Below are 60,948 nucleotides of genomic sequence, written 5' to 3'. Positions count from 1 at the left end.
CACCTTTTTAGTTTATCAAAAGGTTTGCAAATTGATTACTGTAACCAATCAACTAATTATTGCAACCCTCATAATGTTCAAGCAATTAAAAACCCTCCAAATTAGTGACCTTACTTACACTAGTTAGGCAGCAATGCCAAAAAAAAGAGTATTGTGTAAAACAGTCTGGGCTCCAACAATAACTGAGCTCATGATTTAAATAGTTTCAAAAGCATATGTGTGTTAGAAAGTCTGATGCAATTCTACACAATCTCCACGTTTCCTTATTTTTGCCCCCTTTGGAAACCTATGTAATTTTGTAAGGTAGACTGTAAACAGCTCCATCTTGTGGTAAGAAGGCTGTATTGAAAGCCAGAATTAAATTAAATTTTTAAAACTGATTAAAATAGTTTGCATGTGGATTAAAAGCTGCAAAGAAGATATACTTTCGATTGGTGTTTTTATGTAATTAATGGCACATTTTTCATGCAAACCTGGGGCATCCCAGATTCTAAATATGACTTGCATATGATGACAGAACATAGACCAACCATGCTGCTTTCAGAGAGGATTCCTAATAGTTTCACCAAGGAAGAAACAATTCATTGTCCTGTTATTTCATACTGAAGGCTCAAGACCTTTGTAGCTTCTGCTTTAACAACAAATGGCAGAGCTCTTGAAGAGCAACTCACGCTACATCCCTATTTGTCCTACAACTGCTGCCTCGTTCTGTACTTCCTTCCATGTCCAGCTGCCTCTATTCTGTTCCACTCTATCCTGTCCCCACATATATTAAAGTTAGCTCCCGCTGTTCATTTAGTAGGAAAGCAATTCTGACATCAAGCAAGTTTAATACCTCCAACTGATGTCTTTTTGTTTTGTCCCTTTTCGTAAAAGAAGAAAAAACATGGATGGGAATTGGGGGTGGGTGGGAGAGAAACAATTTAATTACAAATATATAGATATATATTTACATGCATCCACAAGACTAAAATTTATCCATCGCAACAGCTGCAATGCACTTTGTTTCACTTCTGAATTTAGCGCTTCTGCCAGGTGAACTTTTTGCGGGCTCCCGCTTGGCCAGGCTTCTTCCGCTCTCTCACACGTGGATCAACTGTTAGGAGACCAGCTGCAGGGGCGAGAGAAAGGTTAGAAGTTCAGTCACGGTGCTTCTATACTACACTCACAACAGCAGCTGAACTTAGGAGTAGAAAACGGGAAGGTGCAAGTTGAAGCCCAGAGGGATGAGATAAGCTAATGGTGAGATTGTATGCTTTTAAAAATATGAAGTACAATCACTTTTCATGAGCGGGTTTCATAAGAGTTGCAGCCAATGGATTCCATGCCTCAAGGAATAGATTTCTGTTCAGGCAGCAAGATGTCCCCCTTTTCTCCCTCCCCCTCATCTGCTCCGGATGGTTGGGGGACCTCCTGGAGCAAATGGGGGGGTACAAAGGGATTGCTGGGGGTGGAAGAGGAAAGAAGGGTAAAGTCCTGCTGTGTGAATGGATGTCCACTTAAGCAATGCTGGATTCAGCCCAAACGTTTCTAATGCAAAACACACAGATGAGCCAGGGCAACTTCCTTCTTCATGATTATACCTTGCCTCATGGACTCCACCTCGTTTTCGGTGACGAAGCTACACAATGCTCTTGCGGAAGCTAAGCGAATCGCTCCGGCCTGTGCTGCTCTTCCTCCCCCAGAAACAGAGCAGACCATGTCGTGCTTCTCCAGGCGATCAAGAAACTGGAAGGGGAACATCAGCTGTTCTCTGAAAAACATACAAATGCATCCAGCATTATTGACTCATGTAGTCCAGCTGTAACACCAGCAATCAGGGAGACAGGTAGAAATGATCTAGATCAGTGGTTCCCGATCTTTCCCCACAAAATTGTGGAGGGTCTGGGTGGACTGCTTGATTATTATTTTTTGCCTGTTGTATCAACTGTAAGGCACCGTGCTAGGTGCTGTATGGTTTGTAATTGCGTTTTTATCCCACATTTTACTTCTTTTATGGGGTGTGTGTGTGTGTGTGTGTGTGTAAAATTCAGCTTGCCTTTAATGACAAACATAGCAAAATGACATTAATATAAAACTATGTCAAATGAAAACTCCCAAGGCAAATATCTAAAACAGGCTCATTTGCAAAGGAAGAAAGATAACCAACATGACCCCCTCTCTCTTTTTTGCAGTTCCACAGACAACAAAGGAGTTTTGTTAAGCTTCTGTAAGGCTGCATTTGGCTTGGTGGGGAACAACTTGTGCAGGCCTCTAAAGATCAGCTGCTGGGGACAAGCCAGAAAGGAAACTGCAGCCTTCTTGTGAGTTTAAATGCATTAATCTAGACCAGACATAGGCAACCTCGGCCCGCCAGATGTTTTGGGACTACAACTCCCATGATCCCTAGCTAACAGGACCAGTGGTCAGGGATGATGGGGGTAGTAGTCCCAAAACATCTGGAGGGCCAAGTTTGCCTATGCCTGATCTAGCCTTAGATACAAACAGGATGCCTTTGGTCCAACCTGGTAGGGCTCTTGCATAAATGGCACCTAGAAGACCCCTCTGTTCCAATCTGTGCCCAAGATTAACTAGACTAGGCGCACTGTATCTCTGAAATCCTGCCTTGATAAATGGATTTGCATCATCACTCTCTCACATTGCATGGAACATTTTCTCAAGTGGAACAATCCACTTGGTGGTAAGATGAACAAACACAAAGCTTCAGATCAGTTTCAAGGTGGCCCCAGGATTCTGACTTGTATTAGGTGCTATGACAAAATGAGATCATGCAGACTTCCTATCCAGTTTGAGTGCAAAAAACAAAAACACAGTGATAGAAGGAAATGTTTTAGCCCAGGAGAGAAACATTTTTTATTTTTAATATATTTATGCCACTCGTTCAGCCATAGTCTAGCTGTTTACAAATGCTTTTGACTTTGGTGTTTTTCAGCGCAATCCTGCACTCGGGGATCCCAGGTTTTATCGGGTGGCATGGAAGAGTCTCCAGGTGAGATCTCTTTAGTCCATCATCTTCCTGGAAGTCCTCTTGATGGGCGGTATTCAACTCAATACATTTGTGACTTTGGTTAAACAATGGCTAGAAATAAGATGCTCCCAATTATTTTTTTTAAGTGTTGATGGTAGGGTGGTGTGCACATGTAATACAACCTCAATCTTTAAACAAAAATGAAAACTAAAGAAACTAAGAAACCTATTCAATTCATATTCTTACCTTCCTCTCAAAGTCACCCAGGGCAGCAGTCTTTACTAAGACTAGACTGGCTATAGTCTTTGTTTCAGCAACATATCCCCTTGAAAAAAATTAAATAAAATAACTAACTACAGTAAACACTGACATAGTTCACTCACCTGTCCTGCAACACTGGAAAGTAAAGTATATAATCATCTCCATTTATAGTAATTTTCCCACTTCCATTGTCATAAACCTTAACGGTTGCTTGTGCTGTCTTTCTCCAGCCTTGAAAAAATAACACACGTTTATATCAAGCATCTCAAAAAGCAAATGTGGCATGCTTATCATGGGAAAATCCTAGCAAAAATGAAATTCTCTCATAATAAATATTATTTATTCCAAGTTCATCATACAGCATTGTTTCCTGGCCAACTGCAGTACTGACCATGTTTCTTTTTCCTATGAGGCAAAGTTTCTATTTGTAATGTAACAAAAGCTATTTTATCCATCCTGGGGCCCAATACTGATTTAGTGCCTAAATTTGTTCTGGAATGGGAAAGACTTGAGTTGCCAGCCTTTTGACACTTCTGTATGGTAAAGCTGCCTCAATTGTTCAACAACAACAGAGAGTCCATCTCATAGCCAATAAATAGGGACTGTTATTCTAGGTATTGGCCACTGAGTGGGTTCTGATGCTTCCTGTTTATCTGTGGTTGCTAAAATGATACCAAGGAAATTTGCATTATTATTATTATTTATTATTTAGCTGCTGGTTAACCCAAGTGGTATGGCTAAGCCCTGAGATTAGTATTATTGTCTTATGGCAGAGACACTAGCATCTTTCGACAACAAAGGCTTTACACATAATCTCTCTCCATCCGTGCAAGTAGTTGTTATAAAAATACTGAAAAGATTTGAATAAATTGAAAAAAGGGATAAACGGCAAGAACAAAAATGTCTCATCCCATTGAAGAAAAATGGGACATGGTGGATAAAATATTCATATTGCCGCCATTGCTATGAATATTTCTCTTTTTTTCCTCCAGCAGAGGGAAGCATACTCTGAGAATTCAAAATGGCAGCCAGCATCTTCAACAGAGAAACTGGATTTTGATAAGATAAATAGTTAGACTGACCTATACAACATACGTGGAGAATTATTCATTAATAGTGACCCAAAACTCTGTTTAAGCATAAATACTTAGCAGCTCGTCTCATTTACTTCAAATGAAATAAGATATGCTTAAAGCCATAGGACTTCAGATAAAGTGATTTTTAAGGTTAGCTCAATGTGCCACTGCAAGATTTTAGGGCAGTGAGATTTCCCCAGCTGTTGATTATTGTTGATTAATTTCTGTTTCATTTTAGTTTTTAAAACTGTCGTAAGCATCATTGAGAACAGCAAGTGCAATGGAATGGTAGGATATAAGTATTTTAAATAATAAGTATGAAGAAGTGATGGACCTGAACCTTAAGGCAGCTTGTTGCGAACTGGGAAGAACGTTTATCAACGAAGAAACGGCACATTAGCACAATCAATGGCTGTGTTCATACATCGTGGTAATTTATAGCTAATGGTTTACTGTGAATGTGCAGATGCACACACAACACCCTTTCGCTAGGGTGAGAAGTTTCACCAGACCACAATCCCCGACTTAGCATTACTTCCAAACTAGGGATTGTGGTTTGCTTAACTCCAAACCAACCCTGATTTGAAGCCAAGCCTTTTCTTGGCTTCAGATCATAGTTTGGAGTCAAACAAACACAGCTTGTTACAATCCCCAGTTCAGATGTATTGTTAAATTAGAGATTGTGGTATGTTGCTCTTGGTATGGGATGAACAATGTGGGAGTAATCTCTGTGTTCACAGTAAAACAGTAACTGCGGCTTACTATGGCATGTGAACAGGTCATACATGGGACTATGTCTATGTTTTTAAGACTGCAATCCCATATTCACTTTCCTGGGAGTAAGTCCCACTGAACTCAGTTACAAATTGTTTTGATCATGCCCATTATGCATTTAGGGATGTAAGAAAATAAAATGATGCAATCTACTACTGATACAAATAATGTTTTCAAAAAAGAATTCCTTACTATTCTGCAGAGGTTTCAGATAATCTTTACACATAGGATACTGAAAATCTTTAAACAAAAGTTTATGTTTTTCAACAAATACCCGTATTTGTTTGATTAAGTCTCATTGGTATGAAAATATCATCAGCATGTTTAGAAGATTCAGCCATAGTCTATAATCTTTCTCAGCATAGTCAGTAAAATTAAATGGAAGAATTAACACACACACAAGCCCAGAATCTTATCAATCTGAGTCACTGTGGTGTTGTGAAAACTGGGTTAACAACAAGTGAAATTTGAACAGCTTTGCTTGTTAAGAAAATAAGGTACTGAACTAGCCCAAATGAACTGTCAGGTTAAAAAACAAACAAACCCATAAATGAAAAACACTGCTTAATAGATACAGTCACAATGCATTGTATTCTTTTATCATGAAGCCAGGTGTGAATACTGCCTGATCGTAAGCCTGTGTGTTTACTCAGAAGTAAAGCCCAGTGACTTCAATGGGACTACTATGCCATTTTTCCACATATGGGGCAGGATTTCTTGGTTCAACATCATAGGAGAATAGGAAGATGCCTTCTGATCCATCTTGCACAGACCTCTGATCCATCTACACATTGATTGGCAGCTGCCCTTCAGAGTTTAAGACAAGAGGTGCTCACAGCACTATCTGGAAATGCTGGGGAATTTGAACCTGTGTCATTTTGTACACAACGCAAATGCTCTAGCCCTGAGCTATGGCCCTTTCCATGCTTGTGAATGGACAACCAGGAAAATACTAGAACATATTTCATTTCTCAGGTCTACCAAGAACTACCGGTACCCCTTTCTCTACAAAGGAAAAACAAGAACAAAAAGTTACCTTCTGCGGTACTGAACACCAGGCCCTGCTCATCATACTGGAGGGGTTCTATGTTCTGCTTTTTGGATTGTACAGGTAATTGCTTGCGGAATTTTTCCACATAATCATCTTCAATCTCATGGCATGGCATTGCTACCAGTTTTTCTAGCAGTTGAATACACCGTGAATACTGTAGACAATAAAAATATCATTAAGGGGTGGGGGTGCAAGTGTAATTGCATTTGCCAACAACTTCTATTTTTACATGCTTGATCTTTCCAGTTCTGCTCTTATTGATAACTTTTGACAGGATGACACTTCTGCATTTGCATGCCGCTTTCAAAACAACATGCAGATGTATCATTTTCTATGTGAATAAAGATACCTAATCCTTTTTTTTAACCCTAGCAACAAATGAATCCTGAATTCAAAAAAATACAACCAACCTCTTTGTAAGACGGGATTACCATATTAAAATGAAGTTCATCTTAATTTTCATAGAAATATTTTGCAGGCCTCAAAACAGAATCCAATTCTTTGATGAAGAGTGGCAAGAGGTAAGCTTCCCAACTCATTTCAAACAAGTTGATATGTACATTTAAATGGAAATAATTTTATTTTCCTAAACGCCACTTCTTAGGTGATTATATTTCGTAATACATACGGAAAATGTGTATCTATGCCACTGGCTGTTCAGTCGGGAGTTACTTTAAATGTTTATAATTTTCTTTTTAAACCAAACAATCAAGCTTCTTAAAAATTCAAGAGATACTTGACTTAAAGGGCAACCTCTTGAAATAAATTATCCTTTGCTACTGTGTGCTTCGCTCCCTACATCTTGAACATGTGATTAGAAAGTAAAACGCCGCACTGCTAGTAAGTACATGGTCTTGTTACCAAGGCTTATCTGAAGGCCTTGTGGCAACAAGAAATTTAAGAAGAGGCTGTAAGCATAAAGTCACACACTGGCAAACATTTTTTGTGTCGATGATGAATGTTGTATTGATGGCCAGAGATCTTAAATACCTGTTTAGTGCACACACAAAAGACAGAAATAAAGAAAAGAATTAATAGGACGGGCTGGGTGTGTGAGAGAAGAGAGCAACAGAGGTGACATAATGAAGATGCAGGTAATTCTTTGTACAGAGTACCTGATCTCTCATCATCGCCTTTTTATGAGAAGTAATCCAATTGGCAGACGTAGCAGTATTTGTTTGGCATAAGCCCTCTTCACTTGTTCCTCTCCACACAATTATAATCACATGGAGAGAGCACTTGGGGCTGCACCCACTGCCTTTGGGGTCACAGCATCCTTGCCCCTTCCTGCTGTCTACATGTTTTGGAGAATGTTGTTAAAGAGAAGCCTGCTGAATGCCCATAAACACTTCCCACCAAGTGGGAGGGCGCAATAGGCTTTCCCTTTACAAATATTCCCTCTAAAGTGTGAGCAGTGGGGAAGGCAGGGGAACTGATAGTGGGGTCAGGGGTGCAGCCCCGCATGCTCTCTTCACACAACTACCATCACACAGAGACTAACAAGTGAAAAGGTTCTCCTAGGTTCCCCAAAATATTCTGCATATTACACACACAGAGAGAGAGTTGGACATTTGTTTAACATCACAACAACATGCAAAGGATTATATAGAGCTAGCACGTTACGAGTCATTATTATTTTGTTTCTGCAGTGTTCTTGTTGATTTTATGTTTCTCTTAATAAATAAACTCTTTGTTATGGGGTTCCCTGCTGCACCAACCAACGCCGTGAGAAGTAAAGTGCCTTCCAGGTCTCCAACCTTTAGGTAGTACTGCCCCCACCTTGCTTTTAAGTTTCCAAGGCAGCAGGCAGCAGGGAAGCTCATGGGTCTTTAAGCGCTTATTTTGTGAATTAGGAAACCACCCACATCCTCTCTTCATATTCCCTGCTTCCACAAACCTTGAAGCCTGTTGCCAGAGTAGCCAGGCTCATGGGAGATAAAGTAAAACGACTAGCCAATCCTCCCATTTTCCAAATAACAGAGTTCATTTAAGAAAAAAAAATAGTGATTAAGAAGAATGCCTATTAAAATTAAAACGAACTTTAGGATCTAGCTAGCCTTACACTTTGAGCAAGCTAGGAAGTTCAGCTTGCATGCCTGGAATATGCATGACTCTTTGAGATGTTTCAATGAAGCCAAAGGGGGAAAAAAATCTTGGGTGGCAGAGGGTTGGATAGGGAAAGGCCAACCAATGAGGAAGAGACTTGGGACACCAGGAAGCAGATCAAATATACAGGAAACCTTTGCAGATGGATGCTTGGGACAATTATCACTTTGTTCAAAGAGGGGAAGATGTTAAATTGGAAGGATCTCCTCTTGAGTTCCTGTCAGACAGATTTAACTAAAGAGAAGTGCTGCTTGAGAGAATCCATTCAGTCTCTCACAATTTTAGTGAACAAGTTGTCCAAATGTGGCTTTCGTAATTTGTATAGGAATCAATACAGATTCTACAATATGTGTGTTTATGTGCACGAAAGAGACCAAGAACATGAATAATTTCTGTCTCCAAGGAAAAGATTTATATTTTTTTTCAGAATCCTTAAAGAAAAACCCATGTAGCTGTTCCGTTAAAATACAAGGTTCATTAAATAAAGGAGATTAATTACTCACATCTTGATCTGACAGTTTTTCCACTATCATTTCTTCCAATTCCTCTTTAATCAGCCATCTGCTGCCAATCAGGTTTCTGTTTAAAATATCACATATATTCTCTTTTTAACTAATCATGCAATTAGACTAAGATTGCAAAGGGCCACACATACAGTCACACTTCATTTGGAAATATACTTGTCTTTTACTTTGAAAAAGTGCAAGTTACACTTACAAACTTTCTATTCCCAAAAGCAAAGAGCAGTAGCTCCAGTGTCATAATTTTACTTTATTAACAAGTAATATTTCTAAAGTGGTTGAGAGTTAAAAATCCAGGCATCAGTTTAGTTTAAAGGCAACTTTCAGCAGCATTCTAATGCATATGTAAATCAGCTGTACCAGAATGAAATTTAATACACAAGATTTCAAAAAACACAACACAAAAGACCGCAAACATAGCAAGAAATAGTATTTCATCTTCCCCATAACTCTTCCCTTCTATCTAGCAGTAATTTCAGGGTGTGAAGCACTGAAGTAGAAAGGGAATACAAAGTCTTCTGGGATTTCAACACCTTATCTAGACCAGCTCTGGTGCAAGACAGACTGACCAGTTGCTGGCCAACTGCAGAACACTCAGTTCCTGGAGGGATGAGTGCATCAAAAATAGCTGTGGCAAGACACAGTAGGGGCAGCATAGAATTGGATTAGCCACACTTTGAAATCAAAAAGAACTATCTTACTGTCTTGCCATGTACTGCAGGCCAAAGAGAAACCAGGCATTGTCTGGTGTTGTTTGTTTCATACATCTTGTATATCACCACATGGTGGACAGCGGAAAGATGAGTGCCCCCTGGGCTTGGTGCCGTTCATTTATCAGCTTGTTCCTCTGTCCTTTAGGCTGTTTACTTTCCTTCTGTTCTTCTCATGCTTACTTTTCCTGAACGGCTTTATCTTTTATCCCTCATACTACCCCTTCGCTTCATTTTTCAAGAAGAATTCTGTCTCTTCATGCTAACCTTTCCCTCCAACTGAAACCTATTAAAACCTTACCTTTCACCAAGGCTATGTACACACCATACATTTAAAACACCCACTCATAGGAAAACAATAAAAAAAATTGTTAGGAGCTGCAGTTTACCCCGCAAAGAGCTATAATTTCTGGCACCCTTAACAAGTTACAGCTTCCAGAATTATTGGGGTGGGTTTGATTTAAATGTATGGTGTGTATGCAGCTCAAGCCTAGTCCTAACAAGGCGTGTTGCTGTTGTTTTTTGGAAGTCTTTTAACCTTCTTGTCAGGGATTTCAACAGTCACTGTTTTTCCAGTGCTCGGCTTCAACTTTCTCCTCCAAATTTCATTTTCTTTTGGCCTTCCTAATCCACACCTTGGATAAGTCTTCCTCACACCACCACTCCAAGTAATGGCTCATCTTTTGGTACCAGCTGGTTCTCCTCAGCAAACATTTAGTTTCCTGAAGGTGTCCCAGTGCCAATTCAGTTTGACATATCTTGGCTCTGCACACAATCATTTGGATGACGATCAATCCCAGGCAAAGAGGGAAGGCATACAGAGGAAGCTGTCCTCCATGAGGAAATCATTTCTAAATGTGAAAGCAAAGGAAAGACTGTGGAGAATTTCTTTTGGGGCTGTTACATTCACTACAGGGATACTAGCAGAAGTGGCATGTGCAGTTTCAACTCTTAATCAATGAGGTGAAAGGCAAGTCTCACTGTCAACATTGTGTTTGCTCTTCATTCCTGCTCTAAGTTCTGCTCTTTTTCCAAGCCAGGCAATTATTATACTCTTTTCCCACAGACTCTTATCACTCACTGTCTGAACTATCTCTGCTTTAACTTTGACTCATTCCTAAAATCTTTCACTTCATCCGTCTCCCTCATATACCACTGAAAAGCTTACATTTAAGATGGAGAAACACAATAAAGCCAGAGTACCTATCAATTCTCCACTCCTTTGCTTACCTCCCAATTCTCACCTATTTCAGACCATTTTGCATTGACACCATCTCCTCCCACCACTGGTCCTGCTAGTTAGGAATGATGGGAGTTGTAGTCCAACAACATCTGGGGACCCAAGGTTGAGAAAATCTAGCCTAGGCTAATATATATATCTTGAAAAACTTGAATGAGAACTGCATCCCTCATTGCCAACATACTTTTATTATGATCACAAAGAGACAACTTACAACTGGGATTTGTTCTCAGGTGGTAATAATCCTTGGGCACGCATTTGTTCTTGCTGTTCCTCAATACGACGTAGTTTACCATACAATTCCTAGAATAGGTACAAGGGTGAACTCCACATAAAACCTTCTGCTGAAAATTTTGGCATCAAATATCAGTTAGAAGTTCAACATTAATGTCTCACAACTAATGTAACTAATCTGTAGAAAGGTCTCTATTGCCTGAAAATGGAGACAATGTACGTACTTTTGTAACCCAAGAAAATCCTTAATAGAAATAATTATTTTGCGTGTGTGTTTTAGAAGTTCAACTGCAAGAATACAGTACCACAACTCCCAGATTTCCCCCCTGAACTGTGGTACAAACGGGCATAGCACATACCTTAACTAATTTCAGTTATAACAAACCATTTTGACCAGTGGTTTGTCTGTAGTAATAACCAAAAGAAAAACAATGTAATTCTTCAAACAATCCAGGCTCTTTAGTTATAGAATCACCCCATTTAAGCCAGAACACAAAAGAATAAGGACATTTACCCAATTACAACTTCCTAAAAAGAGGTTCGGATTGAGCACTCGACAATGGTACATTTGTCTCTATACAAACCATAAGTGATAAGCGGAGAACAAACCTTGCCTTCCAATTGTGCTTTGTTTGGAGAGAAACAAACCACAAGTCCAAGTTGCACATAATGGTAAATCAGCTGTTGGTTTGTTTCCTCCCAGCACAGCAATAGCAAGAGCCAGGGAGTAGCACACTATAAAGCAGCATGCTGCTCGATCACATTCTGCATTTTCAGAATGTTTTTTATATGTGTGTAGATTCCACTTTTGAATCAGGTTCCAGGAACTGATATAATTTCTATTACATCCTCACCAGCAACCCAGGCAATTCAGGACCTTTGGAAGAGGGTGGGATAAGAGATGGTCTTGCCCATGTAAGAAATACAACACTGCTGACTACTCTTTTAAAATGGAAGCTTGTTGCATGAAGCTAGCCAAACCATAAAAATTACAGTGCACACAGGCACATCCATCTCTATTCTTCTCTATAACAATCTGATAGCAGGCTCTGAAAACTTCCTTCAAGCTTATGGGGGAAGATTACAGGTTGCTATGTCCCATTATCCTTGGGAGGTCCTTCATTCTTGAGATTGGTAATGATGCTCTACATGGATGGAAGAAGAGGAGGAAGATGTTGCTTCACTTATTGTGTTAGCTGGAATTATAGTTCGTTCAAAAAGCTACATGGCCACTTTACTCCATTATGATTCTAACCACACAGTGAATTGGTTGTTTCCCATTTGTAGCCATGCAGTGAACAAACGGTTACCTACACTTGGGATCTGTCTTGTAGTTTCTCAGACTGAAACCTTTAGACATTTGCACACCAATATGTTTTGGAAACCTTACCAAATAACCTCTCTCGTCTCAGAGTCTTCAGCTTACTAAGCCTGGACATTTTCAAGCTTCTCTGTGAATTCAAGAACTGCAAACTTTTAAAAAGAGTCAAGCTGTGCACCAGCCAATGGTGCATGCAATGCAAACACAACCTTGATAACCGTGCTGTCTTCCTTAACACTGGCAAAAAAAATCCCTTCTCACGGCCCTGTTATAATGCTGTGTGAATGTGGCTAGGTGATAATAATCCACAAGATACTGTATAGCACCTCAAAGGATGGACATTTTCAGTTCACCTTTGGCTAAATGTATTTCACCACCCTCACTTATTTTTCTCATATAAAATCTACAGGGGGGGGGGGAGACAACCTAAAGAGTTTTTATCTACTCACAGGGTACATTGTGACATGGGAAGTTTTACTTGCTCATTTCAGATCCCATTTCCCTCATTCCTCAAAACACTCTGGCTGTTCTTAAATTTTATTGATTTGCATAGCTATAAAGGAAGGCGCGTGCAACATTATTTGCAGGATAACAAATCAATAGACAGGATAATGATGCATGCTATCTTGCAACGGTACAAGAATCTGAGAAGCATGTCACCCGGCAAACGTTCACATCTGAAACATTTCAGAAAGGAATTCTTGCTTCTTCAGAACAGATAGGTGAAGATTTAACTAACAGTTTCCAGAGGCAACAGCAAAGTCATAAATATACATGCCTATATCCCTTACAAATGTGGCCATTATGCAGTAGATTTTATAAGATACTTGTGAGCCATATATATATTGTCATAAAACAGGAGGACTGCATCCTCAATCTTGTCAATTAACAAGACAGACAGTTTTAAACAAAGCTGTTGCTGAATACCGGTAGTAAGTTAAGAGCAGGCACCAGGCTACTGGATCTTTGAAATATATCTTGAACAAACATAGTAGGTTAATAATAATAATAATAATAATAATAATAATAATTTATTATTTGTACCCCGCCCATCTGGCTGCATCTCCCCGCCACTCATCCCACCCAGGTTATCAACATCATCCATACATTTAGACTTAGTTCTCTTGCCCCCAGCCTCAGAAGCACTGGAAAGAGGCAATAGGTGGAGTACATATGCAACCAATATCTTAGAATGCCAGACACAGATTCTATAAGTTGCTGTTAGTTGGAAAACATCCTTCTGGTCTGTTTTTGTATTCTGTTTCTTAATTTGTTACATATAGCTGTACATATATGATATAACATGTTTGGGTTTTCAATGGCATTTTAAACAAGCCAATGATGCAACCTTGTAAAAGATGAATGATATTCTGAAGACTTCTTGTACAGCGGTTTCCAGTTGGTGGTTAGCACAAATATAAGAATTCAAGGGGTTAAGACGTTTCAGGATGCAGTCAAATCTGCAACTAAAGAAACCATTTACGTCCCAAGCCAAACTCTTTTCAGCAAGCCGGGAAACAAAGATGAAAATGGGAATAGAAGCTAAAGTAGTAATAATCTTTAACATGTAAGCAGCATATGAAATGGAATATACAAGATGGATGGTGGTCAATGTAAACGCTACAAGGAAGCCTATACTGTATCAAGTAACCTATATAAATGGCAGTGAGGTTGGCACAACTGAAATAACTAACTGAAATATGACAGTAAAGCAAATGGTAATAGACACATGTAGGCAAAATGTATTTTATCAAATTTTTAAATATTGCAAATTATAAAAGGCTATGTGCACAAGATGCAATAAAAAAGTGAAATTATTTTACATTTACTTTTTAAAGTGACACTTTAAAGAGATACTTAACAAGTATCTCTCTAATTTCCATTAGCCTATGATTCTCATCTTTAACACCCTTACACATATATCACATTTCCTAAGCAGAAGATAGGATGAATCCTATTTAATGAAATGATTTATATCATTCTTTTTAATGAAGACATTTCTAAACGCCCTGACACGACTTAAGTAAATTTACAAATATTCTACAATGATTGCATTTCTGTTTGTCAAAAGGATTTCGTGTGCAGGAAGATTTTAATCAAGTGGTGAGCACAGCTATTCTTTGAAAAGGCCATGTGTCTCAGGAAAACCTCACATGCCGCTTTCAAAAGGCAAGCAATGGGTAAAAAAATAAATAAAAGTTGGGCGCCTTGTAATTTTTTTTTTAATTTCTTCATTATGATGGAATGCAACAAAACATCTTGCCCTTGGCTTGCTCTGTTTCAGCCAAAACAAATGCAAATGGCCTGTCAGATGACAGCTGCTTGATAAGGCTCCTCGACAAGACCTGCATGCTTTACTTTTTTCCGTGAAACTTGGGATGAAAGGCAGAAGGCAGGAAGAGAATTAATGTAGCATACAGTCTAAAGGCAATGCTACAACCGTGATTAAGTAGAAAAGCTAAAAGGCACAGATTTTCCACAGCCTCTCTGCGTGCAACCCATCCGTGTAACAAGTTGACAGGCCTAGCGCGTCAGCTCCATCATCCTCTCCGACAGCTAAAACGCAGCGCTGCATCCCTTTTCAGAGAAAATTTGCGTCTGCACCATGAAGCGTTGTACATTATTTCTTAGCACTGCAGGGGGCTCAAGTCCATATGGAACCTTCACAAATATTACCACAGATCAAACCAGCAGCGTTTCGAGGCAGATTTGACATACCTATTTAAATGAACAGTAGGGGTCCTCAGGCTGCCTCAGGCTGTGCAGGAGAAAACCTCTCTGGAAAGCCTACGCTGCAGCTCCATTACTCAGCAAAGACACACTCTACATTTATCATTCATTTCATTTCTGCCAGGGCAAGAAGCTCATTTGCCCAAGGTCAACCAAAAGAAAAAATAATTCCTCTCTTCTCCCTCTACAGAAATAAATGTACCTGACAAGTGGGGATTTTGTCCTTTGGGTGTGTGGAGTACAAGCACACACCAGATAATTCTAAAATGCACAGTAAAGCCATGGTGTTTTTTGTTTTTGTTTTTACAGAGGAAGCCCTCGAAATGGTACTGCAACCAGAAGTAGATACCAAGGGAAACAAGAGTTCAACGGAATCACCAGGCTGAAAAGTTATCAATCACATTACCAAATTTAAAAAAAATCATTTCTGTAACTGAACTTCAGTACACAATTCATTCTACTAGATTCTTCCACAAAGTCAGTGAATCAAGTTCTACAAATAGACAACATGCATCAAATACTATCAATATGTTGCTTCTGTAGAAAATAGGTTCAGCGAATCTTTAGTGATGCCCTTCGGATATTCTTGGACTCCAACTCCCATCAGCTACAACTTGCATGGTCAATGGTCAGGAATGATAGGAAATGTAGTCCTGCTATATCTGAAGGGCACTATATTAGTTACCCACGCTTTAGTGGATTGTTATGTAGGAGTCACTAGAAATCACAGTATGGGCTCAACTAGGAATTGCCCTGCTGAACTGACCAAAATTCCATCTAATCCAGTAATTCAGCTGTGGCAAGCTAGACAGATACACTGTTTCTTAACATGGATGTCTGATGCCTAGCAATTACAGTTAACAGGCATGGAGAGATGTTTCCTCCTGTACCTTACTGGGTAGTGTTCGACAGTACTTGAACAGACTTTTAATCTACCTACTAATTTTTACAACTGCTGGTAAATTTCACAAAAAGCCTTTCTGTTAATCCCATGCCCACACTTCAAAGGTGTCATTTTCTTTTGAACCTGGGGAAGGAAGGGACTTGTCTTGTAAGTTCATAAACGCCTGTTCTTAAAAGAAAAAAAAAGGAGGGGGGAAGGCAGCTGCAGACTTTCTTCACCATACTGTTGCAGGACAATTGCATAAAATTAAAGCTAGATTTCTTACAGTTTAGCAAACAAAACAAGTCAGATGGGAAATCAGCTCACTTGTTTAGTGACCACCTAATGTGTGAAGTGAGATGTGCAAGGGCAGCAGAAAAAAGGAAAGAAGGAAAAGCTAAGGACTAACACAACAACCACAATGATCAGGCATGAGGCTTAGGATTTCTACCACTACCAATGTTCACATCCTAACACAAGGCAGTAGTGGGCAAAAGCATGTGGGTAGCTCCCACATTCTCTACCAAGATTTGTACCAGCACCGAGTCAGTGTCAAAGTGGATTTAGATAACTGAGAGCCACAAAGTACCCATGCTCTATGGAGAGGCTGTTGTTTGCAAACTCTGAGTAAGTGGTTGAGGCTAGTGCTCAGGGCCCAGATTTTAAACAAAGCAATGTGAACTCTAGTGGAACGCATACCACTTCTCATGTTTGAAAGGGTAGGATAGCTGCCAGTCAAAACACAGCACTGGCCTCTTGCAAATTTCTTGTGTCCTCAAATGTCAAGCTATTACAAGCAAATGTATGTTAAAGCTTTAAACCTGTTTCACACATTATCTAATATGGCCATCAATAAGAAACGTCCAGTCGCCTTCTGCAACTTTCCTTTCCTTCAAGAATACTGTACATTTAAAAAAGGATTACCATACAAATTTGCCTCTGGTCATCTTTGGTTGGTATTTTACTTATCACAGCCTGAAATTATTTCGTAGCAAGACCTGTTTAATAACTATGGGGAAAACCAAAGCTAATAGTCATTCCTACCTCTGGTAACTAGTTTGCCCTAAGAAAATTACGACAAACATACACATTATGTAATAAGTGACCATTATTTTGGTCCACTAGGAAAAAACCATTAGATAACTTACATGCATTACAGAATAATAGGACTGCTTCCCAGTGTAAAAGAGAAAGTGAAATGGACGGCCATCTTTGTCCCACTGGATTGCTTAAGGAAAAGAAACAAGGAAACAAAAGTAATGGTAATTACAGATGTCTAAAAAACAAACTATAGTTTAAACAGGAATAATAAAACCCCATGCAGCACCCAGAACACCCTCCCACACTGTTCAGAGAATGCCAGGATATTCTCCGAGGTTATTTTTTTTTTAATAAAAAGACAACGTTGGCACCACAATCTCAACTAATAATTTATCCCACTGCTTAACCACGCTAAGGTTATGATCCTGTCTAATATGTGACAGTTCTTCACTCTAAGCTTATTACCTCTCAGCCTGGCCTTACTGGTCACAGAAACTAAGCATTTATAGAAATATTTAGCATATTAAAAATGCACATACTACCTCAACCTTATCTATTTGCAGCTAAATATGCTTATTTCTATAATATAGCCCAGGAGTGGCCAACTCCTAAGAGACTGCAATCTCCTCAGAGAATTAAAAACTGGCAGTGATCTACCATACCCCCTTTTGGGGAGTTCTGGTCAAATTTGTTGAGCTTTTTTTTTTAGGGAGGAAAGGCCTGGTTTTTGAGAATTCGAGCCTAAACTCAAGGGAGAAAGGGAATCAGCCACTCACCAACAGATCTCTGGGGGAAGAAACAGCATCACTTACTACACTCTGTCTTCCATTCTGCAGATCAGGCAACAATGGAGGGCGGAGTGATGGGGCAGGGCAAGATTTTATTTTACCTACGCTAAGGAAAGTGAACCAGCGATCGACCACGATCTACCAAAACCTCCTGGGGATCTACCAGTAGATCCCGATCTACCTGTGGGACATCTCTGATATAGCCCAATACTAGCTCCCACTGATCTAAATAGAACTTGCTTCCAAATGTTCATGCTCTGTATTGCAACCTCAAGTTGGCACCGGGCACATTTACACAGGGAATTATAGCAAAGCACACACAGAAGAGAAACTAACAAGAATGAACTGGTATGAAAAGTGCAGCTCCAGATTAGATAAAGATATACCAGCAATATAGGGCTGCAACTACGGCAATAGGCTGTGGTCAGCTCTTTTAAAAACATACCGTATATCATTCCCCTCAATCTAAAAAGTCAAGATATTTAGGGACCAATATTTGTGAACCTCAAGGATAAGATATAAACACTGTGATTAGTGACTGTGGAAAGCTTTAAACACCACCTGCAAGGTAAAAAGTTGTGGAATTCCACTGTCCCAATATTACTTTTTCGTTGCAGTCGCCAATAAATTTCACGATCTCTTTGGTCAACTGAGAAATGACCATAGGAAGATTAAAAGAAGAGCAAAATAACAAATAAAGGAATCACACAAATATGGCCTGGGGTCCAAAGGGCATGGTAAATCATTCTGTATACTCAGAGGATTGAACTTGTTTTATTATTTTTACTATATCCTCAACCCCCAATGACACACAGCAAGCCACTTATGAAACAGGTATTCCGAAGCAGTCTGTGATGTGTCACGGGGATCTTTATTTCCTAGTGAGAAAACAAACATATAAAAACCCAGTGGGCATGGCAAAATTCCAGATGCACATTTAGTAGCTTTTTGTATCCCAGCTTTCATGTACATGTGAACGTAACAGAAAACAACTTAAGTGGTTTCACATACACAGACTATTTCCACATACCTCTTTGCTTTGGAAACATTTCTTCGGGATGCTGTTTAAAAATATAAAATAGAAAAATGTTAGCACAATTGATACAAAATCTCTCTTTATATCTATAGCAATGAATCGGTGTTCTTACCTTCATTACAGGTCTGGCCCTTTTGTCAAACAGACCAGAAGGAAAGAGATAGGCAATAGCTTTCTGCAAAAAGAGAAAAATAAAAGACTTTTAAAAAAACACCCAACTTTATAGCTGATCATAGGGTCATAAATTAGAGCTCCTGTCTCAGGATATCTAGCACAGGGATGGGTAGACTTCATACCTGTGGGATCTCTACACTTGGACTTTCTTTTTACTAGATCTCCAAGGATCACCAAGTTGAGGTAGGTAAAAAATACCAGTGGAGAGACAGATGGACCAACATACAGTATTTATTAAGAAGCAGGGCCTCTGAGCACATGCTAAGCCCCAGAACAAAACTCACAGTCCTTTCACACACAAATTAACTCCTGATTTCCTCCTAAGCCTTCTTTGTTTCAGTGTCTTATTTTGGATGGAAAGTACCCTTTGTGTTCTTGCCATTGTTCAACGATTGGGAGACAGAAACCTTTGTCAATCTGCTGCAAATCACTCTGAGATCTACTGGCAGATCATGGTCTCCTTTCAGCCAGCTACATAAATTTGCCTACGATTCATCAACTCAGATAATATTAACTGTCAAGGTTAAACTCATATACTACCTTCCTAATTTGGGAAAATGTATAATTCAATACCCTCTGTTGCTTTAGGATGCTGGAGAAGGGAACAGAGTGCTGTTTACCAACAGCCAGCAGGATTTTGCCAGACCACCTTATTTTGCTTTGGCCTATGCTTCCAGAGAGAGAAGGAGCCCTATCGTGATCCTTGACATCAGCGGCAACTTTCTCTAAAGCATCAGTACATCATCATCATGTGACTTCTAGAAGGTCAAAATAACTGGCCCTGATATACTCTTACTGTCTGCTGCCTTTTTTATCATCACCAATTTTATGATTTGCATTGTTGTGAGTTGCAGGGCGGGAGGGAGGCTATATGCCTGAGTCCCTTCTAATTCCTGGATCCAGTAAGGGTCAAAATCATTTTTTTTAATTTTATTAATTAATTTTATTTAACAAAAAAGAACATCTTAATCCAACTGTTATTGAACATTACAAAATAAATTTTACATACAGCATTTTCTTGTCCATGTTTTGTTTTTAGTATCTTAAATGGTCCCCTTAAAAAATAAATTATATATATATATATATATATATATATATATATATATATATATATATATGAAGCTTAACTTATATTTCCACAAAGATAATTCCACAAATTTGACTTCCTGTCGAATCCCTTGGCATCTACCTTTCTTAATACCGAATGTAGTCCAAACAGTAAACTTTCATATATATATTCTCCAGTACATTCTTAAAACTTTACACATCCATAATTTTCCAACTCGTTATCCTTCATTTAGCACTCAAAAGCTGGCATGGAAGCAAAGCTGTTATTATATTTTTGCACATATCTCGTATATATATATCCCATTTTCCCACAAATTTCTGCTTGGAATTTCCTCTAAGATTGTTAGTTAATAGGGCCATTTCAGCGAATTCTTGTAGTTTGCCATTCTGAGATTATGTTTAAAGATTGAGAAACCCTATGGAAGGTGAATCTGAAATTCACAGCCAATTACAACTTAAGAGAAAACATGTTAAAAATGGCTCACCGCTGGTATCTCACTCCTTCCAGACTTTTAAAAATGTATAAAAGCTTAGCAAATGTGTGTTGGAGATGTGGAGCGAATAATGGGGACATGATTCATATGTGGTGGCGGTGCGGAAGGATCAAGGTTTTCTGGGGGAAAATATATGAGGAATTTAAAAAGATGACGGGGATATCTTTTACTAAAATACCAGAGATATTTCTATTAAGTATGGTGGACAAAGAGATCCCAAACAAATCAAAAGAAGTGTTTCTGTATGCAATAGCAGCGGCCCGAATATTGGTAGCAAAAGGATGGAAGGATCAGGAACTGCCAAAATCCCAGTAAGGGTTAAAATCTAAGTAAGGATGGGCCATTAATGTAACAAAGGAAGTGGCTCTTTGCCAGACAACCCCCTCCCTCAACTCATTGGTAGTTAGAAAGGCAAAGGCCAGGGTTGGGATTTGTGTGTACGAGCTAGAAGCAAAGGCCAGGCAGCTGGAAGAGACAGAACCATGCCTCATTCCTGTTTGAATCCAAGCCTGCGGCTATGAGAGAAGCAAGACCCTCTTGGGGTGTTAATGCTGTGAGACCCTCCCATCATAAGCTCAGGTTGTGTATATGTGTAAATAAACCTTCTATCTTAAAGACACCACAGTATCAGCTATCCCTCATTCCAAGGAAACCAAATCCTGGGTAAGCGCCTGGAACCCCACACCGCTCAGAGATTGGAGTGTATGCCTTTTGGAAAGAAGTACCTGATTTCATTGTGTTGTGTCCAGACACCCATCCTTAAATAGGAAAGACATTGTCTTTTCACAGAGGACACACAGAACCAGTGGAGGCTCCAGATGAAGAGTGGGAGGTGGGTTTTGCCAGTGAGTTCTACTCACAAACAGTTTAGATCCAACTCATTGAGACCAACTTGTAAGAAAATAGCTCCAACTCTGAGACCTCAAGTCTGCATAAGGTCTGATGCACATGCATGCATTTTCCCCACTTGGTTCAGGCTGCAGGTGAAAGCGCTTGCAAGTGTTAGCTATTTCCAAATTTTCAGCAAACAAGGAAGTCCGTAATAGCTCTGAGTTCCATGTCAGCAGAGTGCATGAAGCTGAGTTGGGCTAATGTGTTTACATTGGTGTGCTAGGAAGATATCCAGTATGATATCTCAATAATTTTAAAGCCATCTAATATAGCATACCTGTGATACAACATAGCACAGGTTACATAAAATTATGTAAAATTCATTATGATTCTGAACCTTGAACTGTTGCATTAAGAAATACTAGTGCAAGCAAAATTTGTCTACAATGAGAAGAAAAAGTCTCAAGCCTGCAGTTAATATTTCTCTCTCTGAAGAATTGTGTTGTATTGCTGGTTACATTAACTCAAGGCTATTACACACTGATAATATTTTCTGTGGACACAGATTGGTTTGTCAACGCTATCAACCCACTTAATATGCGTGGAGTGTATAAAGACCTCACCTATTACTTTATTAATACCCTATTGGCATTCCAAACAGAAATTCTGAGAATTCAGCAGCAAACAGAAAGGATTAACTTGATTTTCTGGAATGGTATTTTGATTCTCTTAGTGACTTGATGAATTCCCATTTGTTAGTCAATGGGGATATTGTACATATACAGAGTAGGTGAACATTCATTTGTGAACAAATGGGGATTAATTATAATGACAATAGAAAAACCCACTGCAAGCCAACGGATATTAAACACCATATAAAATAACATATCAAAAGAATATATTATGGAATACTGGGACCGACTATGTATACTTATTAAGCAGTCTCTTCAATGCAAGCTTTTGCTTGATGATTCAAACAATAATTTCAGCTACAAGAGCACAAACACTGACTGTTACATATCTGTAATTAAAGTAGAACAGAATATTGCCTGTGTACATGCTAAAGAGGTAGGAAACGAGACGAAGGCAATGATGAGCACAAAACTCTGCACAAGAATTTTCAAGGACCTGCTTTTTTCTTGGTGGCATTCCCACATAACTTAATGGTAAGAGATCCACTTGGCCCCTGAACTGAAAAAAAATCTGAACTGAAACCAAATGGCTAAAATGGATTCACATGAACATACAATCCCAAGTAAGGAATTTCCAATAAAATTTCTATCAAAAAGATTGACAATAGCAAAACTTTTTGCTGTTATATCGTAGAATGGTAGAGTTGGAAGGGACCAGGAGGATCATCTAGTCCAACCCCCTGCACTGCAGGAATCTTTTGCCCAACATGGGGCTCGAACTCACAACCCTGAGATTAAAATTATCGTGCTCAACCTGAGCTAACCTGCAACCTTAAAAATCATACTTTTGGGGTGATCTGAGTTAGCAAGAAGCACACGTTCATCTAGACTGAAGGAACAGGAAGATCCAGCTTCTAGTGCTGCTCATATCTATCATGCAAGGGGCTACTTGAGCACAAATGTATGGCACTCTAATGGAAAATGACCGAAAGGTGACTTACTGTGCAATGCTAGCATTAGAAAACTTGCTGTGCCAACATCAGGACTCCTTCAATCAGTGCTATTAGGATGAGGATGCTGAAATCGTAAGTCACGACCCCGTTGCTGTTCTACAGATCTGTGCCTCTTTTCATCTTATTATGCGGCTTCCAATGAAAATTCTAATGTTTTCATTCATATCGTGTCATCGGGAAGGCCAAAGGTGGTATGTACATAGGGCTCTTAAGCAGTCCAGTCACTGGTGATGCTTAGCTTCAGCAAGGCTACTGCAATTGGTGCCCTCAGACCACACACCCCCTTTTAAAGAAAACTTTAAAATGGTTAACATCACAGCAGCAAGCCTGATTTCTTGTGGACATCTGTATATATGAAGACCATGCTTTACAGAAGCAGCTCACCACACCTAACTCCTTAAACTCAGGGCAGCTTCAGATGTGATCTTTGGAGCAATGCAAGATGCTGCTGAATGAAATAAGAGAGAAACTATGGCACACAAGCACAAGTAAGAAGGCACTTTGTTTTACAAATGTGGTTCAGTATTAATATGATGAAAATCTTTGGAGGCCCATGTATTTCTCCAAGTGTCTTAGGGTCCTAAAAGAGACCAAATACACTGTGCTTGTGACAAGATTAGAGGCCGGCACTTCAGTAGCAGACAGGTGTCTCACATTTTCCAAAAAGTGACCTGCAACTACTAGAGCAGTGCTGGTGAGCCAACCAATGCATACCATCACTCTACAAATAACACTTTTAAGTCTATTCCTTCTATGAAAAAGAAACAAACTCCTGATGACTCACCACTCGTTTCTTCTCTACCAAAAAGCTCTAATTTATTTTTTAATTGAGACTTTAAAGAAAAGGTGTGGCATTCAACTAAGTTTTACTCAAAGTAATCCCACTGCCATTAATGTGGCCGGGGCAACCCAGCCAGATGGGTGGAGTACCGTATAAACAATAAAATTATTATTATTGTTAATGGACCTAACTTAGTCATGTTCAGTAATTTCTCTTATTTTATTACTTTATTTATTTATATCCCACCCTTTCCTCACACTGGAACTCAAGGCAGCTTACACAAAATGAAACAGCCTACACTGAGCACAGCTTAGTTGACTACCACCCAAATAATTTTGTTCAAACAACTAAAGAAGCTGAAAGAAAGCATCCAGTCCAAATTACAGGTGTCTTGAAAATATTAATTACCAAACGTTTAATGCATGTGTATTAAATACTAGTCACATTAAAAAAAAATGTTTGATTCGTATGCAACTATGGCAACAGTTTTTCAGTTTTGATTAATCTGATTGTTTTTCACTTGTCTGTCTCTTCTTTGGATAAATAGATAAGCAGCAGAGCTTATCTTAAGTCTGAAGAAGGTGGGCTATAGAATTCTAAATGACCCAATATTATTTTATTGTAAAGTTAGTAATATGTACTCGTCTAATTTGTGTTTGATTTGTTTCATAAAAATGTGTTCCTTTATAATTATTATTTATACTCCAACTTGATATTGGGGTGGGGAGACAGCAGCTTATGCTAAGCTGAACATTCAGCTGAAATGGATCTCAAGAAACGGACCTATACATGCCAAATCAAATACGGGCAGAAAAGAAAGATTAATAGGTAGGCTAAAACTGATGCAGGAGTTATATATTCCCATATATCCAGGACCCAAATTACACAAACACATTACTCTGGATAAACGTTGTTAAGGATAAAATTAATGTAGACTTTGGAAACCTTTTTAAAGTGAGCTGCAATCACATGTTCTCATGGACCCTGAAGGAAGCAGGAATTACTATAGCCTCACATGAAAAGAAAACAGATACTCTGGCTTCAAGAAAATGTCATCAAGAGGAAGACACATAATTCGTTTTCAAATACAAACTAGGCCTGATGTTCTGTTTCCAGGTGATGTCATCACATAACTGCATGAACCCCAGTATTTTTATTTAGAACTGGGTATAAAAATGATGTTATGTTACCAGCCAAATGTATAGGCAATATATAAAACTTTAAAGTATTTTCCTGCTTATAGGAGTCTCTCAACTGATGTTTCATTCTCTTCTGAAATATAAGTTTTAGCCGACAGGCTTTATAACATCTTCTCCAACTTTCTTCCAACTCCCTTCACAAAAGCAACCTACAGTTACTTTAGGGTATCATAAACCTTCCCCCTTGGTAGATTTGCAGCAAAAAAGAAAGAAAGGGGTGTGTTCTTTTGAAGCAAAATAAGCTTTCCCTACACCTACACCTTTTATCCAACTCTACAATTCTATGATTCCATGAAATGCTATGAGCAGTCTGCAAACCAGTACAATCAAGACGTTTGGCTTACCCTAACCACAAACTTATTTAGTGCTCACATATACCAACAACTCTCACCTTTCTTTATCAAGCTTTGAACAAGGAAGCAGTCTTCAACAGAGGTCCAAAATAAATAACGGAATGATGTGACTGCATTTAATGGATTATAAAATATCATTCCAAGTTGGCTTGGGTACTGGTTGGGCTACCTTTTCTTTGAATGGTTATATGTTAATATCATCCAACTGTTCAAAGCTAAGGTGTGTTTACACCATACATTAAAAATGAAATCACAAAATAAAAGGATTACATTCTCAACCCAGGGAAAAGCACTAGGTCAGGACTGCAATCTCTATTAATTAGGTATCCCAGCTGGGCAGCGGGTATGCAGCTGTTAACTTGATCAATGACTTACCTAAATGTCATCTCTACTGATTCGCTTATAAATTACCAGCAAGTGAGACTAATGTACAGGTGCTAATTTATTTAAACTGTTCACTACAGTTCTACATAGCTTTATAAACTGCATCTGGCACCTAATGTTAGCTGTCAGTTGTACTTAGACATGCCTGTCCTAACGACTCTGTTCATTAGAAATGAGCACAAATTATGAAATATTGTGAAAAATGATACATCAAATGGAATGGGCAAAGCGAATCAATTAGAGAAACTTCATACTGCATATTCACACATAGGAGAATAAAACATCCGGATTTCAGAGCACGGTCTATAATACCAATTAAAAAGCAATTGGTAGACTTCTGCAGAGTTATATATCAATTTACTGGAGTCCCCCCGCCTCTCCCCAAGACACACAGTTGTAATTTATAGCTTAACTTTTTATTTCTAAAAAATAAAACCACCAGGAAAGCACTACTCTGCGCAAAAAATATCTCGTGAACGCAATGACAACCCCGTTAACATATTTCTCTGTATGACTTGTTTCAAAACACACACATCCAAAATGCCAGTAAGAAAAAGAACCCTAGGATGTCTACTTTGGAAATGTACGACACACGCTGATTAACAGTAGACGACAGGAGATGCATAAGTACTCATCAGAAGGAATTATTACCATTCCAAGTGTAAAGCCTGATAATTCTGCTGCCAGTGCTAAGCGGCTTTTATATTTTTATAACAGAAATTTAATTATGCATAGCAGACACTGTTATACAGCCTAAGTATTTACAACACCTGATGTTATTTGAACAAGCATTACAAGTACTATGCTTTGCTAAGTAAAATGTTGTTCTTTGTTGTCTTCTCTTTAAAAAAAAAAAGGTAACGTGTTGAACTGGTCTTATACTTGACATCTGCAAGAGGGAGAAAATGAGATTTTTCAGGATATACCTAATTTTTCTCAAGGAAAAGTTTTCTTGAGGAGGTAGTTTGCAATAAACTAGACTTGGGCCTAACTCCTAATTCACAAAGTTGTATCTAAAACCTCCCCTGTTTCTTGGCCACAAGGTTGGGACTTGGTACAGGATCTTAAGACTACATTTTATTAGGGCTCAATATAGTTTCAGGTGACTTTTTTTTCTTAAAGCATCTCATCTAATATTACTGGAAGGAACTGTTGGGGGAAGAACTGGCATGTGTGAGTTGAAGAGTCTATCTAACGAGACTGTTTGGAGGCAAGCTGTGTTCTAAAACACAAGGCACTAGTAAATACATATGAAAGCAGCAGTGTGGTGGGGAGATCATTTTTTGCAGAGAAAAGAGCAAAGAGTTCCATACTATACCCATGCCTCCTCCCTTAAAAATGAATGATCTCTTCCCCAAATGCTTTTTCCTTGGCCAGATTTCAAGATCAGAACTTATGTCTTACAAAGGTGGGAGGGAGAGGCAGGCAACCAAGTTAGGGAACTGAGGGAAGAAAGCAGGCAAGAAATGAGTTCAACTGCCCCATTCTTTCCCACTGCTTCATTCCCTGTTTTTGCAAATACAAGGGAAAGGAACATTTTCTGTTTTGATTTCTCCAGTCACAGCATTCAGATAGGATGCTGGCAATCACTTTCCCCAGGCTGCTGAAATTTCCCACTGCAGGATGAATCGGAGTTAACTGTCCCTGGCTAGTGTAAATCAAAGCTTCTCCATCCTACATATTAGTTGTTATATCCTCATTTCCAGGCCAGTCTTCCTTTCTGCAGAAAGAATGTTGTGAGTCATCACTGACTTGTTTGGGCTACATCACTAATACCTCCTGGCTGCTGTGGCACATGCTACCTAGGATCAGAGAGAAAAGCACCCCGGTATGTGTTTTGAACCAGCGGCATTGTTAGGAGTAGCACAGGAGTCCGGGTCCCAGATTTTTTGACACTGGGCTTACAAAATCACCCACCATTTTAAATTGACCAGAGCCAAATCTGTGCCACGAGCTTGTGTCCCAAATCTTAACAATCCCCCTCCAATCTCAGGGGAGGTCAGCAAGCATAGAATTGGTCTGCTAGCCTTAACGAAGTTAATAAACATGAGGAAATGCAAGTAATTCAAGCTTAAAGAACTGACTTGCTTATCATAAGGTTTTTAATGCTGACACAGACTCTCTAGTGTGTGCCTTTACATCAGAGCTGCTCAGAGATCAATGCAACTCCATATAAACATGGCTTCATGCTGAGGCATGCAATGTGGAGGTCAAAACTTGAACCAGTCTAATAAATAAATTTGTACCGGGGGGGCATATTATAAATCTCTCCCTTTGTCCCAGTAGCACAAGAGTTTTTGGCTGTACACTGTAGAACCAACCAGCAAGGTGCATGTGCCATTCTGGAAAGAATCAGAAAAAAGGATAGGACCAAGAGGGAAGATAAGACTATTTTAAAAAACTGAAACAACAAGGAGAATTTTAATTGCATTGCTAGATCAGAATAGTTGTGCAATATTTTGTTTTCAACCATGGCCTGCTTTTCAACATTTGTAGGTAAGTTAATGTGCTTCTGTCTCGCTTGTCCCAGCACCCAGTATTCAGAGGCATTCTGCTTCTTTATGTGGAAGTTACATTAAATTGCAATGGCTCACAACTACTGACATTTTGTGCCATACCATAAAAAATAACACAGGGTAGAATGTGGTGGGGTGGGAGAGATTAGATTGGAGGGAAGAAGGAAATATTAGTTCCAATGATTTTTTATTTTATTTTATTTGATCAGCAAAGCACCTAACACAGGGGCAACCAGAAAGAATTGAAGCTCAATGTCAAATATGTACTGAAGTCACAAATCAAAAGCGGAACAGGCATGTTTACTCTGAATAACCTCCTGTAGGTCTTGCTCCAAAATAAGCATGCAGAGTTGCAACCCAAGTGTTGGCCCTAAGTGTTGAAAAAGGTCACTTGCACTGCTAGCTGTTATAGTATCATACATGAAACCCCAGCATAAGTCTACCCAGCAGGTCAAATTACGGGTAAATGCTTCCAAATGCTATATAAACCTTGATAGTGGTTCTTACGACCTCAGATCAAGGGGATTATCCATTAGTAGTTTTAAAAAGAACCTGCTGTGCTTTAGCAAGGTATAGTATAGAGTTCTGCAGTGTGATGTCTGACCTTGCACAGTAGTAGGGGTAGAATCTCTATTCAGAGCCACAGTTGCAATGTTTTCTATGTATAGTAGCATTCGCTTGTACGCTGACAGTTCGATTAAAATTCACGGAGAGCTGAGGGGCTCATGCTGAAGCAAAGAGCTTTCAATTCTGAAACCCTGCAGTAAATTACTTCTCCAACTGAGCAACCATACTTACATCAATATCCTCTTGGGTAAAAGTTTCTGGATCTTCTCCCATCATGTTGGCTAAATGTCTCTTTCCTATGTTGAAATCTTCAGTCTGTTTTTTGATAAAAGCTTCCGTGTACTTTTCAGGTCCTGATGCGGCAACATTTTTCCTCTGCACTGTTGTGGTAGTGCAGATCAGTCTTAATGTCTAGGGAAGGAAAACACAGATCACAAACCTCAAAATAAAAAGGACAGCATGGATATTGTATCAAGGCATAGAATACGGAAACTGTGCTGAAGCTAAGGCAGTCTGGACTCCTCAGTGCCTGCCTTTATTTCACTGACAGAAGATAGGCAGGATATAACTGTAGAAAAACACATATACAGATGTGAGCTCACTTGAATTATTGAGTAAATTATACTGTCCCAACTGCATAACCCATCTCACAGGGCTATTGCTGTTGAGCTAAAATGCATCTTAAACTCCAATACATTTTAAAATTTAATACTTGTTAACATAAGACAATCCACTTAATTTTCCAGTTATATACTACTGGAATACTTCCAGGGATTTGGGGCTTGTGATTTATATGAACTGAGTGAAATTGCATTGTTCCTTCCAAACACAAACTCTAAAATAGTGGTAGGAAACTTGTGATCCTCCAGATGTTGGATTCCAATTCCCACCAGCATCAGCCAGCAGGAGAGTTGATGGGACTTATAGCCCAGCAGCATCTGCAGGGCCACATACCTATTCTAGAAGAAGAAGAAAAAGAAGAGGAGGAGGAGGAGAAGGAGGATGAGGAGGAGCACTATTCTAGAAAAGAAGTGATGTGGCAAGATTAATTATTGCTCTGTAAATATCTGGCATCTGCTCTGTAAATAAATTCTCATTAGGGGCTATTGTTTTCCAAGAAACCTGGTTTTCTGAGACAGATGTCACAATGAAGCAAGTAATCTTTTGTTTTTCAAAATGCCTGCCTTTAAACATACAAGATGTATTTTATTTACATATCACCATCTAATATAACTAATAATCGGGTAAAGTGTTCCTATGATATTCTGACAAGCACACAGATGAAGAAGGTGGAAGGTAAGTCTAGGTCACTTGTGGTAAGTGTTGGCAAAGAAAACAGGGATGGGATTGGGAAGGAGGAAGAAAAGGAGCTGTAAAGAGAGTCCACTCCTTTAGAATTCTATGTGCCTAAACCTTCAATAAAACAGGTTACTTAATTTTCAATATTCTCATGCACCTGATTTTTCAGAAGCAAATGAAACTCAGGAAATTCAAGAGGCCAAATTTCACACACTCAAATCCAATCTGGCTCACATCCTCTTTCATGTATTAGCTAACAGATGTAAAAATAATAATGATGTAAATATATATCTCTTGAGTGCACTCATAATATATTAAGGTTGCATTTCATAAACACATTTACTTGGAATAAGTCTAACTGAACTCAGTGTAACTAATTTACAAGAATACAGTCTTAGTACCATATATTGAATGTATGTGTGCAAACACTTATTTTTAAAGAAATTCTACACCGTTCTTGGTAAATGTTGACCAATTCTAAAAACTTCAGATTATGAGGACTCAAAGCTTTTTAGCATATTTGCCTACCATATTGACTAAGACAGCCCATTTAAAAAGCCTGGCTGACAGTTTTGGCTGAGCAATTTACTTCCTCCCTCTTAAAACCCTAGTGCAATTGCCATCAATGCCTACTAGCGAATACAATTTCTGCACAAAACAATGGTCCAAAAGACAGTTATCTTCTGGCTTTTATGGAATCCTGTAAGATATGGCTAGACAGATTTGTTTTTCTTTTACCAAGATAATCAGTGGGTAAGACAACTGTAATTTCAATCAAGCACTCTGCCAAAGGAACAGAAGAATCACTGGCAAAGCAGTAATGGCTCAAGCTTGGCAAAGAGCCATCCTTATGCACTACTTTATTTGTCGTGTGTTCATATTAACAAAGCTTCTCAGCAGTCTAATTATTCCATAAACAGATTACTGGAGTTGTCTCCCTGGAAAGAAACAAGAAAAAGAAATGGGAGGGTGGAAAAGAAGTTGGAAGGTGAAATCTTGTAGATCTACTCAACAGTTTTGCTAGAGAGCAATTTAAGGAGTTAGCCATCTAGTGGTCAAATCATTTAGGCTACAATGTGACACATATTCTTACTTCAGTTTGAGTTCTGTGCCTTGCCTGTCTAGCTATACAGATCTACGCAAAAGTAAGTTCCAAGGATTTCAAAAGAGGGCCTATTCCCAACAAGTCACAAGTTAAAGTTTCTGGCAAAGAAAGAGAAACCTTTTTTGCTGCCCAATATCTGAAGTGCTGAATTCAGATATGAAATATTTTCCAGTCTTTCATAGAATCATAAAATTTTAGAGTTGGGAGGTACCCATCATCTAGTCCAATGCCCCACAATGCAGGAATATGCAGCTGTCCTATACGGGCATCAAACCTGCAACCTTGGTGTTATCAGCAACACACTCTAACCAACTGTCGACAGAAACAAACGAAGGCCTCGTGCCAAAAGAAATAAAGGGTCCTTCCTATAATTCCTTGTATTACCCCTTACCAGTAGCACTCTGTCATAAAAAGCAAGCCCCAGTTATAGAACCAGTGGCATCTTGTCCTGATGCAACACAAGAGCATTTCTTTGGTGATATCCCAAACAACTTTTATGTAGTTAAATGTGAGCTTTCAAGGCCTGAAAACAACTGCAGTGGTGATCTTTGGTTTCCTGTGTGAGTGGGATTGTTGGGTGTTTTGGATCAGGTTACGCCAATCCCGACCTCTCTCACTGCCAAAGAAACACAAGCGAACAACAGAGAACCTACACAATCAACGCTGACACCAAACCCTACATATATTAAGGAAAATAGAAACATAGTCACCCCACCTCACCCATCCCCCCAACCCACCCATCTCTTTCCCCCCTTCTCTCCCTAATGTCTCAATAACCAAAACCAATTTGTAAAAATGTTACATGGAAAAAATACGAGCGAGACATTGCACACACTTATGTAAATCAAGAAAATTTTCAATTAAAAAAAAAAAACCACTGCAGAAACAAGGACAATGATGAGGCAGAGCTCAGTAGCTCTTCCCTCTTTCCAGGAATAGAAAATGGTATCGGGAAAAGTGATTTCTTGGCTTTTCTCTTTTAACCTGGATAGTATTTTTCATCCATGACAGATAAATACATTAGCCTGCCCAGCTACTTTTAAGTATTGTCACGTGCTCCCTAGTTCCAAGATATGAGGTGTTCAAGAGGCAGAACACCAGGGATTTGGATGAGAAGGGCACTGGAGGTTTATGGTGTATTTGTAATATTTGCATTACTTAGAAATATATAAGCAGAGCATTAGCAGGATGATCAATCTGCTTTCACAAGTCAGATTTTGCATAAACTGTGGCTCCCCCCCCCGCCCGCCCCAGGTTTCATCAACTAGACTGAAACTGTTAGAAGCTGGTGAATAGGCAAGAGAGAGTGCTCTCCCTTTCTCTGTGTTACACACACATGCTTTTAGACCTGACGCCTGTAGGTGAATTGTCCACATGGGGAAACACCTACACACATATTTTTTTAGTCAAACAGAAGCAAACTCAAAGAGACTTATTTCTGAGTAGACAAGTATAGGATTTTACAGTAAGAGATGTTTACTTAATTATTTGCAGGTAATTCTGTATTAAAGCTGCAAGACACTGCTAGCATTATTTTGATCCCTAATTTATTACAATTGTGTTGAAAATCAGCAGCGTAGCTGCGCTTTTTTTTTAGACAAACCCAAACATTGTTGAGTTTTTTGAGCCAAAAAACATGATTTTTCAATTGACTCCTAAGATCCAGGACAAAGCGCTGCCTTTTGGAAACCCCCCCCCCCCAACTTTGAAATCCTGGTAATGTCCAGGAAAATCCAGGCATATGGCAATCCTAGAATATGGCTATATTGGTATAATGGTAGTATTGCTGTTGCAACCTACTTTAGGGCAAGTCACAACCCAGTAGTAAGTCCTAGCCCACTAACTGAAGACCAATGTCCCGTCTGTTCATCCTGGTAGTACAGTTTTGTATACTGCATTGTCTTGAACATTATTATGGCCCCTAGATTTGTAAGCATCCATTCATTAATGTAAGGCATAAGTTGTATTAATCAAAATCTAAGTGGGGGAAGAGTCAGAGCTGAGTGGGAGAGCATCTGCTTTGCATGTATCAATCCTTGGCATCTCCAGGTAAGGCTGGTGAAGACACCTGGAGACCCACTGCTAAAAAGCGCAGACAAAAACTGAGTTAGATGGACCAATGTACTGATTCAATATAAGACAGAGCCTACCAATATAAGCCTATACATACTACAAAACAACAACAACAACAACAACAACAAGCGGGGGCCTTTCTGGTGGCACTTGAGTTTTGGAATTCCCTCCCTCCCACCTCAAATGTGACAGACACCAATTTTATTTGGTTTTAGCTACCAGTTAAAAGCTCATTTTTTTGCTGATGCTTTTGGTAGGGAGGGCTTGTGAGGAGGTGCAGACAGTATTGATTGTGCTGTTTGCAGGAACAGTTAGGTACTGCTGAGAATGTTAGTATTGGTCACTTGATACGATAGCAGCATGCAACAAGTTTCTATTTCATTAGGTGACCCTGCTCTGGGACAGAAATTAATTAAATAAAGCAAGCAAGGGGAAATACGTACTGAGTTACATTCCATTTGCCAGCTTAAGGAGTTCTTAAATGTTTAAATTCAAACCAGAACACGGCTGCAACATTTCATGTAACAAATTGGAGAGAGCCAGTCCCTGCAAACTGTTACATTACATCAATTATCCTCATACTGCTCATGGCTACTCTCCACTAGCACCTCAGTACCCACTTGTAAGGATGGGGGAATTTGCTGTGCAGTAGCTTAACAGTAACGTTTCATTTTTGCGTCAAAGAACGCAACAAAAAATATATACTGATAACAATAATGCTATTAATAATATTATCAGTCCTTCTGAACATGCATTTCAAATAATATAGCTTCTTAAATCATTTTCAAGCAGAACAATAACATTATCATTAATACGTAACTTAAAACATATACAGTAAAACTATACTGAAATGTTGGGGGACAAAAATTTCTTTGACAATACAGTAAGAATGGGGACCAAACTTAAAGAAAATTATTTTGTCCATATTCTGTTTATTTCAATATTAAGTAATATTTTAATTTTGACATCACAGCCAATTTCCAAAGTTTATTTATCCTGTCACTAATTTGAGGAGGCAATAGCTGAGTTTTCAATTTTCGGGAAAACAACATCCTTGCTGCAATGATCGTCTCTAGATTAGTTGTTGTCTAAATATTCTCTTCGGATTAAAGTGTAATTTAGTAACAATATAAAAAAAGTCTTTCCAGTAGCACCTTAGAGACCAACTAAGTTTGTTCTTGGTATGAGCTTTTGTGTGCATGCACACTTCTTCAGCTACGGATACGGATTCTCTAGTAGGAGAACATAGAAATTTACAAAATAAACATCTAACTGTTATTGTTATTGCAAGTAACTTCCTTATCCTTATTCATCACACTTAGTACAACTGAAGTTAAATACCACCTTGACATTACTTTGAAGCAGTTTTCTCTTATAGTTTGATTTAACAAAAAAGAATGAGCTCTAGCAATTTCCTGATTTCCATGGGGATCATATTTACAGTACCCCGTACCCATTTAATCATGTAATCCTCAACCTGTTCTCATTCACAATCATACTTCTGTTTCACAAAATAAATTCAAAACAGTCAATTTTTATCTTTTTTAGGACATTCTTCTCAAACTGTTAAATCTCTTAATAACCTATTAAATATAAAATTCTTTTAAATCTCTTAAGAATCTCTTAAACGTCGTGTAACACCACAGTTTATATGAAGTATTTAAAGCATAATAAATTCTCAGGATGCAAATAGCTTCTAATTGTTGAGTAATTGATCATATTTCTGGTTTTTATTAATCTTTCTATCTAATCAGGTTGTTTTTCCAGCATCAAATGTCAGATTTAAAATCAGGTGAAATAGTGGGCTTCATTACATTCCCATATCTTTAATACAGTATAGTTTTTGACTTCTGTTGTTCTACGAGTTCTATCTCCCTACAGTATTTTGTGCAATGTGATTTTAGTAAATTATGATACATGTTGCTCAGTTGTGTCTTATACCAGTGTTTTTCAACCTTTTTTGGGCAAAGGCACACTTGTTTCATGAAAAAAATCACGAGGCACACCACCATTAGAAAATGTTAAAAAATTTAACTCTCTGCCTATATTGACTATATATAAAGTAATTTTCCCACGGCACAGCAGGCAACATCTCGCGGCACACTAGTGTGCCACGGAACAGTGGTTGAAAAACACTGTCTTATACAAGTACAGACTCTTGTCTCACACCTTGGATTATCCCAAGACCTTTTTGCCTAATGATAACCAGGTTTCTTCTGTATTGCAGCAAAGGAAAGTTGGCTTCTAAACTTGGTCTTGGCGCTTTGAGGTATAATTCTGGCTTCTCCTCTGCCTAGTGGAGCAGGTGTGCAGGTGAGCAATGACATGACCTCCACTTGCACCTTCTGCAACCTGAAAAGTGTCCCGTCCCCCCGCTTTTTCAGTTACAAGAGCCAGAAGCCTGTGTTTAGGATAGTCCCAACCAAAGAAAAAGATGCCGCAATAGCTCCAATTAAAATTAATGCTTCCTCTGTTGCAATGAAGTACTCTGGCAGGCTTGAGAGCTTGGCCTTGGGAGCTGCCTGTCAAGAAGGAAGCTCCCTCTACAACAGAGACTGGAAGCAGAAGAACACAGCTCTCAACTGCAGTTTGTTTTGGAAATTGGCAAGGCTAGGTGGTGGAGGTGGCTTTCAAAGGAGCCAGCAGATCCAGCACAAGCCGTACTATATTGGAAGGGCAGCACTCAATCTTTTTTCAAGAGACCACTCTGTATGGTTATACTTTCTACCCTTACCTTTACCCTTTGCATATAACTACCGGAAACCCATTTGGTTGTTTAGTTACAGCTCTTGTGTGAACCTTATTGGGGATTCCTCTCCTACAACTCTTCCCCACTTTCTTCTCAAATCAGCTTATTGATTTAAGGATCCTATGCCCTTTTAAAACGTGGTGGGTTTTTTTAGGGGAGGGGGTTATTGCGTTGTTTTTTTTATTTTGATTATGCATTTGGTGGTTTTATATTTTGATTTTATTCTGTGAACCGCCCTGAGACCTGCGGGTAGAAGGTGGTATAATTAATTAATTAGTTAAGGTTTTTTTGAGATCAAGGGGGCTCCTGACCCTGCCAGGGTATGGTGTGTATAAATAAAATAAAATAAAGTGGCCCCACAGCACTAAAAATAATAATACAGGGATCATGTGATGAGGAGCAGAACGCAATGTTTGTAAATTAAAATATGATGGGCGTGGGAGGCATGAAGTTCTCCAGATGTGACTGCAGGCCCAACTCCTATCCTAATAGCACAGAAGCCATGTATGTGTAAATTTGTGTGTGTGTAAATAATTTATTTGTACCCCGTTCATCTGACTGGATGTATGTGTGTCTCTCTCTCTCTCTCTCTCTGTGTGTGTGTGTGTGTGTGTGTCTACACACACACATACACCCAGTGTATATATCACACACACACACACTGTGTGCCTGTATATGTGTGTATGTGCAGAGAGAGCAAAAGTATGACCGCAAGCATTTCACAGCCATAATAACACTAATATTTTATTATTTATACCCCGCCCACCTGGCGAGGTTTCCCCAGCCATGCCTCGTAAAGCTATTGAAAGGCATGCGAGGTGGGAAGGCAGAGAAGCCATATGACTCGAGTCAATTTCGGGCTACGGAGCAACTTTTTCTGAACATGTGGAGAGAAAAGATTTCGAGGACTGAAGTTACCTCACCTGGGACTTGAGGGGGAGAGAAAAAACAGCGCATGCGCCGCCGAGCGCTCAGAAACCGGCAGCTCTTTACGTTCGCGGCTACTCACCTCCCCTTCACCCCCCCCCCACACACCGCCCGCGCGCTCTCTCTCTTCCTCCCTCCCTCCTCTCTTACCTTCGGCCCCGCCAACCGCTTCCCCGTCCCGCTCCACGCACGGCTCCCGAGCAACACGCGCCCAACCGCCGCCACTACCATATTTGCTAAGGGAGAGGAGGGCGGGGCAGACGGAGCGAGACAGAGAGGCCCCTCCCCTATGTGCCGTATTCCGTTCAGGGGCCCCCTCCAACTGTCGCACACGCAGCAGCTCGACGGCGGAGACGTCGCGCCTGATTAGCCGCAAAACGCGGCGGGCGGGGGGGGGGAGTGTTGGAGGAAAGAAGAGAGGACGCTCCGCCCTCAGGAGGAGTCATGTGACTCTCGAGCTGTCAAGCGGCAAAGCCATTCATAGTTATGTGGCCGCCGAAGGGGAGCAACATTCTTACGCGGAGGTTTTAGAATTTTTTTAAATATATATTTTTTGCTTGTCTGTTTTTGTTTTGAACCCCGAGGAGCCGCAAAACCCCGAGGAAGGAGGAAAGGCTGCTATTTTTTTAGCACTGTCCGCAGTTGCCAGATGTTCAGAAGAAAAAGAATGTAGGATATTCAGCATTATTAAGGGACATGGATAACCGACTAGATCTTCAGAAGTTCTGCAATAAAAAAAGTAGATAGGGTTGCAGGTGGCTGGTGTGTCTACCTACACACTGTGTCTTTAAAACGCATTCAAAGCACATTTTCAAAGATTTCTAGGTACAGTAGTTTGTTAAGTGGTGCTGGGGATTGTAATTCTGTGCAGGGTGAACCTCAGCTCCCAGAATTGTTTGAGGGGGTGGGGAACGTGCTTCCAATGCTTCTTCATGTCTTGTTATTGTTCATTTTATTAGGATACAGTACACACTCTAGTTTCAAGGCCTGGGAAAAGGTAAATTAAGGCTGCCGTCTTATTCGCACTTGCCTAGGAGTATAGGACTAAGAAACCTGGAAATGTGCAAGAAGGAATGCAGTTTTGCATGAACCATAAAATTTGTGCTTCTTGGGGACAGTTGGCATTCTGGGAAAATGCCCAAATGTAATGAAGTCAACATCTTTCCACACTTAGTGATTTATTTATTTTTTGAGTAATGCAACATTGAGAAGGAAAAACAGCCACTAATAGTCACTCAACATTAGCTACTGACACTGTTTCCTAACAGTCAATCCTTTAGCCCAGGGAACTCTGGGAACTGGGGCTCTGTGAAGGGATGAAGAAGATCCTAGCAACTTTCTGCACTCTTAAAAACTACAGGATTCAGGGGATGGGGACCCATGACTATAAAGTGGTATAATACTGCTTTAAATGTATAGTGCAGATGGTGCCTATATTAAAATTTCAAAAAAACAAAATCTTCAAATAATTTACCATTGATGGTATGCTAAGCAGACCTGGATTTATCCATGTTTGCAGCAAGGTGAAGAACAAATGCTTCTGGAATCCATAGTTCTGCAATGAGTGATATCCAACATTGATTTAAATAGATCTACTCTGTATATGAATAATGTCAGATACTGCCCAAAATGTTGTGGCGACTGTTAATCAAATGCCTGATTTGACCTCCAGAAAGTGGTGCAACCTGCTGGGACATCATCTGTATTTAAGTTGTTTGATTTTAAAAATAATAATTTTATTGGGCTTTAGCTGCTTTGGGAACCTGTAGGTTGAAAAGCAGCGCATACTAAATAAATAAAATAATAAATCAAAGGCTCTGGCTCAGAGAGCACGTGCCTTCTAACCTACAGACAGATGGGGAAGCAGTAACATGAAATCTAAAACCCCCGCAATCAGTTGCTATCCAATCTACAACCAAACATCACGTCAATATTTCCAATATATTCACTCTCCCTTTTCCAGAAGATGTTGGCATCTTAACTGCATAATTGCAGCTAAATGTAGTGTTGAGTGCAAACCTCTTTCCCGTTAGAAAGAATGGCCAGTGCATATTACATCCAGCAACGCCTCCGTCATTCCAATTGCTGTATATGCTGCCCCTCTTGCCAGGGAAGCCAGCTGCAAATTCAAATGCGCCTGCGTTAATGGGAAACATTTCAAACACAGGTAGTTAGTTTAAAAACTGCCATATCTTTTGCATGCACTGATAAAAATCAACATTTATTCAATGTGCAATTTCCTTAATTACTTTGAATATTTTTGACTTTTTTCAAAAATGGCACCACACCTCTCTGTGAGCTCTGTACACTGGTTTTGGTTAACTCAGATGCACTTTCTACAGACCTCAGTTTCAGGTTCTACCCTACTAAGATTGCAAGCCTAGATAGAATGAATGATCAAGAATGCAATATCCGGATCAGAGGATTTCTCTCTGTTTCAAGTGTACAGCAATTATGATAAAAAAATATGCTTGGCACAGAAAAAGAACAATGTTGTATTGTTTTTACATAAATGTAACATTACAAGCTTGTGACACTTAATAAAAGAAAACCTGCATGATGTTTAGGCTACAAAACAGTGGAGATGGGTGGCCTCCAATTTGTGTTGGAGGTCATCGAGTTTCATCTCTGGATCTAATATGTGACTGGCCCCTTCTATAATGCTGAAGCCACAGGTCACTGTTGATTGCAGAGGTCAGCTACCTCATACAGCAGCAGGAGAGAAAGACCTGTGGCCCTCCAGCTTCTGTGTTGGTGGATTCTTAACTCTCATCAACTGCATCCACCAAAGCCAATGGTCAGGGATGAAGGGAGTTGTAGTAGAAGTTGTTATAGAAAAAGGTTCGGAGAAGTAAAAATAGAGTAGACTGGTTTTTGCCCCTTCTCTACCAAACAGATCCTAAGCCAAAATGATAAAACCACACAATTCTCAAATCTTTTTGCCTCTCATTCTGAAAACAGTATGATTCTGATAACGACGTTACTGTCGTATGCATGCCCCATCTGTAACTTTGGTTCTCTGAAATCCTATGATTTCCTTTGCTGCTTTCTCTTGACATTTGAATAAGGAGGGACTGAATGGTGGTTCTGGCGGGGCTATTCCTTCCACGTCTCCGTCCATTGTCTCTTCGCCACTTTTCTTGATAGGCCTATTACTCCTGTCTTGATACAGGAATTTCCCCTCCAATCTTGGCAGGGCCATTTCTTCATCTTCACCTAATAATGACCTCTCTCCTTTTTTTTGCTCACAGTGCTACAGCATTTTCCTTTTAAAAAAAAAACAACAGAGACATGTACTTTACTCCTAAATAAGAAATTGGATGATAGCAGTACTTTCTTATAGTGTCATTTCTTCCCTGGATCAAATTAGTCTTTTCTATAATACAGCCATGGAGGCATGTGGCGTTTCAACAGGACAGAGCTCTTAAGAACACAGGAGTCCTGGATCAGACCAAAGGCTTATCTAGCCCAGCATCTGTTTTCACAGTGGCCAACCATCAGCAAGGGGGAACCCAAAAGCAGGATCTAAATGCAACAGCACTCTCTCCGCCCAAGTTCCCCAGCAATTGGTGTGCAGAGGCATACTGGCGTAGCGCAAGCCATTGTGACTAGTAGCCCCTGGTAGCTTTATCCTCCAGGAATTTGCCCTAACTCCCTTTTTAAGCTACCCAAGTTGGTGGCTAGCACTACATCACGTGGCAGCAAATCCCAAAGCTTAACTATATGCTATTTGAAGAAGTGCTTCTTCTTTTTTGCCAGTCCTGTTCCAAATCATTAGGAAAGGTAGATTGTGCTTCCAATTACCTTTAATAATAATAATTTTGTTATTTATATCCCGCCCATTTCACCGGTTGCTCCAGCTACTCTGGGAGGCTTCCAACAGAATATACAAAACCACAGCAGAACATCTCACGTTAAAAGCTTCTCTGATACAAGGCTGCCTTCAGATGTCTATGGAAGGTTGCATAATAATCAGACAGGAGGGCGTTTTACAGGGCAGGTGCCACTACCAAGAAGGCCCTCCTCTGCCCACTCCTCTGTAACCTCACCTTTATATCAGTTGGATTTTCAAGCAACAGTTCTCAGATAAAACAGGGGAAGGGGAACTGGATATGTAAACGTGAGTCCTTGAGGAGGACTCCTCTTAAGATCCCATATGGCTTTTAGGATGCAATGCTAGATAATCTCTTACCTCAGTGCTTACCATATTTGTGGATTGCAACCAAGAGCTGTCAACCTTCCTTTTTTTTGCAATGGGAAACGGCGCTGGAATAAGGGAATTTCCTGCAAAAAAGGGAAAGTTGACAGCTATGCACCACTATGCACCCTCAGACTTGTCTTATAAACTGATAGGGTTTAAATCTGCATTCCAGAAAGGTGTCCAACAGCCAAACCACTCATGATGTGGGAGAACTATGATAAGATCTCCCAATATTTTCCTTTTGTTCAGCCGCTGCTGGTAGGCAGCCAGTTTGCTTAGGCAGTTATTGGGGGTATGGGGAGAAAGATAGGTTTAACAATTCCATACATACTGTGTGCCATTTTCCCTTTCTAAAATACACCCAAGCTGTTGTTACCTGCTGGGGGAAATGGAGTGAAGAATACAAGCCATAGTTCCAGATCTCATAGCTGTGACTTAATCCTTAGAGTGTTTACACTGGTACTAACCCTTTGCCAATTCTCTGGCGCTTCTGAGCCTGCCTTCATATTGGAAGCTACACCAGAATGTTAGAGGACCCTCTATGGTTATTTCTGGGCCGGTGTAGCAAAATGATCTCAGGTCAGAATGGAATGGAAAATCCAAAATGCATACCGTATATCGCGGCGTATAAGACGACTTTTTAATCCCAAAAAATCTTCTCTGAAGTGGGGGGTCGTCTTGTACGCCGGCAACATCCACCCCGCCACTGGCTGAGTGTGTGCGTGCACCGTCTCAGCCGCCATGGAGCCTCTCCCCACCGCTCCAGCCGCCGCTGCCGCTGCCTCAGCCGCCATGGAGGCAAGCGCGGAGCGCTCCTGTATGGCAAGGGGGAGGCTCTCCCCGCCGCTCCAGCCGCCTCAGCCGCCATGGAGGCAAGCGCGGAGGGCTCCTGTGCGGCGAGGGGGAGGCACTCCCCGCCGCTCCAGCCGCCTCAGCCGCCATGGAGGCAAGCGCGGAGGGCTCCTGTGCGGCGAGGGGGAGGCTCTCCCCGCCGCTCCAGCCGCCTCAGCCGCCATGGAGGCAAGCGCGGAGGGCTCCTGTGCGGCGAGGGGGAGGCTCTCCCCGCCGCTCCAGCCGCCTCAGCCGCCATGGAGGCAAGCGCGGAGGGCTCCTGTGCGGCGAGGGGGAGGCTCTCCCCGCCGCTCCAGCCGCCTCAGCCGCCATGGAGGCAAGCGCGGAGGGCTCCTCTGCGGCGAGGGGGAGGCTCTCCCCGCCGCTCCAGCCGCCTCAGCCGCCATGGAGGCAAGCGCGGAGGGCTCCTGTGCGGCGAGGGGGAGGCACTCCCCGCCGCTCCAGCCGCCTCAGCCGCCATGGAGGCAAGCGCGGAGGGCTCCTGTGCGGCGAGGGGGAGGCTCTCCCCGCCGCTCCAGCCGCCTCAGCCGCCATGGAGGCAAGCGCGGAGGGCTCCTGTGCGGCGAGGGGGAGGCTCTCCCCGCCGCTCCAGCCGCCTCAGCCGCCATGGAGGCAAGCGCGGAGGGCTCCTCTGCGGCGAGGGGGAGGCTCTCCCCGCCGCTCCAGCCGCCTCAGCCGCCATGGAGGCAAGCGCGGAGGGCTCCTGTGCGGCGAGGGGGAGGCTCTCCCCGCCGCTCCAGCCGCCTCAGCCGCCATGGAGGCAAGCGCGGAGCGCTCCTGTATGGCGAGGGGGAGGCTCTCCCCGCCGCTCCAGCCGCCGCTGCCGCCATGGATCCCGGGCTGGGCGTGGGCAGCGAGTGCGGCTCCTCTGCGGCTAGAGGGGAACCTCTCCCCGCCGCTTCAGCTGCCGCCGCCGCCGCCATGGAGCCCGGGCTGGGCGTGGGTGGCAAGCGCGGAGCGCTTCTGTGCGGCGAGAGGGGAAGCTTTCCCCACCGCTTCAGCAGCAGCCGCCGCCGCCATGGATCCCGAGCTAGGCGTGGGCAGCGAGCGTGGCTCCTCTGCGGCTAGAGGGGAAGCTCTCCCCGCCGCTTCAGCAGCCGCCGCCGCCATGGATCCCGGGCTAGGCGTGGGCAGCGAGCGCGGCTCCTCTGCGGCTAGAGGGGAACCTCTCCCCGCCGCTCCAGCTGCCGCCGCCACCTCAGCCACCATGGAGCCCGGGCTGGGTGAGTATACCCCAAACTCTGTTTTTTCACATAAAAAGTTGGGGGGTCGTCTTATACGCCGAGTCGCCTTATACGCCGCGATATACGGTATGTACAGAATCACATAGCATGGCATTCTTAGAATCAGCATTACTCAAAATAAGTATGAACTTTATCTTGAAGGTCACTGCAGTTTGTTTAGTTCTCCAACAGAAGTTTAAGGATTTGTAATACAAATCTCTCTATCTATCTCCAACCTAAAGACCTTGGCTTTCACTCTTAGACTTTCTACACTTTAGGCAATGCCTATTTTTCCTATGAAATATTTGGACATACTGCCCAACCATAGTAATTATAAATTATATGTATGTATAAAAATAAATGGATAACTCCATCAGAACCCGTTTCTTATCCATTACGTATATAAAGAAGTTACAGGTAGGTAGCCGTGTTGGTCTGCCATAGTCAAAACAAAATAAAAAAATAAAAAAATTCCTTCCAGTAGCACCTTAGAGACCAACTAAGTTTGCTCTTGGTATGAGCTTTCGTGTCCATGCACACCTCTTCACCTGAAGAAGTGTGCATGCACACGAAAGCTCATAGCAAGAACAAACTTAGTTGCTCTCTAAGGTGCTACTGGAAGGAATTTTGTTTTGTTTCGTTTTGTATATAAAGGAAACATGAAATTAGTATTTTCTGCATTCAGTATTATTTGCTGTACATTCCTTCCCTGCAGTCTTTTGCTGCTGAAAAAATTGTGATGGCTTTCTAACTCCTGAAGTGTGTGTGTGTGTGTGTGTGTGTGTGTGTGTGTGTGTGTGTGTAAAATCAGGCATATTATGCAGCTCTACAAGATGCTTTCCACACAGTTTGTTCTGAAATATTATACACATCTCATTTCTTAGACTGATTATATGCTTATTATTTGAGGTTATACTGACAGAGAAATAGCTTTCTCAATGGAACCGTAAAACAGCTGATTACTTCCTGAAGTACCTCTTTAAATAAGAGCCCTCCCAATGAAATACCTTTAACAAATTCCTTTAATCTTGGAATACAGCTTTTAATCACCTTCAAGAGCTGATGCTGCAGCCTCTGAAAGGGCAAAAATGACCGTCTTTAGACTGATATATCTTTTGAGCTTTAAAACTAATGTTTTTCTGGTGTCTTGCTTTAATTAATCACCTGTAATTAAAATAGATTTATTTACATTCTTTCTTGATTTGGAGTGGGAGATATGAAGGCGTATGCTTCAGCACCACGATGTTGATATGTAGTCCTGCTCATATCTATAACAGTAAACAAATAAAGCTCAATGGTTTAGTTGTTGGAAACTCAAGGCCCACTAGTCCACATGATAATTTTCTCTACATTCACAAAGCACAACGGCTACCTCCTCTTTCTCTTCCATTTAAAAACTAATGTTTAACTAGATTTTGGATCAGTTTTAGGGATAAATTGTATCATGCGAGTACCTCTCCAAATAATGGATTTCTGATTCTCTACCCTCCTTAAAACTGCAAGCCACACAAGGCTACGGAACAGCATATTGACTGGTGCCTAATTTTCCCCTCAGGCAACTAGACATCCTGGGAACTACATATCTCCAAATCTGTGTTTGCTGAAATAATGGCATTGGTTCTTAGGTGATGGGAGGGGTGCTTAGCCCTCCAATTCTCCTCTGAAAATATAATAATAATAATAAAAAGTCTGAAGATATTTCAGGGAAGAGTTGGACCACAAGGGAAATAGTTCCTTTTCTCAGTGTGCAGGGAGTTTTGAAGATGTATGGTAACTCCTTCCATGATGTTATGCATTTAATTTATTAGATTGAACTCCTTCCCATTATGCATTTAATTTATTAGATTTATATCTCACATTTTCTCCAAAAAAGGTCAAAGGAGCATACATGCTTCTGCCCCCCCCCATTTCACCCTCACAACAAACCATGAGTTAGGCTAAGCTGAGAGACAGCAACTGGTCTGAGAGTCACATACCCCTCAACTACCCTGGAGGAAACGGGACATCCTATTTTTTCTCGCGAGAGGAGAGGGACAAAAATGGGTGTCGTGATCTCACACAATTCCGGGCTGCACTTTTTTCGGGCACAGCGGTCCAAATCACGTGTTTTGGGGTGCTGCATAAGATTGCTGCCCCCCTCCCAAAATTGTGCATAAAGTACAATCCTACCAGAATAAAAAAATAGAAGTAGAGATATAGTCCAATTCTTGGATTCCTTTCTAAGCATGAAGTATGTAAAGGTGCTGGAACATAAACTGAGCAATCATCTAAATCAAGGGTAGTCAATGTGGTGCCCTCCAAATGTTGCATAGAGTCCAACTCCCATCAGTCCGTGGTTGTGGATGGTGGGAGTTGTAGTCTACAACATCTGAAGATCCCCATATTGACTACCTCTGACCTGAGTGATTTCAAATAATAAGTCGAATAAAGAGCATCCTGATCACTGGTGCATTAGCATTATCATCTTCTGCTAAACAAGAATAGTTTCCAACATGTGCGAGGACATGTATAATAGAATCTTCCTATTCTAGAAGTTGACACCTAGCCAGCAGATTCTATAGGCCCTGAGTTGGGGGGGCAGGATTTCAATGGCACCCCCCCTTATATAAATTTAAACACTGTTTACAATAAGCCATTATCATTAATTTGGTGCAAGAGCATCTGGAATGCTGACTGAGGGATTATTCACACTACACTGGAAGTTTCTTGATGGGGTTTTCTCTGACAGTGGTGGCCAGATGGTACATGATTTGGTTCTACCAGGGGAAATTTTCACTTTCTTTCCCCTGCCATTGTCATAAACATTGTAGTAGAGAGGGGGCCCACAGCTGTTCTAAGAGTCATAGGATCCCGTTTCTCTTCTCTTCCTACATGACCTTTCTCCTGCTGAATCATGGGTAGTTTGAAGGGTTTTTTTTAAAATTTGACATTGTCACTTTTGTCATTTATTTTGGCTGGTAAGCAACGTCCCCTTTAGAACAGTGGAACCAATTAGTTTTTGACTCTTTCTGACCCAGCTTCAACACTGAGGGTCTCCTGAAATAACCTCTTGGACTATGCAAACTCTTCTGCTGTTGGAGGCCTACAGGCATACAACAAAATGGATTGAGAAACAGGAGCCAGGAAGAATTTGATATCTTGCTCATTTGTGCGTGGTGTTATGGAGAGTCTAGCTTTTGAACTATAGGGAGGTGTCATTTTCTGCCAAGGTGTCCCCTGATATCTGGAGGTGGAGCAATATCATGGAGGGTGACTCGCATGAAAGTACAGCATATACTTTGTTGAGTACATGTGCCTCTTTCTCTCATTGACCCTGTTACTGTACATAGGTCATGATGATGGACATGATTTTCCAACCAGTCATTCACTTTTTGACAAAAGTAGAAATTGCAGCACCCACCAGGTTATTGCTAGGCTGATGGAAGATTTCCGCTTTATATTGTTACTAGAAATGGTGGAAGGATCCACACAGAACTCAGATCCTCGCCTGATTTGATGCAGGTGCATCACTTCTTATTTATTTAACAAAATTTAACATGACCCACAAAGGACCGTGAGCCCACTTCAGTCACGGTCCTGTACATACCTTTCTGAGGTGGTCCAAACGCTCCAGCACTTTCTGGGTATTTTCTTTTTCAGGTTTTCCTTTCAGAAAGTTTCAGAATAAGTCACCCAGCCTAGAGTGGATACAGGACAGGTTTTCTTGTCCACATTGTATGGCATAGAGCAAATCCCCCCGGGGAGCAATTTTTTAATGACATCTCATTGCTCTCAAAGGGAATTGTACCGGGGGAGGGGGGGACATGGCTGTTGGACCTATGTGACTGCTAGCTACTTGGCAAATGATTTCTAGACATGTGTCTTTTTAGTCATGGAATCTGTTCTTCATTCTTCCTGTTGCTGTTCCTGAACTAATTTTTAGGTCAGCCCTAACTCATTCTTGGGGATGCGGGTGGCGCTGTGGTCTAAACCACTGAGCCTAGGGCTTGCTGATCAGAAGGTCGGCGGTTCGAATCCCCGCGACAGGGTGAGCTCCCGTTGCTCGGTCCCAGCTCCTGCCCACCTAGCAGTTCAAAAGCACGTCAAAGTGCAAGTAGATAAATAGGTACCACTCCGGCGGGAAGCTAAATGGCATTTCCGTGCCCTGCTCTGGTTCACCAGAAGCAGCTTTGTCATGCTAGCCACATGACCCGGAAGCTGTACACCGGCTCCCTCAGCCAGTAACGCGAGATGAGCGCCACAACCCCAGAGTCGGACACGACTGGACCTAATGTTCAGGGGTCCCTTTACCAACTCATTCTTTAGTCCAAAGTGCAATGCTAATAAGTTCTGCTGCAACTCTTTATGTAGAGGTGAAATCTACTGAACCAGCAGAGGCGAGTCATTCAGTCCTGGTGTTTGAAAGTTCATTTTCTCCCATTATCCCAGACATCGGACTGTGGTGGGCTCCCCTGTCCGTTATGCCCCTGTAGCTTGCAGGCTTCCACATTATTTCAACTGTCTGGGACACTTAATGGGGATGCAGCTGGCAAGAAGGCAAAATGCATCTTTGTTGAAACCAGACATGAGCTGTAAAGCTTTAGTCCTGTACCCACTTACCTGAGAGTAAACCGATTGACTTCTGAGTAACGTTGCACTGAAAGACATTTGTTTTCAGTCAGGGGAATCTCAGAGTGGGTTTGATTTCAGGCTTACTTCAACCATATCTGTGCATCACTCTGGACCGTACAATTCCTTATATTATGTTTTGCTCTATAGCCCCCCCTCATCCATTTTCTAACTTCTGCCTTTGAGCGTGTGTGTGTGTGTGTGTGTGTGTTTGGGTTAAATGAGAAGAACCTTTGCAAATAATAAAATCAATGCATAAAAACAAAACATATTCATAGTATTGGGCCGGCTCTATTTTAAGGATTAAATATCCTGATTTTTCTTTCTTTCTTCTTTCTTTTTGCATTGATTTAAATTTTATACTTTGCTTTTTCATTTTGTTAAAAATGAATTGGGGGGTAGATTTTGTTTTTGTTTTTTAAAAAACGAACTTCTTATTTCAGCCAGGTCACGTGGCATGGAGAATAAGATACATATTGTCAGAACAATCAGAGGTCCGCACCCTGGTAAACAAATTCGGGGTTTTATTGTGTGGTGTTTTATGTTATTTCATTTTAGGTAATATTCCTATTGTGATTTTCTTTTTCACCATGCCAAGGTTTATAATTTTTTGTTGCTGTTTGTCACATTTTGATATATATAAATGCATGTCTATTACAAGGGAGATGCAAAAAAATTGCTTTGCTTCCAGATGTAAATCAGCTGTATTCACACATTTCAGAGAACATTCCATTTTCATTTCTGGTATACATTAGCCGACCTCCGCAACTCCAATTTTATTTAGAGTTACTTTGAAGAGGATTTTGCAGTGTCAAAGCAAAGAAATCCAGGGTAGGCCCGCTGAAGTTGCTGGGGGTAATCTTCCGTTTCCTGGTGAGATGTTGTCCAATAGGACCCTGTTACCACAGGGGCATGGAGGATACTTCTTATTTCCTGCCAGGAGTAGGTACCAGAAGGGGAAGGAAGTACAACTCTCTTTTATTCCTTTTATCCCTATCAGTACTAGACTGTGGGGAAGGGCCATAGCTCAATGCTAGAGCACATGCTCCTGTGAGATGTTGCAAAAATATTTGTTCCCAAACTCCTTCTCCTTCACTTTCCTCCCCTCTCAACACTTATATCCAAAAATGTGTACTAAACTTGTGAGCTGGTAAGTGCCAGTATGTATCATCCGTAAAAGTGCCAATTTCACACTTCTTATGACTGATTTATTCCAAAGTACTCCAATTGGAGAACAGCCTTTACCAAAGGTGTCATGGACTTTGAAGACGCTCAAACTCAGGACAAAAGGGAGAAACACGCTAAGAGGAAGGCACGCTTGCCAAACCCTCACCGTGATCAACTCCTGCCCAGAAATCTATGTCCCCACTATGGAAGGATGTGTGGATCCAGAACTGGCCTCCACTGTCACTTACGGACTCACAGTTAAGACTGTGTTCATGGAAGACAATCTTACTTGGCTACAAGTGATCACCAAAGAATCCGTAAAAAGTACTAACTTCACACTTCTTTTGACTGGCTCATTCCAAAGTACATATGGGAACCGCCACAAAATGCTGTGTGTTTTGGCCAGCCAGCCTTTCCCTTTTCCAGAACACTCTTTCATCTTCTTCTTTCTCATCCATTTTTTCAGTTCCCTCCCTCCAATAACCAGGCAACATTTGGTGCTCACTAAGCACACTCAGTGCTCATGAGGCTGTTTTGGAGTGTCTCCCCCTTAGGTTCCCCACTCCCAAATCATATTCTGTTCACACTTCTACAAACCATGGGGCACTCCTGAACCTGCAGACACCTCCCTCATGTGGAAGGTTGGTGCCATTTTGAGCAAGGATCAACACTGAGCGAATGAGTTTGCTGTTAGTATGTAAGAACCCTAGAATTACATTCAAAGAGAGCATGAAGTCATATCCTATTGCAGGAATGGAAAAAGGGTATTTGTGAGTTGGCAATAGTTTATGTGGTTTATCTCAGCAAAGCATGCTCTGAGACCCTCTTCATATGAATTTTGCTTTATCATTCTTCTGTTTTGTACATACAAAGGCTGGAACATATATTGCCCTTCTTCAATATTCTGCATTTTCCTCCAGTTGACAATATGACCATTATTCCACTTGCCTTGTAATAAGAAAATAGCCAGCAGGCTTTAAGTTGTGCAGCAAGTAAGATGAACACCTTCACACTGGTAAATACAATCCATTGAAGAGGCTGAGGCAATCTGAGGAATAGCGTCATTGCAGGGGACACAATTTGGCCAGGATCCTACTCTCTACCATGGGAGGATAAAAAGTCACTTTAAACACTAATCATTCAGTATTTCCCTAACAACAGGCAAACATACAAATTGTTAGCACTGAGAAATAATGTTTCCTATATATCTCAACTCAGGGCAGAGGTTGAATAGTGTCATACCTTTCTGTCTTCTTCCTAAGGGGAAATGATTTGTTTGGAATAATGCATGGATTCTTTAGTAGAGAAAGTACCTGAATATGGCCTCCTATGTAATTAAAGTGATTATGCATTTTTCTGAGATTCTTGTATTATTCCAAAAAAGTGGGGGAAGAAGGTGAATAAAACATGTTTTGGGGAATTCCACAATGTTTTGCCTTTTTGCCCTGTGCCTTTTCATATTTTCCACTTTCAATATTAGGCTCCCACTATTAGCAATGCAACATCACCAGTAGTAAGCTTTTTACACTTCTCCTGAAAATTCTGATAACAATAATGATGCTGTTTCTACTTGGGAAACTCTGTTGTCTTCAATAATATCGCTTATAATTGACCCCATCATAGGTGAAAGCAGGAAGCGAAAATGCAGGTACCTCTTTCCGAAATGTCATTGAAAATCACATTCCTACTAAAAAGGAATGCATTTCAATTATGAATTTTTGAGATATAGCTATATATTTAGAGAGCCTACATCTGCCCAAACACCATTTGCAGTCAATATATGCCATAAGTGCCAGCTGATTCTGAAACTGAGGACAAACGTAGTTAAACTTGTAAATGTCATTCGCTATATCTCGTTTAATAAGACGACCCTTTTCTTGTCTCTCATTTTAAACTATCGGTAGTGCTTCTCTCCATTCAGAATTAGAGCAAACACAAAAGCACAGCAGTAATCTTAATTTCTGAGCCTTGTTGAAACTCTAAACACACATATCTGACAGATACAACCGAGATTAATGAGCCATGACCAGAAGTTTGATTTTTCTGTCAAGTGCTCCCATCCGTTTTTAATAAACAGAGGAACAACATAAACTCCAGAACTTGCTCTTTGCTGTTTAAGCAAAGCAGGTTCCTTTATAGCTATATGTCAAAGCTCTGTTATGGCTCTGGCACCCAGATCCTAAAAATATGCATAGCTGCCACAGTGCATCAATATAGCTACATCATCATTCTGTTAAAAGGCAGCGGAGCAGTTCTGTCTTGCCACGTTATGTCAGTTTCATTCCAACCGGTAGCTGTAACCGGATTCAAAGGCCATTATAGCCCTCTTCAGGTGCTACCATTAAGAAAACATATGAGGAGGGCAGTGGAAACTAACACGCTAGCTCTGTCCCCCCACCCTTCTTGTTTTCATTGTCCACCAACCCGAGGAGTGCAACAATCTGAAGAAGAGAGCTTTCCTTCCACCTGGAGGCTGGCTTTGCATTTAAGAATCCTGGTTTTCCCGGGTTCCAAATCACATAGGGAATCCCAAAAAAATCCAGGACGCTCCCCACTTCAGACAGTTTTCATGTTGCCATCCTCCACACAGAAGCCAAATGCAAGAGCCCAGATTGTTTCCTGTGGGGAGAGGTGTTGATTGAGGTATTAGGGCCCTGAGCTGCCTACGCCTGTACAGGTCAAAAACAGCATTTTGAACTGTGCTTGGAAACTAATCTGTAGGCAGTGCAGTCATGCCAGATTTGGCTTTACATGCTCAGAATGTCTTGCCATGGTCAGGACCGGTGCTAGGGTTTCTTGCGCCCTAGGCAGACCACCTTCTGGCGCCCCCCCCGCCAAAGCCTGCTTTAGCGGGAGGTGGGGGTGGTGGAGAGGCAAGCAGAAGTTTCTCCGCTGTAGCAGAGAAGCTGCTGCTAGCCCCCCCCCCCCGCCCAAGCCTGGCCAGCGCCCCCTCCATTTTGGCACCCTAGGCAATTGCCTAGTTCGCCTTAATGGACACGCCAACCCTGGCCATGGTCAGGAATCCGAATATTGCATCAGATGCTGTTTCCAAGCCATCTTCAAAGGCAGCCCCATGTATAACACATTACAGTAATCTAACCTAGTAGTTACCAGAGCACATACAACAGAAGTTAGGCTGTCCCTGTCAAGAGAGGGCTGCAGCTAGGGCACCAGTCAAAGTTAATGGAAGGCACTCAAGTGACAGTAATGGCTCCAGAAGCACCCTCACAACTTGGCCGGACTTGAACTCTCTCTGAAGGAACAGGTTTACAGTTTGAGCCATCGCTGTCACTGAGACACAACCAGAATATGGAGAACCTTTTATCAGGCCCTAGTTTTTTTTACTGACGGAGAAACAATCCATTATGTTTCGCCATTTGAGTGACCATTGCATCCAGTAACTGCCATTTTACTGGTATGACTCATAGGACCGGGCCTTAAGCCACTCTGTTTCCCCTCATCTGGTCTGTCTGGGGATACTTTGCTGATACTATCTTTTTCTGTCTTCAGTTCTGTCTTCCAGGCCTCTTTGGAAACGATGCTTTAAACCTTAAATATATATATATATTCCTGTATCTGTAAGTGGAATTAAAAACTACATTGATTGGAATGCATATCCAATTTCAAAATGGCTTTCCTCCATTTTTCCTGATCACATTAATAATGTTCACCATATGATGTATTATAGACTAAAAGCCATTCTTAGCATCGATATATATATATATATATATATATATATATATATATATATATATATATATGTGTGTGTGTGTATATATATATATATATATATATATATATATATATATCCAAACAGATCTATCCTAAACATGTTCCACAGAATCAAGTTCTTTTGGTCACAGTTCACTTTATTTCCAAGTAAGAATGAAAAGAGCTGCAAATTTAGGGGACATTCTCTCATATGTATGGTGCTACACACACACACACACACACACACACACACACACACACACTGCTTCCACAGCAGTGCATCTCTTTCCCCCACTAATGTCTCCTCCACTCACAAAGTTGCGTGCAGGCCTAAAGTTGGGTGAATGTGTGTTGATCTGAGCCCATGCATTGCTGTGCACAGGGCAGAGACTGGAACGTCCGCTACAGCTAATATATACATTACTGAGAGCCAGCAAGGTGTAATGGTTGGTGTGTCAAATCCCCACTTGGCCATGAAGCTCAATAGGTGCCCGTGGGCCTTATTGCCTCTCCGCCTAAACTACCTCGCAGGGTTGTTGCGGGGATTAAATAAGGAGGCGGAGAACCATGTATGCCACCTCGAGCTCCTTAGAGAAGGTGGTATAAATGCCGCAAAGAAATAAATAATGGCAGGGATGTGGAACAGGTGGCCCTTTCAACGCTATTGGACTCTCCTGGGAAAGGTTGTAGTTCAATGGCAGAGCATCGACTTCTCATGCAGAAGGACCCAGGTTCAATCCGCAATATCTCCCAGTAAAAGTAGGACTAGGAAAGACCCTGTCTCTGAAATCCTGGAGAGCCACAACCAGTCATTGTAAAGAATACTGAACTAGATGGACTAATGGTCTGTGTGTGTGAGACAACTTCCTTTGTTCTTACTGCCCGGGTTGGCTGGGGTTAATTGGAGTCAGAGTTGAACAACATTTGGAGGGCCAGAGGTTCCCCTGCCTTGCATTTTGGCATAATTGTTCCTCTCTCTCTCTCTCTCTCTCTCTCTCTCTCTCTCTCTCTCTCTCTCTTTTTAGCCCAATAGAAATGCCTAGAGCTAAACAGTATTCCCTGCGTTTTATTCTTTCCTTGACTTGAATATACATTTTTTACTTCCAAGTACAAGGGATTGGAAGCAGGCAAGAAGAAAGCCTAAGCGGTTTATTGCAACATCATGAGATTCTTTGTTCTTGCGTGTCGTTTCTTGCATTACATTTATTCCCCTGAAAAATGCAACACAAACACATTTGAACTAATCTGAAATTAATGTTCGAGTGACTTTATACTACTGAAACACGAAGCATTTCCTTCTCATTCTCTTTCCTTTTCACCCACTTCCTCAAAAGATGAAAGGAGCTGAAAACAAAACAGAAGATTATCGTGGGGCATTTGACACCCCGGGGGGGATTTGTAAGAAAAAAACCAAGATGCCATAAATCTTACTGACCACTGAATGTCACTGTTTCTCCATACTTGCAGAGGTGGGAGGGAATTTACCTGGTAATGTAAAACAGTGTTCTTAAAGTAGAAAGTTTTGGTAAGCCTGTGTGCAAAGAGATTGAGAGAGGGAGGGTTTTTTTTTTAAAAAAAAAAATTGCTCCGATTCTCAAGCTTTGAAATTAAGTGCAACCAAGAAAGCTAGAGCTGAATTGGATTTCATGGATCTGGCACTCAACAGACATAAACACTGAAACAGTGTTCTTTCAGCAACTCTTCCTCCTCCTGATCATGTGCAATGCAAGGTCTGAGGACCCCCCCCCTTGCTGTCATATGATAGGGGCACTATTGCAGTGCCATGATACCCATGTGCAAAATATTCCTAGTACAAAACAGTCATGGAAGGCAGACTGCTGTTGATCAGTTCAGATTTACACCATCAGATAACACAGGACTAGAACAGTAGCAGATTAATAACTGCAGTATTAATTCATTTTAAAAAAATCTCATTTCTCATTAGATGTGATCTCCAGCTGTCTAATCTTTGAGTAGGGATGGGCAGGCGGGCGGGGGGATGGGACAAATTAGATTCAGCCTTCATTTAAAGGTGACTTTACCTAATTTGCAGTCTCTGAAACGATAAGCGATCCGAAACGTTAACTGTCCTTTGAAATTCATGTTTCTCTGAATGTTGCACTGTAGTTCTTTAACTAAGTAACATGCCTAAAATGCATATATTAGTGAAAATTATATAGATATATATTAGGGGAAATTGTATAAAAAATGTGTATTGTAGTGACAAATTTTCATGAGGACTTAAAAAAACACAACAGAATTCACGAACTATTTTGAAAATGTGGAGAACTGAACTGAAGACTGGAAACGGAGAGAAACAGAAACTGACAGATTTCCCCACCACTTCCTCTGAGGTGCTGAGGAACTGGAGACCAGCTTCCCAAGATGATCTTCATGGACAGACAGGCTCATATGGGCTCAGCTCCATGCCACATCTTCTAATTCCTTTCCACATTTAAGTAAGTTTCACAAAAGAATTAGTTTTCTCAGCACCTCAGAAAGCTCCCTTATGCTGGCATCTTAAGACAAGATGATCTTAACAGTCAGGAAAGGATATTTAATTGGCCTGAAGTAGTGATGGATTCGCTGGGAAGTTGACAAGCATTCATTTGGTCTTTTTAAGGTACATATGATCAGAAGTGGGGGGGGGGCAACCTCTAAAGCGATCACCTCCCATTGTGGCAATGCCTTGAATTTCTGTGAAGCTCTTGCTTTCATTTTTATTTCATCTCTTCTTTGAAGGCCACATACTCCTCCTCTCCAGCGCCACAGTGCGGATCTCATAATTTTTGCAAAATATCAAGCCAACTACACGAGTAATATGTATTTGTAGTGTGTTTTCTGTGGTGAGGAAGTTAATTTTAGTGCGTTTTTTAAATCTATGTTCCTTTGCTGTTCATCCTATAGAGATCTGGACTATCCTTACTTTAGGGGAAATAATCTTAATAAACATCTGAGGGAAGGGAAGGAATAAAATGATGGGGACTTCTTGGAGCATCATGAGCCATTTGGGCACCTACTGCAATGTAAACAGTCATGTAATGGGAAATGGGAGCATGCTGCCAAACCCTGCCCCCTCTGGCATGTCACTTTTATTCCTGTGTACAGACATTCACAAGTTGGAAGGCAAAGGTCTGCTGTGAGGGACAGAGGTCTCTTCTATGTGTAGAAGCACCCCATGCGATTCAGGTCCCTGCACAATCCATGTGGGGAATGATGTAGCAAAGGAACAAATAGTTCCATTCTATTCTAGTCTGGTCAGGCAACATCTGGCTTCCTGTGTCTAGCTGTGGCACCCCATGTTAAGAAGAATGTTGACAAACAGGATTGTGTATACAAAGGAAGGTGACCAGGATGGGGAGAAGTGTCTGGAAACCAAGCCCTATGAGGAATGGTTGAAAGAGTTGGGCGTGCTTGGTTTGGGGAAGGGAAGAACAAAAGAAGATATGACAGCTGCCTTTGTCATGTAGAAGGTGGAGGGAAATGGTTTTCTGTTGCTCTGCTGCCACAGGACTGTGCTGGCACTAAATCACACCATTCACAGTTGGAGTTAACTCTTTATTAGCAAAAACATGATCTCCACAGACTTGGTTGAGTGTCAGACCTAATGAGCAGAGCATGTAGCCCCATGAATCAGTTGCTGAGACTGGAAGTCCCTGCCTCCTCGCAGTCCCCTCCTCTCCATGGCTTTCCCCAAGCAATCAGAGGCTGCGCCTGCATGCAGTTAACCTTTCCTCTGCCCTTTTCATGACTCTTCTGGGTCTGGTAGACAATGGCGGAGGGGAGCTTGTCACAGCAGGAGGGGGAGACACTTGTGACTCTTCACCAGCCTGACTCATCTCTGCCTCTTGGCCTCCCTCCTTTCACTCTCCTGCTCCAGCTTCTGCCTCTGATTCTGGGCTTTTCTCTGCCACAGACTCTCCCAGCTCACTAAGGGGTGTGGAACCTCAGACCCGGGGGAGGGGCAGATGTGACCTTTTTCTCTGTTTGGCCCTAAGACCACACCCCTTCCCAGGCCACATTCCGCCCTGTGGCACACCCTCCCATCAGATGTCAAAGAGATGAACAACTACCGGTACCTGACATTTAGAAGACATCTGAAGGCAGCCCTGTTTAGGGAAGTTTTTAATGTGTGACATTTTAATGTATTTTTAATCTTTGTTGGAAGCTGCCCAGAGTAGCTGGGGAAACCCAGCCAGATGGGCGGGGTACAATTATTATTATTATTATTATTATTATTATTATTATTATTATCCTTCCCAGGCCACACTCATCACTCAGCCAGCTTCCTGCCCTCATTATGCTTTCGCCTGGCCCAAATGTGTCCTGCTATCCTGGGCACCTTCAGGAGAAAGGGTGGAATTTAAATTGAATAAAGAAATCAATAATTGAGTTGTGATCATGCTGCTTGCTTGCCCGGAACATCTGGCTTCATATCCATTGCTCCGCCCACTTTTACGTCTGGCTCCACCCACCACTGGAATGCCACGAAAGGTTCTCCGTGAGGGAATGCAGCCCCCAGGGTGAAAATGGTTCCCCACCCTTCTCTGAAAGGATCTATGGACTTCAAGCAGCGCAACCTTACAACCCTTTACAGAAGTTAGCCTCTCTGAGTGAAGTGGAGTTCACGCTCATGTAATCGCTGCCTGCATCTGCCTACTTTCACTTCCAAAATTTCTACCCTTTTCTTCTGAGATGGGTGTGAAATCTCTGCAGGTGTTTGTTCATCCTGCACATTCCTGAAGAGTGTGATGCGTCTGAAATGTGCAAAGCTATTGGTTTGGGGCTGGCGTGTTTTTCTTTTTAATCTTTTAAATTTAACTGGTTTTTTTATTACGCATGGCTTTTGCTTGTGGCTGTGTTGTATTTTTATTTTTATTTTTTTAAAAAAATCTGGTAGGCTGCTTGGCAGGGCTTTTTGCCCTTAAAAGGCAGCCTAAAAGTATTTTCCATAAATTAATAAAAGAAGTAAATGGGGCGTGAGAGACCTACTCCTGCTAATGTTGTGGCTTTCTGCCGGATCAGTGCAAATATCTAGCATTCAGTTCTGTAAAGAGCTATTTTAAACAAACAAACAAACAAACAAACAAACAAACAAACAAACACGTATGCATAAAATAAAGTGCCTCCATTTCTATGGAATGTGAAGGAGATGAAGATGAAGCAGCAGCAACATCAACGTTGAGTACCAGGAGGAAAAGACCTATTTAGTATGTGTGAGTGTACAAAGGTATCTTTAAAAGTCTTACTATGTTTACTCCTCCTCTGGAAAGATCTAAGTTTCTCCTGCCTCCACAGTGCTGTTTGACTAAGGGCATTTCCAGACAAACTGTTTATTGAACATTCATCATTCTGATTTGTTTGCATGGATATTAGATGAAGTTGGCTATTTAATGAGCTTTCATTCTATTGTTTTTTTGTGGAGAGGTTAACTGACATTCAGTCAAAGAAAGTATTAAGCCTACACTTTCCAGAGCATTTCCCCACTACTTTCCTTCTTGCAGAAAGCCCATTTGTTGACCTCAGTCTCCAAATCAGCTTCTGTTGCCCAACACAAATTTGCCAATACAGTACATGACTGAATCACACCCAAATATAACGTCTGGAAATGGTCCAAATTCCTGCTACAAAATTCCGTTACAAATTCTTGTGTTTCTTAGAGGAAAGGCAGCATACATACATACACACAAGCCGTACATATCCACGATGAACCACATTGTTGGAACCCTTGAAAGTATTGCTAAACTAAATCGAAACATCGCAGAGTTCAGCAAATTTGAGGGAGGACGACAAATCTCTCATACATTACTGCCTGCCCCCTGCTCCCTTTTGATGGGGGGGGGGTAGCAACAAAACGTGAAGGAGAAGAGGCAGATTGCTTCTGGAAAGAAACCTAACACATTTGAAAAGCACAAACCACTTTCCTTTTGAATAATTTGTTCCAGTTGGCGGCCACGAACATATGGACCCCCGCAAAGAAAGGATACAATCAAAAGGCTTCAAGAGAAGGGGGGGCAGAATACAACAACCCATTGCTTTTAATAATCAATACCAAAAGGGGGGGAAACGAGAGGTCTGAGATCCCTTAACCCTGATAAATAAGCAACTAAACTAAACTAAATTATCTGCAAAGACTAATTGGGGTGGTGTAAATGGTGCTAACAGCCAGAATTCGTATGTCCAGGGAACTGACTCGTCACCCTTATTCGAACAGAGATCAGAAGCCCAGTGCAGGCAGGGATAACACATCCGGCTTCTGCCAGAGGAGAAAGCTGGCTTCTGCTTTGTTAGCCTCCTTTGTTCATTAGCCAAAGCATTGTTCTGGAAATGGCAGCAAATGTAGCCGTCCTGCCTCTCTACCTCTCTTCCTTCCCCTCCTGCTGAGAGGAGGAGAGTTGCTGACAAGTCCACTTGACAGTAAGGGCAAGGCGGAAGAGGAAAGGCGAAAGCAAAAAGGAGGGAGGCGAGGCAAAACATACGTCGGAGGCCAACGCCGCTTCGCTGGTGTGCCAGTTGTGTGGAAAAGCACATTCGTTGTGAAGCACAATAACGCCGCACATCACCGTATGTAGCATTCCCCCCTCTCCTCCTTCCACATTACACAAAAATCAAGTGAGAACTCAATTGAGGTCGCCACATTCGCTTTATGATTTACATAAATCATGTCAACAGAGCTCAGAGGAACTGCATGCAAATCAAGCGCACGAGGTAATCCATTCAACTCCCCCAGTTACAAATCTTAAAACAGGTAGAAAGTGTTCGTGGGCCCACCAAATCTTCCATAATACAGGGAGGATAATCCCGCTGGAGCAGCTATGTGTATTACCACTCTCTTGCTTCTTAGCTGAAAGCTGTCTTTACTACTTTGGATGACACTATACCAAAAGAAAAAAAGGGGGAGGAGAAGGAGTCTGTGGGAAATTTTTGGATAATGTGTGTGTGTGTGCGCGCGCGTGCCAGCTTTGCCTTCATGAAACATATCCCTTGAAAGAATTACTCAAACAAAAGTTATACCTGGATGGAGATGGAAGTCAGAGGAAAATATCTAGACATTAAGGGAAACATCTGGACCCCAGACTTATTTTTCAAGGAGGGAGAAGAAGAGGACTGGTGGAATAGAGAAAGAAGGGGAGATAAGGATAGCTTAGGCATAAATGCTTTTTTATGCACAGTACAAATGTTAACTAATGCGGTATAGTAGGAAAGGCTGCTTCTGTCATCGCCGCCACCTTGCTAGTTAATAAGCCCCATTGGACACTTTGGGGATTTACTTATGAGTAAATGTACATAGGATTGCAGTACATGAGACTTAAAGTGCAAGTCTTTAAGTGTCGGTTCAGATGGAAGCACCATTGAATTCAGTGGGACTTACTCCCAGGCAAGAGAGTCTAGAACTGTGGCCTTCGCTGTGAATTGCAAAAAGCTGGTTGGAATCTCACCTCAGCCATGAACTCACTAGATAGGCTACTTTCCTTCAACTACAGTCCTACATCTGTCATAAGAGGAATGATAATACTTCATGTACCTTACAGGGTTGTTATAAGAACATGTCGTCGTCATCATCATCATCATCATCATCATTTAGCTTTGTATGAATTTGTTTTGATGCTGGTCCTTGGCAGTCTCTGGGAGCAGACTGTCAGAATGGCCATGGTGGCGCAAGAAAAACTTGCTTATATACAATAACATTGCCCACTCATTACTTTCCTATTTGACACTAAAGCCTTGCCTAAAATTGTTAGAGTTTTTGAAAACGGAGCAAAAGCTATTTCTGTACTAGTATTCACAATACACTTTTGGTTTCGAATTGCCAAGGCATTGGTCGAGACAAGGGATGGAAGAGAAATTCATTTTTCTTTGCGATTTAATGAAAAACTACCTAATTCATACTTCTTGAATCAACACGCAAACCAAGACACAACTACCCTACAAAATTCTCACTTATCTGAATTTTGCGATGCAGTTCTCCAGCCAAATAGTATGTACTAAAATGCATATATTCGGGTGAAACCTGCATGAAAACACATATTATTGAAAATATCAGACAAAATGCATTAAAGTAGGGAAATTGCTTGCAAAAAAGTCAAAACTGCATAAAAATATATATTTATTGGGAGAAATTGACACTGAAACTGTATGCTTGCTCACAAATTTTCATGAGATTTCTTTTTAAGATTGCAAATTGCTGTGGAAATGTGGAGAACTGGATTTATGGATGGAAAGGGGGGCGGGGAATGAAAGCTACAGAGAAATGAACTGGGCAGGTCTGTCCATTCCTTGC

At 41.1% G+C, this 60,948-nt stretch overlaps 1 protein-coding gene across 1 annotated transcript; it reads right to left on the bottom strand.

The window, feature by feature from the left end:
* Positions 1–897: 897 nt before the first annotated feature.
* Positions 898–37,159, bottom strand: MRPS9 (mitochondrial ribosomal protein S9). The gene is made up of 11 exons (XM_033147643.1): positions 37,056–37,159; positions 28,984–29,163; positions 18,853–18,915; positions 18,735–18,765; positions 17,024–17,103; positions 10,922–11,010; positions 8,740–8,815; positions 6,116–6,284; positions 3,352–3,460; positions 1,584–1,753; positions 898–1,111 (listed from the first exon to the last, which is right to left on the bottom strand). The coding sequence occupies exons 1-11, from the start codon at positions 37,134–37,136 to the stop codon at positions 1,020–1,022; spliced, it is 1,140 nt and encodes a 379-aa protein (XP_033003534.1). The 5' UTR covers positions 37,137–37,159; the 3' UTR covers positions 898–1,019.
* Positions 37,160–60,948: the final 23,789 nt, after the last annotated feature.

The sequence above is a fragment of the Lacerta agilis genome, chromosome 4 (assembly GCF_009819535.1).
Source record: "Lacerta agilis isolate rLacAgi1 chromosome 4, rLacAgi1.pri, whole genome shotgun sequence".
Lineage (NCBI taxonomy): Eukaryota > Metazoa > Chordata > Lepidosauria > Squamata > Lacertidae > Lacerta > Lacerta agilis.
Note: the sequence above shows the minus strand (reverse complement) of the source record. Positions and strands in the feature narration are given on the sequence as shown.

Excerpts from the sequence above, each read along its gene's own strand:
- MRPS9 (XM_033147643.1), bottom strand. The coding sequence starts at position 37,136 with ATGGTAGTGGCGGCGGTTGGGCGCGTGTTGCTCGGGAGCCGTGCGTGG. Across the intron at positions 18,766-18,852 it reads GGGCCAGACCTGTAATGAAG|CATCCCGAAGAAATGTTTCC; the intron begins GTAAGAACACCG and ends ATTTTTAAACAG. Across the intron at positions 1,754-3,351 it reads TTTCCAGTGTTGCAGGACAG|AGAACAGCTGATGTTCCCCT; the intron begins GTGAGTGAACTA and ends TATGTTTTTCAG.